We start from the raw sequence: 60,948 nt of genomic DNA, 5'->3' as shown, positions 1-60,948 counted from the left end.
GAACTGTGCAGTTTTTGGCTTAATATTTTCAGCTGTTGTTTTCTCATTAGCTGTTCGGCTCCAAAGCACATTATAGGATGTTATGCCACTTTCAATGTTGGCACTTGACGTTGTGCTATTAAACTCCCTGTTATTATAACAGAAAAAACAGTCTGGATTTGTAGCCAATTTACTATTATTTCATCTCTATTTATGTGATATTAATTGTTTATTGCAACAAAACAGACAAGTATGTTTGCAGATATCCCTTGGAAGATGTAAGTTTAAAAAAAAAAATAAAAAATGAACCATTGGGTAGATGCAGGTTATATTCTAGTCTCTGATTGGCTGTTGCTCTCTAGGCATACATGTGATCAATTAGAGCTCTTGTTAAAGGTTACTCCTGTAGAAGTTTGATAGATATGGGCTTAGGTTTTTGTAGTCAGAATCAGTCCCAAAATGCAAGGATATAAGGAGGCAGATGTTGACATTTGATAGCCATGTGTAGCAAAGTCTTTCCTGGTATAATAAAATGGACTGAGGGTAATCTGCAGTCTAGACTAATTTTCATTCTCAGATGTTTTTTTTGTGTGTGTTCTTAACTGATATAATCAGCAGAGAGGAAATTACCACAAAGAGCACAAAGAGGCAAGTTCATCATGTTTCGTTAAACAGTCCCATTCTGCCCATTTGTGAGTCCATGTGACTTTTGGCAGCGTGGACCTGAATGAACAAATAATAAAAAAACTAAACAAAGAAAATGAAATGCACCTTTAATTGCACCAAAAAGAGGTTCATTAAAACTTCCCTGGTCCTCCTATTGTTCTTTTCTTTGTAGGCATTTTAAGTGAGGTGGAATAAAACACAGCATTTAAATATCCCATGGACAGAAACATTTGAATGCGTTCACTAGACTAAACACTCAGCACTAAGTACATCTGTCATAACATATGTTCTGCATCCACCGCTTTCTTTTCCACAAAGCACATTATTGGCAACAGGAAAATTCCTGACTGACCTGCCAGAAAAAGCCAAAATGGATTGAAGGAGAACAAAGAAAATCCTGACCGAGAGAGAGTCGTTTTCTTAAATGTTCTTTTGCTTAAACTCACCGCAGACAGTGAGCAAGAGTTCTGCAGTTCTTGGGTGAAACAGACAAATGCAGTTTTGTGGCTCATGTGGCTCAATGTCATGAAATGTGGATACACTGTATGTAGTCTTTTCAGTCAAAAATCTATTTTCAAATCACAAACGACATGCTAAAATAAATTGATTTTATTGTGTTGTGGAGGTACTCAGTCAGGAGGTTTTTAATCTGGTGCAATGTGCTTATGTAAACATGCTAAAAATAGAAAATATAAGGTTAAAAGAAAGTGTACTGTTTATAGTGCGTACTGATTTTGGACATATGGAGATAATGTTACTCTCTCATTTCAGCACATTTACAATGGGCATACTGCAAGACGTTTAAGCAGAAATGATTAAAATATGGGTTAGATTCAAAATTGTTTGACTGTGTGAAATTAGAGCATGTAAAAACAATATAAATCATGTCACTTTTTGAGGTTAAGTTTAGTCTTACATCTTAGATTGAAACAATCTTAACATCTTTTCTTCCATTAACATTTTAAACATATTCAGCACACATTTTCCAGTGACTGTAATTCTAATATATTCAACACTAGTAAGGGTTTTGGCAACATGCGTATGTGTGTGTGCATGAGTATTTCTTTTCTCATTGGTGTAATAGTTAAGATGCATAAACCATTGTGAAACAGAGGAAAAAAGTGAAAAAGCACCAATATAACTGTATCAGCTCTTTAAAAACCTTAACGACATATCTCTCTACACGTATATTTGACGGTGGTGCTCGGTGACCCAAGACACATTGCAGTATTCTCCCAAAACAGTATATGTAAAATAACAACCTGACATAACAGTTACAGTGTTTGTACGTCCAGGTCACTTTCCTACATTTATGTATTGCACATACTCACCAGTGCCTACGACTCATGGAGACTTTTTCTGTAAATTAGAATGTGTAGTGGAGTGCCCTGTTGTTGTGAGTGAATTAAGGTCCACTGACTCATTAACGCAACACACCGCTGTCGACTACTGATAAGATTTGTGAGGAAAACTGTAAACCCATCCAGTGGCTCAAAAATAAAATGTCCACAGTAAGAACCCCCTCCAAAAAAAACATATAGTATGCAGTGGACACAGGCAAGGTCAATCATACCTTTTAGACTTTAACAAGTACTTTGAATTAATTTTGTCCTCATGTTTGACTGTTTTGTTGTCACAGTTGTTTCAGTGAAATTGGTGGAAATGTGGTTGTCGGCCCCACTTCACACACAGTCTCAGAGTGCCCCCTTGTGGTCAAACAAGTGATTGTCCTCTCCCAACGGAGTGCAACAAGTGTCTGCTCTGTGTAAAACATCCAACCTGAATATGTTACTGATAATTTCGCTGATCACTCCCCCTTTGGTATTTTACGTTCCTTCTTTCCAGAGATGAATTCTGGCATTGCTTCTGGAAGACAAGCAATCCCCCCCCGAACGGAGTGTCCTCACTGCCTTTTGCTGTCCAGGATGGCCCTCCAGTCGTCCGACCAAGATAGGAGCCGTCTCTGGGAGGGGCTGCTGGAAAGGTGCTTGTTGTGGCAGGCGGTAAACAGGATGTGCTCCCATGTTGGTTTGGGCTCCACGCCTGATCAGGAGACATGTTAGTCAGAAACATTACATCAGGGACAAACACACTTATTCTACAGTGTACAGTGTACAAACCCAGCAGATCTGGCCTAACGGCGCACACACTGTGGCAGCAGTCTTAAAAGGTGCAGACAGGATTATAAAATCCTCTTCCTTTCATTTTTATTGCCTTCCTTCCTCCTTTAAATCTTTAAAATACACTTCTGTGTGTGCTGAACGCTACGGAGCCCCTAAAGGGACATGGGGAAAAAAAAGAAAAAAGAAACGTTTCTAGTGCGCACTAGATATGGATCGGGTGTTGTGGCGAATCAACACTCATTTGAATATTAAAATGAGCCAAAAATACCTCAGCTGCAGTCTTCAGATCAGAGAACTTATAGAATATTGTATTTCCGTTCGATAAACCCCTCCCTCAGAACAGGGACTGTCCAATCATAGCTTAGCAACCATAGTTAGGCATGGCAGGATTTGTGAATCTTTGGATTTCTCCACATGCTGAAGTGGTGTACATGGCGCTGTATTAAGTCTGCTACTCAGCATTCAAAGTGTTTGGAGGGTTGTGTCGTTTTTTTTTTTAGTCCTCACAAAGTCAAAGACACATGGGAAAAGTGAGAAACGATTGCATTAAAATGTGTGTTTGTCCCGGCACTGAATCCCAAGTTGCTCCCCAGGTGCCAATGGCTGCCCACTACGTCTCGTATAAAGGACTGGGTAAATGCAGAAGATAAATATTGTTTGCCTCTCTATGCAATCAAAGACCTGTTGTTTAATAATGACTAAGAATTTTGAGTAGTAAATCTGCCACCATTATCACTGGAGACGGCATATGTGACGTGCCAGAGGGGTGGAGCTTAGCAAATGGTCAGTTATTTGAGATTAGGGATCTCATCGATATCAATAGTACAATACAGAAGGTATTATAATAATGTTATATATTGAAAGTATTGTAATCATTTGTCATATAAATACTATATTAAATGTGAATTAGCTGCCTTTTTGTTATTGTGACGAGATCAATGCTGCATGTGCACACACAAACACATGTACAGTTCTCATGTTCTCACCTAGAATGTCAGGCTTGTCGTCTATTAGAATGTCTCCGGTGATTAATGTCTTGTCTCTGGTCAGGATGACCTGTTCCAGAAAATGATGGCCCAAATGCTTCTCTACCCAGGCATACTGGACACACACACACACACACACACACACACACACACACACACACACACACACACACACACACACACACACACACAGCAGATGATATCTAATTAGAAGAAGGAAAAACAGAATAGATGTTGGTGATTGACAGAGAAGCTGCTTACCTTCTCATACGGGCAGTGTTGGTAATGGTTTATAGGGCTGGTGCAAATAAAGACATCTGTGCTGTGGAAAGAAAGGGAAACAAGACCAGAGTGGAAAAAATGTAAACATACAAACATTTCTGTATTCCATCTGCTGATACCTGACAAACACACTGGCTCCTTATAACGGGAATTAATATTGGAGACGGGCAGTGGACCATCCCTGGTAGGGAAACAAACAAGTAAAAAACAAAAGTGAAAACACCATATGGCAGAGTGCCTGATAAGAAACAGGTTCTTTCAGGCACTGGTGGCTAAAGAAACACATTCATTTCCACCAGGAGAGGAAATGTAAACATACAATTTCATAACTATGTTGGCTATTTTTAGACATTATTCCACTGTGTTTCTGAGAATGCTACCGGAAATAGCATTCACAGCCTCCTTTGTGTTGACTCAGATTACACTGGAGTGAAATATCTCACTGCAGATGCCAGTTACAGGATGCTTTCACAAAACACACAAAGTGGAGTGCACCAAAAGCATGTGGCCGGTGCTACGGAGAATCACAGCTCTAACTACACTGATAGTGAGAGCTCAGGACTGAAGCTACTCATATCACACAACATGTACCATCTTTAAATATATTGCCTGTTGGAATGAATAACTCTATAGTAGGCATGTGTATTGGCAAGAATCTGGCTACAAGATATGTATCACAATACACAGGTTACAATTCAATATATTGTGATATATTGCAAATTCATTTTAAAAACTTTTTTTTAGGAAAACTATCATAGTATAAAGAACACGCCACCATATAAATAAAGTCTGCATTTAAAAAAGTTGGAATGTGCATTTGTATTTATCACAGTACCTGTATAATCCATCCATCATAGCCCTCAGTTTGCATTTACAACACAGCTATCGAGCAGTTGGGGGCTTAAACACAAAAATTGTGGGTTTTTGAGAAATGGTTACAATATCACAAAATAAAATATCACGACACGATATTTTTCGATATTTCCTAACACGCATAGACAGATTTATTTACATGTACCGAGACCTGGTGATCATGACCAGTACAAACACTGAATAAAGCTGTTCCAAAAAGGCTCTAGACGTCTGATGACTAAAATTCTTTATCCAGCTAAAACAATCTAAAAAGTGTATTGTAAAAATGCTATTTAAAACTGGATGAAAAGTCAATTTATGACAGCTACTGGCAGACAACAAACACAACAATGACATATTCGCAAAGGGTATATGATCCCATTTAAAGGCGACCAGTGAAACGCACCATTACCTGAATAAAATTTTATTTCTCTGGGTTTCTACATTGTTGGAAACATTGGGATAATGTAAGTACACAACTCAAAAAAATATTTAACATATAGCTATCAGCAGCATTAAAATGGCCTTAAAATAACAATATATGTAACAGCAGTAGGAGAGAAACCTCATCATGCACACAGCACCGACCTGTCTATACCCAATACATAACACCAATAAGCAGACATGGTGCCCTGCTTTGTGATTTCCTTTTCGCTGACAAATTATAAGTGTAACATGACACAGTTTCCCTCCATCCATCAGTCTGACTCTGCACCACCATACAGTATTGATCACAGCATCTGCAATATGCATTAAACATCCATAAATAAACAATAGTGAGTAGGAGTGTGAGCATGTGTCTAACCTTAAACAGTGTTCCTCCTCACCATCCACCACCTTACCACCTTATTCAAATTCAAGGCTCTCGCCAGATCGCTAGATGCAAATTAGTCATCTTTTCCACCCACCACTGTTTGTGCAGTTTGAGGCACAAAATCAGCTCCTGGTGTCCATCCCTCCATAAGCTCTCAGTCATTCTAACCTTAGATGAGAAATCACTCCCCGAGCCCGCACTGTCTTTGGGGAAAGTGCTTTTTAAATCATCTTGGTATGAGCTACAGTCACCTTAAATTAGATGAAGCCTATTAACCCTAACCCCTAACCAAGCCTGTTTTTTTATTTTATCTAAACTTTATGCTGCTGTCTTGGCCCTTTGTAAAAGAGATTTGGAATCTCAATGGGAATAGACCAGGTAAAATTAAAGTAAAATAAATGCGTTGTCTACCCTCCACATTCGCACACATTACAAGATGATGTTGCACAGGAACCAGTGTATATCACATTTTACCTGCAGCCAAATCAGTTTAAATATTAGATAAGTGAACTGCATCTTCAAGACCTACTTATCCATCTTGGCCATCTCCTTAACCGCCTCCACTCCTCCTGGCAGCGCTTCCAGTTCTATGAAGAAGTCCTTAGACTCCCAGATACTACTGGCTTTTTCCTGGAATCAACAAATAAAAACAAAAAATATATAAAACACACATACACACACTAACACAGCTTAGTATAAGTGTACATTGATAAGGTGATTGTATGTGTGTGCGTATCCACGTGAGCGTACATGTGCTCTGAAGGAAGTCCAAAAGGCAACATTTTCAAGGTCAGCTAGACACTCGTTGTCCAGAAGCACAGAGAAGCTGATATTTGAGCGAGACTGAACTGTACAGCGTTCTTGAATGTTTTATTCATGAAAAAGCAAAGACAAGGAAAAGATCTTTGAGGTCTATTTCTTCATCTGTCCTCATGCTTAACACGGACATTGTACCCCTGACCTGGTTTATGATTTAGTGTCATATTTTATCAATGTTACATAACATAAATTATATATATATTTTAGATGGCTTTTAATATCCCCCCCCCCAAAATTGGGATGAGTAGGCAATTTTCCCATCGTCACACAGACAGATTCATTTAGTATTATGCCCTATCGCTACTCCAAAGTTGGATAAATGTGTTTCCACAGAAACAACTCTAAATATTAAATGCGACGTTCACTCTTGACTGTGAAAATAACCTTAGGGTGTCTTAAAATACTGTAAATGACAGGCCCGTGACAAATCAACTGGATTTAAAGCAATACAGAACAACTAAAAAATTCAAGATTTGAATGGTTTAGAATGGTATAAAATAATGTGGTCATTAGGATCTATTTCCACTACAGTTTGTCGTTTTAAGATGAGATTGAGTAGAAAAACTTTGTGGTTGAACTGGTCAGCACTGTGCAAATGCATACCTGTGGCATTTGGAAGGGGGTTGCATACTAGGCACTGCTTTAATTCAATGCACCACAAGCAAAATAAGGTTGTCACCTGCTGATCTGTATAGTTCAGTAAATAATGTCTGTGTCTGAGGGCCCATCCTGTTGATTAATACCAAACTGCAACTGCAAACTGCAGAAAGAGCAAGGCCTGTCACTTGTCATTCTAACACAGTCTCTAAATGGCATACATTCCTGTTTAAAGACTACTTCACTGGGAACCCCATTGGGACCAGCTCAGGGGCCTCTGCTTCTGTGCAGGACTGCAAAAGTGGACTTGAGGAACTATTTTTGTGCACAGGTATGCGTGTCACTTACACACAGGTCACTCCTCAGCTGCCCATACTGCGTCGACACCCAAAACCCCCTCCTGTCATCCAGGGTGATGTAGGGCTCGTTCGGGTACCTGGCCCGGTACTTCTTCAAGAACCCGCCCTCGAAGTCCGCCAGGACCCCGTCCATGTCAACCAGAACCCGCAGTCTCTTACCCGAGGCAGAGGAGGACGACATGTTAACGCAAATCCTCTTACACGGATCACGGAGCAAGGTTGTTCCTCTTCCGAGTAGGCGTGTTGTACGGGACAGTAGGGACATCGTTGACTGTTGACTGAGTGCTGCAACAACGGTCACTGCCGTTAACCCTCTCCGAACGACGACTGGAAACAGTGGAGAAAGTCCGCATGAGAGTCGAAAAGTTTTCCAGATACTGCGGCCGTTAAAGCGAGTTGTTTTCAGCACTTAGCATAGGTTGTGCTGTTATTTGTATTTTCGTCAAGTTTAGTTTCACTGTTAGCTCAACTTTATCATTCTGGGCGTTTCTCTGCTAGTCAGCTGCAGTTGAGCTAACGGTAACGGTCGGTGGCTAACTTTAGCTAAAAGGCTAGCCGCACAGCAGCGGGCAGGTCAAATGTGACATGCCTTTGGTCACAGTGTAACTGGGAGCTGTTTGCATCGTTTGTCAGTGTGTATTACCCACAGCTTGTCTCTCAAACCCACAGCATCTGCTACAGTGGCTGCTGGAGCAACCTGAACCACAAGGAGTAATGCACAACTGGCACTGCAGCAGCAAGGGGAGAGGAGCTCTCAGCACTGAGAACAAGCTCTACAAGGCTGCTCGCAACAAAGATATTTTAGGTGAACAGGATGGCTCACTCCTCTGTTGTTTTCAATGCGTGAGAGCCAAATCCAGTCTCAATGAGCTTATTTTACAATATTGCGCATTTTTCAACAAAAAGAAAGAAAAACGTTTTATAACCACCATTATTGTTTTTATTGTTATATGAGATAGTCAGATTAGTATAGGCATGGTACAGTCGGCTATTTCTGTCTTAATGTGACAGTAACCAATTCTGAATGGATAAAGTGCAAAGTGCATTTCTAAAAGTGATTGATTGGACTGACAATGTAGCATTCTGCATCCTACAGTGAACCTTTTAGGGATATCCCAGCTGTACATAAAATACATGTTTATTTGAAAATGTGCCAAAATAAAAGTTTTTTTTATATATTTCAGTTGTTGTGATGTTTATTTTTGCATTTACATTTACCAACAATCAAAACTACAATACATTACAGTTATGCTGTTGGGAGCTAGACATATAGTGGTACAACAATCACACAAAATCAGTTTCAAGATTAAAGAATTTAAATCAAGTGAGTACAGATGATGGGCCAGTGTATAACAGGCTTCCATCTGGGATGAAAAGAAACATTTTTATAAAAGACAACATTAGACTATCTTTTTGTTAAAAGTAGACAAAACATGTAAATACACCATTTAAAAATCCATTTCATTTTATAATCTCCTGTTATTTAAATGAGGTAGATTAGAGATCCCATTAATATATTTGATTTTCTCAACAGTTATTGTATAAAATGACCTAAGTCCAAAACAACAAGGGCAGCAAGGTGGCATGGGAATTGGCATTAGGCATATACTCCTCCACAGAGCAAGGTCCTGTTTGAACCCTGAACATGATAAGAGCTTTAGAGAATAAATGGATGGATGCCAAAACTGAATTTACCCAGTTCCTTAGCAACATAGTAACATCATAACAACTTAGTTCTGTATTTCATCTGCAAAAAAGCCAAAAATTACCACAGTTACAGACAAGATCATTTTTTGATAGTTATATTTACAAGAAAATACAAGTACAGTCGGTGCCCAGTCTATTAACAGTGGGTGTTTAAAACTCAGTTAGACAGGAGCTCTTACTCTTATAACATCTTTGTTGAAAACCAGGTAAATGTACGTCAGTTCCTGTATTTCTTCTCCCTTAAAGGAAGAATTGGCACTGCAGTCTGGAATAAACATAAGACAAGACAAAACACAAGACAAGAACAATAAGTTACAATTTCCTAAGAAAAATACTGTTATGGGAAGTATGACAATGATGTTACAAATCCTCAGCAAATCGTGTGTGTGGCCCTTTAAGAATCCAATGGTCGATCCGTAAACTCGTTGCAGTCTGCTCCGTTCTTATTATCTCGCGATAACTTCACATCAGTGGCGGCTGTGTGGCCCCCTGTCTTAGTCCGGACGGAGTTGTTTCTGACGTTTGAATGAAAAACAGTGCAAATTACCTCCACTTTGGACCCAGGAAATAATGGCTTCAGCCTTGGAGCAGTTTGTGAACAATGTGCGGCAGCTCTCCGCTCAAGGTACGGTTGCTAAACTCATTCGAGTGGGAAGTATTAGCTAGTTAGCTAGCATATGCTATCCAATGCCTTGCCGATAGCTAGGCAGCCAAACTGGTCAGAGCCCTCTTTTTGCTTTATCATGTAAACACACCGCTAAAATGACTTTGTTTGGCTGCGAGAGTTCTGTAAAGTATCACCAGAAGATGCGTTAGTGCACATGGACGCCAAGGATAACCGCGAACCGGGCATGTTGTCAAAGAAAATGTCTAAATCCTACTTTTTGTTTTTGATCTAGAAAATAATTTCTGGGGATTGCCGACCGGTAGTCCCGCCCTGGCCCCACGTGATTGGCTGGCGAACTGAATTAGCGAATATTATTGGTTCAAAGTCATCTGTCAATCAAACCTGCATTACCTCTGTTGCAAGGCCTTGACAGGACACTTAACCGGGCGATTTATATTGAAATACTCAGCCACGGCACGATGATTATAAATGATTGTGTTAGTCAGTTTGTTTTCTACATTTGTAAAGAATAGGTACTTGGCATTCATAGGAACATTTTATTGTTAATTTAAACACTTAAACAATGATTACAATTCCTCAGCATACTTACGGGTGGAAAAGTATTGTCCCCTTCTCCTTTGTGGATTTTATTAACTTAACCTCATCATTTACAGTGACTGCAATAGGGGGAAGGTTATAATAATAATTTTAGTTTTGGTAACCAGTCCAGTTAGTGCATGTGTACTTCTTATTTGCCACAACATGTAATGAGAAATTTGATTACATATAATCCCAGTATAAAATCCTAATTTATTTACAAACCAACTGGCCTGCCTAAAAGCATCGATTTCTTAAATTTGGTCCGCATCTAGCATTGCGACGTAAGCTGTGTTAGATATGCGATGAACTAAGATCTAACGGGCATTCAAGAAGTGGTTTACTTTCTCTCTGTTCTCGTGCCTCCCTAACCCCTCCAGGCCAGATGACTCAGCTGTGCGAGTTGATCAACAAGAGTGGGGAGCTGCTGGCCAAAAATCTGTCCCACCTGGACACGGTGCTGGGGGCCTTGGACATCCAGGAGCACTCCCTGGGCGTGCTGGCTGTTCTGTAAGTAGCACGCTCCGTCCTCATTCTTCCCAGGTTTACCGCCTCCAGTGTAGTTAGCCCCCGTCAAGAACTCTTCCATGGTCTGTAGTGTCGCCTGTTGCTGTTTTTTTTTTTTTTTTTTCCGTCTGTTTGCTTTTGTGTTCACTTCTGTCCATTCTTGTGTTCCTCTATGCTCCTGCCTTCATTATTGTCCTAGCTTCTGCTCCACTTTTTTTCTGAACTGGGCCAAGAGATTCTGTTATTTGTTGTGTCTGCTGAAGGTCACATTGTACCTTTTCTGAGGATAGAGGGGTTCTAGGGTAGAGGTGGTGGAGCCTTTGAGGTAAAATAGTTGACAGGAAGAGAGTGGTGCACACATCTTAGATGCCAGCATATTGTTAGGTGAAAAACGTGAGTTGCGGGTTGGTTAAAAAACAATTTGCATAAGTGAGCTAGTATTTGCATGTTATGTAGAAAGTGCCATTTCGTACATCTCTGTATTATGTTATTTCATAATTAAAGGCTGCCTGTTGCATGAAGCATAACACATGTGGTATCATCACAAAGCAGCTAAAGGCTACCTGTTGAATGTGCAGCTAATAATTTGAATATGAACTACAACAACTAGCAAAGAAAGTGATCTATTTCTTATATTGTATAAAATAAAACCTTTTTTAAGATTATAACACCAAATGTTATAAATTCACTTCTGCACCTCAAATCTTGAAAATTAGTAAATTAAAGAGGGGTTTCTGTGGATTTAATTATACCTATGCACCCCTCTGCATATAGAAATGACCTTACAAACCATCCAATTTAGCATTTTCATCCCACGCAAAAGTTGTAATTTCCAGTTAAGCATTACAGTCTGTATCAGGGTCTCCTTGTTTTCACTGAAAGCTTTTTGCCAACCTTCTACTCTTTTGTTCCAGATTTGTGAAGTTCTCCATGCCAAACATCCCTGACTTTGAGACGCTCTTCTCCCAAGTTCAGCTCTTCATCAGTACCTGCAATGGGGAGCACATTAGATATGCAACAGACACTTGTAAGTCCAGACTAAGCAAACCTCTCACTCCTGGATGTTTAGGTAGCATGTTTTGTATCCTAATGGTTCTTTTAGGGTTGTTTTTTTAGGTTTTCAGCTGAACAAGAATATATTTCTACACTAATCAGTATTCTATTCCTTATTGTGTTGAAAGCATCTGCTCTGCTTAATACTGTTGTGCAAGTGCTTTACTCAGTTGTGGCCATATGTCAGACACTGGCTTTTCCCAGTGTCCACTGACAAACTCTAAAATGTTTTTTTAGTATCAACCAAAAGTAAGAATACAGTTACAATTTTATGGCAACTATAATGTTGATTGTAATGGTCAACTCTAATGGTGTGATTTAATGTATAATTAGTTTTCAGCAGTATCTGCTGCTGTAAATTGTCTTCCTTTTCTGCAAAGGTCTTAAAATTATTAAAGTTATTTGGCACAGTTGAACTTTGGAGCTTGATGGGAAAAAAATGGCAACATTGTATGTTTTTGCAGTTTATGTATGACATCCTGGACAGTGAAGTGTAGATGTATCTGGCAGTGTTTTACATTTAACTAACCACTAAAAGAGTGTCACCAGTTTTCAAGCACCTTCCTTCTCTTCTGTTTCCTCTCACAGTTGCTGGTCTCTGCCACCAGTTGACAAACGCCCTTGTAGAGCGGAAACAGGTAAGACTGATGATTCTGACATAGTCAAACGTCCAACTAGATATCATCACATAACTTTTAATTCAAAATATATATGTATGATTAAACTCTAAATGAATCTGTGGCCATCGTAGATGTTTGATGTTCGAGTTGAGGGCTATTTTTAAATGGCCAATTGAGTGTATCAGACTTAATTCTGCATATCTTTATGTGGCTACTCTATAGATTATACAATTTATAATGCTATTATGCTTGTGAAAAACAGTTGTTTCCATTCATGACTCACAGCAGCAGTAGTCTGCAGTGCTTATAAATGAAGACTGAATAGTTTAAATATCAGATGGGAACACAGAATGTAAATGAGGTTTAATTTATTTTTTGTTTAGCCATTTGCAGCTCGATCAGTCCATCTTTGGTTTGTGAGACATACACTTCTAGCTTCCATCAAAGACTACCTGCACCGGCAAATAGAGCGTGTTCATTAACAGAGCACTGTTTTAGTGATGTAGACAACCAGCTCCGAAAGTTATGGCCATGGACTCTTTTATCCCACCAACACTTCATCTTAATAATGTTTACCAGCCCAATTTCACTTACAGTATGCATGTACTGACACTTTCCCGTGTCGGCATACTCAAATATACTGACACACACCTTCTTAACAGCACTTGACACAGCGCGGCCACTATGCTTCATCACTCCCTGTGCACTAAAGCAGCAGAATCACTGACTCTCTGTCTGTGTTGTCTAGTAGAGCCAACAAATAAATGTTCTTCTTCCCTCCTGAATAAGAGTGTTCTGTGTATTGTGTGATGTTTCTGAGAGTTCCATGATGTTCTCATTTCTGTGAAGTGTCCTTGTCGACTTTCCCATTATGTGTGTATGATGTTTTAAAGGACACTGTGCACTGTCTTGACAGTGTAGCTTGCGAGTGGGTGTTTTTAATGTTGCATGTACTTTGCTATAAAATCAGTTTACCCTTGGTGATAGTGAAATTAGTACATTTGAATCTTATTTTTTAACAAGAATGAGTCATCCTATTACTAGTACCTCACCGAGTTTCAGCATCCAAGAGTAGCGTGTTTTTCTTTTTTCTTTCTTGATCTAAATATTTTAATGCATTTTAAAGTGCAGTACAGGCCTGGGCCGTTTTCACCATGTTTGGAGGTCTCAGAAAAGCTGCAGCTGAATAACTGTGTTTTTTCCTTCTCTGGCAGCCATTGAGGGGTGTTGTCGTCCTAAAACAGGCAATAGACAAAATGCAGATGAACACAAACCAACTTACCTCAGTTCATGCAGACCTGTGTCAGGTGAGTCACTGGCCCCTGCTGCATCATCACCATGGCTGTAATCCTAAATGGCCTCATGATTCAACTTCGACATTTAATGTTGCCGCTAAATGTGATCTGTGTAGCTGTTATTTGTAGTCAGCCTCCCAGTTATCTTCATTGTTTCCGATCTCCTCCTCGCCGTTTAAATGGTTGTGTTTAAATAATTCAAACAGGCTTAGTCCCAGCACAGTTTGTTTCTAGTGGAACCCTCTTATTCATCCTCACTATGTACCTGTCTCATTGCAGCTGTGCTTGTTAGCAAAGTGCTTCAAGCCCGCCCTGCCCTTCTTGGAGTTGGACATGATGGACATCTGTAAGGAGAACGGAGCTTACGACGCAAAGCACTTTTTATGTTACTACTACTATGGTGGCATGATCTACACGGGCCTCAAAAACTTCGAAAGAGCACTGTATTTTTATGAACAGGTAAATGTACTTGCATGCATGTAATGGCATAGACAACTTTTTAAAAATTGATTTCTAATGGGACCATTAATTCTTCATAATTTGTCTCATGTATGGCAGGAATGCACAATAAACTGTCACTGTCTCTGGTGTGTATGTAGTTGACTGTGTGTTTCTCATTTTCTCTCGTCAGGCAATAACCACTCCAGCCATGGCAGTGAGCCACATCATGTTGGAAGCCTATAAGAAATACATCCTGGTGTCACTCATTCTCCATGGCAAAGTGCAGCCCCTGCCCAAATACACCTCACAAATAGTAGGGAGGTTCATCAAGGTAAGGATAAATCACGTGTATGGAATGAATTGTATTACCGCTTTGCTCTTTCGTTACAGCTGTAACATTTACATTTGCAGACATTTACCCGACTTTCAACTCATGCTCATTATAACTGTTAGATCAGATAAAGCAGATGAAGCCGGTCAAGAAATGTTGCTCATTCTGTCCACCTGTGGTTAACAGAATTTGCAGAAGCTCAGTTTATTAGGTACACCTACCTAAAACTACCTCTCTAAAACCTTTCAATACAAACTGAACATTAGAACCTTCATGAAGGCAGGATTTACTGCAGGGCTGTTGTATTAGACCACATTAGCTATAGCTGTGTGTACCTGATAAACTGGCAATACACTGAGTGTATATACATTTTAACATTGTCAAATACTAAGTATTGGGTCCACCTCCTATCCCCTATATTAGAAGTCAAATACTGATCTGTGGCAGCTGGCTGTGTCGCTTTTTATTATACTGAAAACAAGCACTCACTTTAGCTGGTTAAATAATGTAAGACAAAATGTAACGGGATTGCAGTGCAATAATACATAACATTTATAACTTGTTTAATATACGAACATACAAAACTCCATCTATGACGATGGTCACAAGGATTGGAGCTACTGTCCTGCCAGATGGTGTTTAAATTGCACCTTTTGATCATAATGTTGCTTTGAAAATATAGACCCCCAAACACCCTAAAGGTTGTGCCATCATTCATAGCTGTTTATCTAGCATTATAGTCAAATAGGGCAGCAGCTATGTTTATTTTCATTATCAATTACCCGTCTATTTTGCTGTAGTTAATCAGTCACTGTTATGACAGAGTCCAAAGTGCATAGTTAACTAGCTGTAAACAGCCTAGACTGGCTGTTTCTAGCTTCTCCAGTTTGCACTTATATGTAGAGCTATTGTTAATAAAATGGAATCATAAGGGAAATAAACACCTGCAGAAATTTGACTATCTGTTAACAGCCATGACTGTCAGAAATGTATGCAGTGGGCAACTTGTTTTTGCTATAAACTTCTACACAGTTTCCCTACATCTGCCAATTTCCATTCAGCTCTGAAGGAAATGAAGGGACTCCGCTGACTTGTGAACACTTTGTAAAAACCAGTAAAGGTCTACTCACACAATTTTATGATCTGTTGTGCCATTAAGTGATTGGTTTTGTCTCTTTTTGCCACCTTTAGCCCCTGAGCAACGCATACCACGAGTTAGCTCAGGTTTACACCACCAACAACCCGGCCGAGCTCCGCATCCTGGTCAACAAACACAGCGAGACCTTCGCACGAGACAGCAACACAGGCCTGGTCAAACAGTGCCTCTCCTCCCTCTACAAGAAGAACATCCAGAGGTTAACAAAGGTGGGTTTCTATACTAAACCGAGCCAGGTGTCACAAAATAGTGAGTGAAGTTCCTCAAAACCTGGCTTCTTCCCGTGCAGCTCTAGTTGAAATATACTGTGTAATACGGCTGTGTTTTGACTTAGGTTAAAGATTAAATTTAAGTCGAAGACCATAAAAAATTAAGCAAAAGCGTATTTTAATTAAGCATTGGTTTAAAGTGGGCTTAGACAAATTCTGAAATATGTACTAGTTTAAATTAGTTTAGTTTATCTGGTCAAGTTAGAAGAGTACATTTTTATTAAATGATCTGAGGCATCTGGAAATGTGTCTCAGTCCTCCTCCGCAACAACTTTGCCGCACATCATTGAAAGTGACAGTAATCAAAATGACAGAAAACACCCCAGAAACATGGGTCAGTGAAGTCAGATGTAGACATCTGATAGCCAGCTGTCACTAATGTGCCTGGAAAGATGAGAAAAACAGAAAGGAAACAAGAGCTCGCTGTCTTCAGCTAGAACACGGTGACATAACACTATGTCATAACATGGTAGGAGACGTATTGTAGTATTTTGGCTATCTTTATATCATAGCTCTTACAGCCTTTGCCACAGTCAGCTGGTGTAATGTTCTGAGCCGGTTTGACTGTTCTGTGTGAAATGAATAATAACGACTCCACCTGTTTTGTCTCCTGAAATAGATAAATATAGCCACCTACCTACATATTATTGTACTGAGATGTTTGGTCAAAATTATCACAATATATTTCTCCATCAAATCAATCACAGGCTGACGTTAGAGGAACATAACAATAAACAATGTGCCTTGGTTACAAGTTCTTGGCTGCTTTTATTTGTAATAGTGTAAGATCCAACGAATGTCCAACCATAGAAAAGTAGCTGTACCACTTTACACTCAAAAGGTCCAGCAGATCTTTCAGTCTTATCTCTTTTAATATCAGTTTCTCTTTTATCGGCCTCCTGCAGACCTTCCTGACGCTGTCTTTGCAAGACATGGCAAGTCGAGTTCAGCTGTCAGGCCCCCAGGAAGCAGAGAAATACGTCTTACACATGGTGAGCTGGTCCGGACAGACTCGACATGCAAAGCCAGTCCAACATGTCATCCACACACTTGAAATCAATTGAAATGTTTTAATCACTGCACATAAAGTATGTGTAATATGATACTGCATATGTATTTGTTTCTCAACAGAAGTAGTTGTAGAGTATTCAGAATTATATCTGCTTTACTTTTTATGTAGACCGTTCATAGCCTCACCTTGCACTTTAAGGCAAGATGTTTGGCTGATTAAGCAGTTTTGTTATTGTAATGTAATTCAAACAACAGTTTACTATTGAGCAGCACTAGAAATATTCTGTTTCATTTTCATCATGCTCTTCCTCATGCGTCTGTGCAGATTGAAGATGGTGAGATCTACGCTAGCATTAACCAAAAGGATGGCATGGTCTGCTTCCACGACAACCCCGAAAAATACAACAACCCAGCAATGCTCCACAAAATTGACCAAGAGGTGAGGATGTCCAACTCTATTTTCAGTGCTGGCTTATCATAATGCTGTGTGTGAATCCCAGTAGTTTGTTCGGCGTTAACTACTTTTAACGTGAAGCTATATCATGTTCTTCTTTTAGATGTTGAAATGTATAGAGCTGGATGAGAAACTAAAGTCTATGGATCAAGAAATCACAGTAAACCCACAATTTGTGCAGAAGGTGAGACAACATTTAACACAGCCAAATACAGAAATGTCTTTTATTTGGATATTTTTTTTCCATATGCATGAATGTATGTTGCTTTGTGGAAGTGCAACAAATCTTTACTTGTGTAAAGTAAATGTGTCTTGTGTGTCAGTGCTACATTTACTTGTATTAATTCAGAAGCTTTATATATTGTGGAAAAAATAATAAGATATAAGTAAGAAAAATAAGAATAAATGACCTATGGAATATTTAAAGGTAAATACAACAGTACTACGGGTAGCTAATGTTAAAAATATAACCACAGTTTTATAAAACATGCCCTTATTGGTATTGTATCTAGGTGTTACAAGTGCATAAACACTGCACATAACACAACAATTAAAAACTGGAAAGCAGGTTTATTGAGTGGATAGTTTTTCGGAGTAAAATCTGAAAAGTCCTCAAATCTAGAACATGGACCAATGTAGAAGGACCAGTTCTGGGTATTCCCAGGAAAGCTATCCAGATAATTCAGTCGTAAACCTGATTCCTGGAAAAGGCCCTTGTTTAGTTCCAAGAGAAAACAGCTATTGTTAATGGAAGTGCAGCAGGAACTGGTTTTTAAACCAGTTATTTGATCTATTGTCTAACAGGTAACATTCTCTACATGTGACTTTGTTGTTTTCTTTTCTTTCAGAGTATGGGATCGCAGGAGGACGATGTTGGTAGCAAAACATCAAGTTATTCCTGAGGGGCCTTGGACAGGGAGAGAACGCTGCAGCCGCCCAACACGTTCTTCCCAGGATGAGTTGGATTTTTTTTAAAGAGGAAAACAAACATTCTATTGCATAAGGACATTGGTCAAGGAAAATCTAATTGTGTGGAATGATGATAAATTTGGTTATTCTTTCTTCACAGTGTCTTAAGGATAACAAAAGATCCTTACAGAAAAGGAAAAAAGATTACAATTTTGTCAGTGTTTTATTTATCAATGTTCAGGTTGGAGCGCCACTGCTACATTAACAGAAACCACAATAATAAAAACTGGACTTATTTGTTCCAAACATATGTGTGAATATTCTCACTGTTTGTTTTGGTTCTGCTGCATGATGGCCGTAACAAGAGGGCATTACATACGAGAAACATCTATGGCTGACGAGGAATAAATCTGATATATTCTATTTGTAAAGACTGCAATGATCGTTTCCCTCTCACTCCTTTTGGTTAGAATGTAGATATCATCAATAGCAAATCTGTACAAATCTTCATCTGGACATGCCCTTGACCAAACTCGGCACAATGGAGGAGTCGTTCACAATCTGGTGCACTGTTTTGTTTTTTTTGTTTTTTGTTTTTGTTTTTTTTCTTTTGTTTTTTTAGGTCGGATCCACTAGAGGTCGCTAGAGCACTGTATAGAAAACCGTTTTGACAGCTTGTTATTACAAGAGGTGAAGTCAACAGATGAAACCAAACTGTCATGTCATTTGGGAGCTTGAGCTTTGCGATTGTGGATCTGTTAATAATAAATTGTTTAAGAATATAGTTCTGGGTTTCATGGCTTTGTGAAAAGATTCTCATCCATTTGGTTCTACGTGTACTGTAAGGTGGATTTGAATCTCCATCCACTCTTGATTGTCACATTGTAACATTCTTGCCTAATACAATGAAGCTGATTTATGCCTTAGCCAATGAACGGCCTCATACAGGCGGATGTGGTTTGCAGGGAAACTGCACCAATCACGACGCAGCACCCACTCCATAGAGGCGGGACTTAACTGGGAAAAAGAAAGTTGTCACACGCCAATCATGCGCAGCACTCGCCCCTCATTGGCCCACCGTTATGAATGAGGTGGGTCTTAACGACACTCACCGTGTAAGCTACTGTTGAAATTCCAGTGCTAACCAACTTTAGCCAGCTTGCTAACATGTAATTTAGCGAATGTGAAGACCTATATATAAATATATACAGCGCCAAATTGGATTCAAATGCATACATATTATTTCACGTCCGATAGGGTCATACTGGAACATTCGTCTTGATGTTTGCTACTGCGCGTGTCTCCGTTAGTGCAACCAGGACATGTCCAGTTAGCCCGAGCGCAGCAATCGGCGGATAACGACCCTGGCGAGCTAACCAGCCAGCCCGTTTGGACTGGGTCTGTCTTGAGGGATTTGAACAGGTTTTTATCGCCCAAGAGGACTGTAAAGCCGGATGCTGTGACTACCATGAGTCCCGCAGGCTGCCCTCATGTCAACAGCTTCAAAGTGGACAACTGGAAGCAGAACCTGAGGGTTATTTATCAGTGTTTCGTGTGGAGCGGTTCAGCCGAGACCAGAAAACGCAAGGTAACAAGTGACAGAAGGAAACGGCTGCTTAGAAGGGACCCTAACGTACGTCTGTCTGTCTGTCTGTGTGTCTGTGTCTGTGTCTGTGTGTGTGTGTGTGTGTGTGTTTGAGTGAGCTACGGTCGCGTGCGTGGACAGTTCCCCGCCCTTCAACACAACATCCGACACACATTCACACACTCACAACTGTTTGCTCTCAGTCAAATACTACCCACGCTCAGTCTTGTTTTTCGTGCTCGAACTAGCCCCTAAAGCCGACCTCAACAACCTGACACACAGCCCCAAACTGAAGCAAACTACCAACTACACCACCCAGTTAACCCCGCGCCGCCGAACGTTAGCTTACTTCAAAGCTGCACACCGCATACTAGATTAGAGAGCTGATGTGCATCTGTTTGCTTTGGCTCTGCGCCTACAGTGGCTCGACTTCCTTCCACTAGCAGACTGCAGGCCAGCATTGCACGGTGGTATTTCCTGGCTTAAGGGGGGGGTAATTATTGATTTAAAATCTGCTAAGAAGTCGTGAATCCCCCCCCCTTAAAACCACTTATACCAAATGATCGTGCAAACCCCAAGCCATAATGACAGAGGCGCATCGTTTCTATCTTTGCACTGCATGACAGGATCAACAAGGTTTAACTGGGAAAAGCAATAGCATGTGTGTCAACATCCAGCCTCTCTTTCACATGGGGTTCAGCTTGTCTGTTTACGTTCTTAAGAGAGGATCTTTTATTTATTTTAAAGATTCACTACTGTGGGTGCAGAGTAGATGTTCACAATATTAGCATGTAGTGCTTGCATCTGCAGTGTGTGAGTGTGCTTATCTAGCATGCATCCTGCACTTGAATGTGCTCTGGGACAACCCCATGTCCCCCGTCATCTGCTTGGGATCAGTGGGAGCTGGTAGTTCCAGGAGGCATGTTTACTGAAATAAATGGTGTAAATATTTGCAGGGTTTCTTCCTGCTGTAATTGCCTGGCTCTCTGTCCCTGCCCCCACCCTACCCCAAAGAGCAGACAAGGCTGACAGCAGGGCTCACATCCCTGCTGCGTATTACCTCCCCCCGTGGCACTACATTTTTATTGATCGTGGCTCAGTTACATATCAGACAGCTCTTCCATCATTCCCTCTGCGCTCCACGCTGACCGTGTCAGCCTCAGATTGCCACGATCAACATTCAGTCTGCAGCAGGCAGTCCACTGACCTTCTGTCGCAGATTGAATTTTAAGCGTTGGTTCACCTTGAGAATTCAAAGGCTGCACTCTTTGGTTGGCCACAGTGTCAATCACAGAAGTGTCTAATCCCATCTGAATGACAGGTGCTTTGGATTTTACCAGTCTACCATAAAACAAACTTATTTTTCCCGAAGATAGTAACTGGAGCCTTGCCGGATAATGCAGTCTCTCTCTGTACATTAAAGTACACCACAGGTAAATAATTACCCATCTTCATGTTTAATTTACAAACAACCACACTTAATCGGCCAGGAGAAGCTGTATATGTCTATATGTGCACCAAGCCCTCAAACTAACTAAGACCAAAGACCTGCTAAATCCTCTGAGTCAGGCCAGGTGCGACTCTGAGTTGCTGCTTCCTCTCACTTCAACATAACAAAATGCAGTTATTGGGAAAGTGGTCCAGTAGCTTATAAACTCAAAGCTGGTGGCAAAAAGACAGAAGGACTATGAAATATTTCACATTAGTTCAGTGGCACTACCTTAAATGTAAATAGGACCTCAGTTATAGCACTTAAGGTAATCACGTATTGTAATTTCATCAGTCCTCTTCATTAACGTAACAGCAAACACTGAGAGAGGCACTGAGAGGCTATTTTTGTTGTCCCTCTTGTCTTTTTAACGTTCCCTACACTTTTTGTCTTATTTACTATACAGTGTTTGATATCATGCCTTTTTTTTTTTTTTTTGGAGGGAATAGTCCTTCAATTCAGCTATCTAGACTCCTCCTCTAGATGCAGGCCTTTCCCTTCAATAGACAAGACAGATGTTGCGTTGAGCTCAAAATGTGATAATGTGCTAACTCACACTTATAACCGGGATCTTTCCAGCCCATTGCCCTCTCCTGCGCTTCTTCCTCACTAACATCGCAGCGCTCAGAGACATACGACATGAACAGAACTCGGGGTGTTGTCTGGGTGTCTCGCTGAGCGCGGACTCTTAGTTAGTGCATGGACGTTGTGCTAAAGCAGAACTGCTGCATATCCTTAAATGCTCCGTATGTGTATTCAGACTCTTGCTGGCATGACAGTAGAGGATGTAAGGATGTGTTGACAGACAGGCAGACACAGTTTCCTACATGAATACAGTGTTCTCAGGGACCAGAAAAATACACATGCGTACTGTAACACTGACGGAATGAGTGAGGAGAGATTGTTGCATATTGATGCCTTTTCATAATTCATGTGCTGTCTATGCACTTATGCATGGAGGGGTGTGTGTGACTTGAATAACAATCTGTGGTTTTTTTTTTTTTTTTTTTTTTTTTTGTGTTTTTGTTTTTCCATTTTGTTTTAGGCTGGTATGCCAGGCATAAAATAATCAGTAATACATTTTAAACGTGTAAAGATCTGACTATGAGTCTATGCACCAATCAGATATCACATCATTTATTTTCCCCGAAATGGGATCCTGCTGCTTCCCATCAGCGCTCCCATAGTTTTTTCCCCCAGGACGGCGAAATCATGACCCACCGTGCTCTGACTCTGATTGGTTTAGCCTGATACTCTTACTCCAGCCCTAACCAATCTCACTCCTCATGCCTATACCTGACCAAACAAACCAACAAAGGCAACGAGTATTAGCCAGTCAGGGTCAGAATAACTTCTGTTTCATAGCAAAGAAGATGATTCAGATTTCCGGTTAGTGTATGTTATTCATTCTCTATATGTATTTGTTCATGTTTAATAAAGGGTTTAACCTGAGCTAGGCCGTACAGCAATGACAGCAATCAAAAAGGGTTAGTGGTACACAGCTGTTAAAAAGTAATAATATATATTGTATGGAATCGGTTTGTAGTATCGACAAGGAAAAAATAGAGTTAGAACATCTCTATGGGAAAATACACAATATGGTATTTTGCTTTCTTGCTGAGAGTTAGATGAGAAAATCTATACCACTCTCATGTCTGTCTGGTAAAATATGAAGCTACAGCCAGGGGACCATTAGCTTAGCAGGAACACTCGAGAGAGTTTTAAGATTTAAAGCGTTAATTAGCCAGCTTAGGTAGACAGATTTGATTACCTTTTGGACTGAGCCAAGCTAGCTGTTTCACCTTGTTTCCAGTCTTTATGCTAAGCTAACTAGCTGCTGGCCGTAGCTTCATATTTAATGGACACACTTGGGATTGGTGTTAAACTTGAACATTTAACTCTCGGAAGAAAGCAAATAAGAGTATTGCCCAAATTGTCAAAGTCTTTTTTTTTTTTTTAAAAACAAAATGTATTAGGTGGTATACACGTTTATTATACTTTTTAAAACCTTTGAGATTTAAGCTCAAAAATGTATTTAAAAAAAGAAAAGAAAATGAACCAGCAGCTTTTAATAATTGATGAATATTGTTTCGCAGAACAACAAACGACAGCTCTGGGACATTTTACGGACAAAAGACTGTAGCAATGATGCATCAGATCCTGCTGTAGCTGTCTTTCCACCTTAAACATTCTCATGCAACATTAGCTGACGGTATACAAAATGTGTTGGCACAGGCGCTAGGCAATGTAGCAGAACAGCAGTCACTGAAATGCTTTGCTCAGTTCCCTTTTTAAAATGTTCCCAACGCTCTTTGTGTTTTGTAGAATCTATTTCACAGACTTTGACGTCATTTATTTCGGGTTCAGTCATCCTGTAAAGGTTTTTCACTGTTTGCATGAGTTTTCCATCCACCAACAGTGGACTGGGATTCGGTTCGAGAGGTGGTAGAGTGACACCACACTTCAGTTTTGACCTCTGCAATCCTCCTTCAGACAGACCAAGTCCTATTCCAATCTCTTTCTATTAACTATTGCACTCACATACAGGTTGATGTGCTTTGCAGGTGACTGAAGTGTGCATTTTAGTCTAATTTTCCCTCCTCGCTCCCTTCAGGCATTGCTCATTTCTTCTCACCTCCTCATATTCATGCTGGCTCATCGGCATGCCAGCTTCTCATCTGCATGCTTTTGAACTGTTGCTATCTACCCTCCATCCACAGTCGTGCCCTCCTCCCTCGTCTCTCCAACGTGACTATCAAACAGAATATGTATGATTGTATTAATATATATATATAAAAAAAATATATATATATATATATATATTAAGGCAAAGGGTTTTTCTCTCACGTACACACACACACACACACACACAGAAAAATGTCCCTGTTGGATTCCTTTCCAGTCACCTATTGTGATTCTGCACGAGGCACCAGAGGTTGAAGAAAGGCTTTGTGGGATGTTTTTTTTTTTTTTTTTTTTTTTCATAAAAAAATTATAATTGAAAAAGCCATGTCAAGTGTGGCCCTAACAAATGATTACATTTCATTGCAAAGTGGTTCAAGAGGGACATTTGACATTTGGAAATGTCAAAAGCAAAATGTGTTTACTTAAGCGTGTCAGACCTGCTGTCACACCCATGTACTGGAGAGATCTACGGTACTGTAGTACGCCTGCTGCGCTTGTATGGTCATTACCACATGATGAAATAATAATGAAATATTTCATTTGAAAAATAATGTACAATTTATTTATTATGTTTTTTGGACCAATATTAGGTGACAGTGAAAGAATAAACAAACTAAAGAATATAACAGTAATCGGTTTTATCGGGCCACAATTATGGCGTACATTTTAGCAAACATTCTACATATTTATTACATATCCAGTAGACACAGAGCAACATTAGCGTTCCTGCTGACCCTTTGTACCACTCCACAGTATTTGCTGTTGCTCACTTTGGAGTGATGCAATCAAATCTGAAGGAAATGATTCAAATCCCCCCTTTTTTCACAAAACTCTGCCCATATAGCTCGGTCTTATTTGGAAATGTGTCACATTAGAGAAGATAAAGATGCGTGTTTCACTTTGATTGCTGCAGGTTGGAGAATCAAAAAAAAACTGAGCTGAAAGACGCTAAAACACTCAACAGAGCTGAGGGGAATTCTCAGTGCGTTTTTGCAAGCGACACCATTCACATTATACGTAGTCATTTGATCTGTTGTTATAAGAATATTAATAAGTACAGCTTTAAAGCTTTTTCCTGAAAGGATCTTGATGGAACCAAATGTACTGATGTTGCAAATGTGTGTCTGTTGGTGCAACAATTGTGTTAATCATTTTCTCTGTCTTCTAGGCCAAGTCATGTATCTGCCACATGTGCGGCGCCCACCTCAACAGACTCCACTCCTGCCTCTACTGCGTCTTCTTCGCCTGCTTTGCCAAAAAACACATCCACGAACATGCCAAGAGCAAAAGGCATAACCTAGGTATGGCATACACAAACACACACACACACATACTCTCTCATTTTCATACACAAAGGCGTTCACAGTGTCCACAGGTGCAGCTGGAGACGGGTTGTTTTGACACTCCAGCTATGCACAGGGTGTGACACTTGGCATCCAGACCTGTAATTAGCCCCCTTTGCTTAAATGAGTTGTTCCCTGCCTCCTAAACACGCACGCACTCGCGGCATATATCTCATGCATACAAACACACACACCCCCACACATCGCCATCGGTAACGCTTCCTGTCTCAAAACAAAGGCTGCTAAAAGGGCTAATTATACAGCCGAGTGGCTAATGAAGACGTAGCCGGGTGTGATTTCATAAAGCGCTGGTGGTTCGTAAACACAAGAGCGTGTGTGTGTGTGTGCGTGCGTGTGTGTGTGTGTGTGTGTGTGTGTGTCTGTGTGTGTGTGTCTGTGTGTGTCTGGTGTATTAAAGGTCAGCTTTGAGTTACGTATTGGACTATTTGAGGCTTTGTGATGCATTTAATCAAGCAAACTGATCGAGGGACACAGCGAGCTATTACGCAACCCGGTGCAACATAATTGCCGCACAAGCTTGGCCTCGTGGGGGATTTGAATGTCACCTGTGTATTTGGCCTCATGTAGCCCATTAGAGGGAATATATGCATTAGTGAACTTGCTAATGAATAAGGACTGGGGTCTGTGTTGGCTGATTTAAAATTATGCACCTAAGAATCTACTTTATTGGGTGCACATCCCTGTTTAACAATCAGCTTGCTCCAGAAAAAAACCTTTTAAAACATTCAGGGGTGTGTGTGTTTATGGGGTAGAACACCCAACAGGAGATTTGCCTCTGCCTTGTTTTGACAGGATTATTATTCCAGGTCAGCGAAGGTAACATACAACATCGCACGTCAGTGATCTCAGCGATAATCCACATTGGATTTGTTGAAATGTTTTTCCTTTTTAAAAATGACTGAGAGGGCTTCTATTTTCAGAAAAGCACTGTGCTTCTCACCACAGCTCACACCGAGGTCGCTTTGTTGGCGAGCGCTCGTGGTGAGAAATGGGGAAAAAAAAGTTGCATCTCACTTCACTGAATTAAATATTTGCATCAAACAGACGCAATCTGGACGGCTCCAGATTTGAACAAAAGACGTGGGTGTTTGCTGAACACCAAGAACAGTTGGCTGTTTTTCCCCATCTATGCTACTCCCACAGGGACACACAGCCTGTTGTAATCAAAACACAGCACACAAATCACTGAATTATTGCAGAGAAAATTGCTGTGTATTACCTGATCCCACCCAGTTAAACAACTGCTGAATGTGAAGCGAGCCTCCAGAACAGCTTTGATGCTCCTTGACATAGATTCTTCAAGTCTCTGGAACTCTACTGGGGGGAAGATATTCCTCTTAGTTGGTGTTATGATGATATGAGAGAGAGAGAGAGAGAGAGAGAGATGTATTAAAATGTTGCTGCACAATCTCCCATAGTCATTTTATCTCATATTCATTATTTTCCTTTATTATTATTATTATCATTGTTCTTTATGTCAGGATTTTGCAAGTATGTGCAACACAACTCAATCACATCATCACAACATGATTACACTTAAAGTCAATGCTGAATCATCACCCAGCTCTATTTTGTGAGTCAGTTTTACATAGGTACACTGCTTCCATATACAGAATTGAGCTCTCAGATACATATAGCATATACATAGCCAACTACAAAATAAGAGTGGGATTAGGCTTGTATAAAAGAAAGTCACCACACATAAGCAGCTCCCGAGGCTTCTTTGCCCCTGCAGGGGTGAAGAAAAGTCAAGGATAGCCATTTATTTCACTTAAGTAGATGGTGCACTGCAACCTCTAAATAGAGCTAGAGCGATAAATCAGCCGGGTCCATGTATTAGCCGATATTAGCTTATTACAGCTATATTGCTTTCGATGTACATGCCAGCCTTAAAGTAATGTACATATTACATATAGCTTAGTTTGCTCCAAGTTTGTCCTCTGTTGTAATATCCATTACATGGAGGTCACACCAGCACACACTCGAATAAGTGTGTAAGAAAATATTTAAAAATGTAGTGCCAACATTTGTAACAATGTAACACAGAATCAGAGTCACTATGTGTGAAATGATTTAAGGGGAAGGCTGGGTATCGGCAAGAACCTGGCGATATGAGACGTATCACGATACAGGGATTATGGTTCAATATTGGGGCTGTAAGAAAGTATTGAAAATGTCATATCGCAATATTTTATTTTGTGATGTTGTATTGATTCCCAAAAACTTGATCGCTTTTTGTATTCAGACCCCCAACCGCTAGATATCAGTGTTGTTAACATAAACTGAGGACTATGATGTTCTGACTGTGATCATACAAATGCAGATCCCACTGTTCTGGTTGCATTAAAAAAAAAAATTAAAAAAAGCTACTCAGCTTTTATGCATATGTTGGTGTGCTGTTTTCCTAAAAATGATATTGGCAGTTTATTGGCAAGAATCTGGCGATACGATACGTACCACAATACATGGGTTACGATTCAAAATATTGTGATATATGGCGATTTTAATAAACAAAATTTTAGGTCTTAGTATAAAAACACACCACCTTATGCATACAATATTGCGATACGATTTTTTTCAGTACTTTAAATTAAAACTAAATGCCAAAACGTTTAGCACTGGGCAGCTTTGGAACAGGGGCATTGTTTTTGAGGGTGAAGCTGCATGGAGCTGTAGTGTACCAACATGTATGCAGACATTTCTACAACCTTTTATTGTTTAACAATAAAACGATAAACAATAAAAAAAAAAAGACTTCAGAGGCAATGTTGAAAAGATACTGCAAACAGCATATTATATTCAACACAAGCCATCATCCTGTTACACTAAATGCTGCGATACCAGCTTTATACCCAGTAGCTTTTTTTTATTTTTTATTCCCCACATAATAGAATTTAGGCTGTTTGAGCTGCGCAAGTGAAGCCTGTTACACTGCGGTGTGTTTGGAGCAGAACGGTGCCGCAGCAGAGATACTAGGGGTGTCCATGACAAAAGGCTGGGTTTGGCAGATGTTGAGAATCTGCCAGTTTGTTGTTATGAAGCCTCCTTTGCTCGGCGTTATCGCTGAGCTCAGGAAGACCCCCCTCTGGTGTCTGTGTTTGCGTGTGTGTGTTTCCTACTGAGTGTAATTGTGAGTTTAATTAGGTTAGCTCCTGAATCAAATGCTGCAAAAAGATAGAGCGAGAAACAGCGTAATACGGGGAGAGAGAGAAAAGAGTCTTTTTTAAAAGGGACAGATCTCAGCAGACTGATGAGGAGGTAATTAAGTCGTCTTTAACAAACCCTGTGGAATTAGCCTCCATTAAAACCACGGCCCCTCCTCCTTCCTGCTTCTCCTCCTCCTTTCTTTCTTGCTGCTCCATCTCTTTCATCCAACCGTTGTATGCATTTTCACTCACAGCTATTGAGTCAGTGCTGTTTGCAGCCTCGCATCGGGCTCACCTCTGTCTCTATCCTCGTCTCTTTTGCCCTCCTCTTGTTCCCATGGTTACCTGATGACCCTTTCGATATTCAGAATTGTAAAAGGCATTTCATTTAATTGCACTTCTGCCATCAGCCTCGATTTTTCTCGCTGTCTTTCTTTTTTTCTCTCTCTCTCTGTCATCAGTCCAGCGAAGTTCTGTACTTCAGTGTACTTCCTTCCCTTCCCTACCTCCATCCTGTCCTCCTGCTGCTTTTTTTTCTTTTCCCCTTTCATACCTGCAGAGGATGACAGCGCGGGAGTAACCGGCAGGCAGGTTGTCATGGCAACAGCAAACAGGTAGCTGCAGGGTACAGAGCAGGTGAGGAAGAGAGGGAGTGGAAGGACTGTTTTGAACATTTAAGTGAGCATGTGACGGTGAAAGATTGCACAGTGAGATAGGCGCCTCCCTCCCTCCCTCCCTCCTCACCTTTTGACTTCTCATTGCTCTCTCCGGCTCACGAGGTGTCTCTCCGTTGTTCCTGGATGGTGTTAACAGATAGCTGATATGTCAGCAGATAAGCCCGGCTACCTGGCATCACAGCTCCATGGCAACGTGGCCTGAATAGAAAAAGACTGCGAGATGAAGCAGTTAGCAGTTCACACAGCTCGCAGCGACGCACAGAGCTTTTTCACCCTCTGACTAACAGTTAAAGTGAATGTCCCTGCATTTGAATAAAACAGCTTTCTCATGCATTGTGGATTTTTCTTTTTCTTTTTTCTTTCCAGCTATTGACCTGCTGTACGGAGGAATTTACTGTTTTATGTGCCAAGACTACATTTATGACAAAGACATGGAACAGATTGCCAAAGAGGAACAGAGGAAAGCCTGGAAAATACAAGGTAAGACCGCGTTTAACACACACACAGTGGCATACACAACACGCTAAAGTTGTATGACGTCTCCCTTTTAAAACTTTAACAAATTGTGAAACTACACTCAAAACATGGAATTGAAATGTTTTATCACAGTCATTTTAGACATTATTATCTAGATCTTGGCAATGTCTTTCCTAAAACTAGAAGAGGGAAGCATGCGATCATTTGAATGTGCGTTGTGTGCTTCAGGCATAGGGGAGAAATACTCAACGTGGGAGCCCACCAAGAGGGAGCTGGAGCTGCTCCGCCACAACCCCAAGAGGAGGAGAATCACCTCCAACTGTACTATTGGTTAGTATATACAAAGAGCTGCGTGTGTCGATCTGGGCCAATCGCTCAGTTTGAGAGAGAGAGAGAGAGAGGGGGACAGACTGGAGTCCTCAGAGGGAATAATGATGTTAGCTGCTGCAGTGATCTATTAAAGCTGCAATATTGTTGGAACATTGTGTGTCTAATAATAGTCACTATTTGATTGTCATTTAACAGTACATGCAATATTATACTGTATGTGTGGGTGGGAGGCGTCGTGGTGAAGTAGGGTCAGATCGCCAATCATGTAAATGAAACATTCACATACAAAGTAAATATAAGTGATAAGCTCTGAATTTGAATAACCTAAACATTAACTAATTAATTAAAATGTAGTAAAATGATTTACAAAGAAGAGGCATAAGCTAAATATACCTCGACGTACCAGATGTTTACCATGTGCACACTGATTGGATGTGCCAGATTATTCATTTAAAAACTGAAATCACAGTTTTAGGAGCCAAATATTAAAAGTCAGTGCTCAGCTTCGGTTGCTAGTGTTAAAGATCACAAACCAGACCAGAGATCTTAGTGCAGTCATGGACTCAGACATACATTTTATAGATGGATGGATAGATGGATACTTTATTGATCCCCGGGGGAAATGAAGGATTACAGGTCTCTCTAGAAAGTGGATCAGAGTACAGCGGCAGCTGATTCAGACCAGTGCTGCTAGAGTCTTCACTAAGACCAGGAGAGTGGATCACATCAGTCCAGTTCTGATATTTACACTGACTTCCTGTTAAATAATTCGCTTTTAAATCTTACTAATGGTTTATAAAGCCCTGAATGGTTTATTTCTGATCTGCTGCTCCATTATGAAGCATCCAGACCTCTCAGATGGTCTGGGATCAGGTCTGGCCCCAGAGTCAGAAGTTAACACAGAGAATCAGCATTCAGTTTTTCTGAACCAAATGCCTGAAACAAACTCCCAGAAAGCTCTCAGAAAAGTCTTTATCTTGTTTTGTTTTCAGCTTATTTTTATCTTCTTTTTGATTTTACTCTTAAATCCTATTTGAATGTCTTTTTATGTTGTGTTTTTATATTGTCTTATGTAAGGCACTTTGAATTTCCTTGCTGTATACAAATAAACAGGCCTCGCTTTGCGTATTATAGGCTTAGTGGAAAATCGTCTGAACTTCACCGTAGAAGGAGAAATTGCATTTTGTCAAGCAAAATTGGGCATATTTGGAAAAATTTTAATTTTCAGACTAGAGTGGAAGCAATTCATCTAGACAAAACTTTAGCTGACAGCACTTTTAATAAGTAGAAAATAACATGGAGGATAGACAGTCACAAGTTCTACTTTTCAAGTGTTGAAAAGGTTCCTACAGCCTGTTGTTCTCTGCGTTTTCCACCACAGTCTACGCCTGGACATTGTCATTGTCTATCTGTTGTATGCTTTCTTCTTTAACTCCATGCTGATGTGTTAAAGCACAATGAACAAAAAACAAACTCGCAAGCCCTACCCCCAAAGTTCCTTTCATTTTTTAGTACCACCCCCAAGCAGGGACTTTCTGGTAGGTGAAATAATGTCCCCGGATCTTAATTTAGACCTGGCCCCTGCAGTGGAAATGCTCCTTCCAAACTACTTCCTAGTCCCTAGTGGAAATGCAGCTATTGACATCCTGTATGATGACATGATCACAGACTAAACATATATCGTCTGTGATCGCTGGTCCATCAGGAAGATATGAGCGGGCAGACTTATTGTCTTCAGAGAGGAGCGGCAGAATGTATTTGAAGCAACAGGGAATATCAGACTGAAGCAGTGTTGGGGTTTGGCAGTGTGTGGGACTGAGGAGAGCTGGCATACGTTTAACACCTTGTAGCAGCCTGCAGGAATCTGCTCTAGCATCATTAACATCCCTGGCGCTGTCTTAGGTGAGGGGAAATTACAGGCCTGGCTGCTCATCGGTGAGAACACTACCTCCACCCTGCCTTCCTCCTCCTCCTCGGTCCTCTTTCCTGTTCCTACTGTCCTTCCCCCTTCCATCCTGCTTTTGTTCCCCTCCCACTCCCCGCTGTGTGTGGTTTGCTCTGCTGTAATCCAACAAGGGTTTCCCTGCGTGCAGTCCAACGTTGCCTCAGGGGTGTGTGTGTGTGTGTGTGTGTGTGTGTGTGTGTGTGTGTGTGTGTGTGTGTGTGTGTGTGTGTGTGTGTGTGTGTGTGTGTGTGTGTGTGTGTGTGTGTGTGTGTGTGTGTGTGTGTGTGTGTGTGTGTGTGTGTGTGTGTGTGTGTGTGTGTGTGTGTGTGTGTGTGTGTGTGTGTGTGTCTTGTTTGGCATTAACAGCATTGCAGCTTCGATGCCCCACTGCAGCAGCCACTAAAAATGATCTGGACGGAGAGCTGAAAAGAGCTCTTTCTCTCTATTCTCCCTTTTACCCTCCTTCATCCCTCACCCCCTCCACCCACCAATTTCTTTCTCTTTGTCTCTTCTTGGTTTCCTGCTCCTCATTTCTTTTCCCTCCCCTCTTGAACCCACAGGCCTGCGAGGTCTGATAAACCTGGGCAATACATGCTTCATGAACTGCATCGTCCAGGCGCTGACGCACACCCCGCTGCTGCGCGACTTCTTCCTGTCCGACCGACACAAATGCGAGATGCAGAGCAACTCCTGTTTGGTGTGCGAGATGTCGCAACTCTTCCAGGAGGTAACTCTCCTGTGTTGTTTTTTTCTTTGTTTTTTTAACAATGTTCAAATGAGTAAAAAGAAGAAGAATAAGGGAGCGTTTCCTCTCTCACATACACGCCTTCCTTCTCCAGTTCTACTCAGGCCATCGGTCTCCACACATCCCCTTCCGTCTCCTCCATCTGGTGTGGACCCACGCCCGTCACCTGGCCGGCTACGAGCAGCAGGACGCCCACGAGTTCCTCATCGCAGCGCTGGACGTCCTGCACAGACACTGCAAAGGTTGGACACAGACAATAAAGCGACCAACAAAATGCCAAACATTGAGACAGACAGATGTGAAGGAGGCGAGAAAAAAAAGCTGGAAGAGTGACAGAGAGGAGGCTTTTAGCTGAGTGTGGGTGTGACGGGGGAGGGGGGTGCTGGTTGAAATGAGTGGAGTTGAGAGGATGAAAAGAGGAGAGAGAGAAGCACTGACTGACAGAGAGATGGAGAGACAGCACTGATCTCTGTGTCTCTGCAGTTTATAAGCAGAGAGGATGGCTGTGAAGTTACACAGCATTGCTTTTAGTGACTCTCTCTCTGTGTCTGTGTGTGTGTGTGTGTGTGTCTGTGTCTGTGCGTGTGCGTGTGTGTTTTTATATCCACACAGACGACAACGGGAAGAAAGCCAACAATCCCAACCACTGTAACTGCATCATCGACCAAATCTTCACAGGGGGCCTGCAGTCTGACGTCACCTGTCAAGTCTGCCAGTAAGTGCTTGTGATAGTGTGTGAGGTTCTTCCAGAAGAAAAACACAACACAAAAACCCCTTTTCAGGCCTCACTAGAGACTGTGTAAAGACTAACAGAACAAAGCCTTGACCTTGTGCACTACAGCATTGTCTTCCAGTACAGTTCCATTATGTCACACTATGCTCTGACCAAACAGCTGCTCCAAAAGGACACACTTCACTTCTCACCGTCCTGGATCAGAACTCTCCATTTCCCTGCCCTGAGGTTACCCTCCAGCCTCCATCATCCACACAGTGCACCATCAATCACACGCACACACACACTGAACCGCTAGACTGCAGCAACAGGAAAACCCTTTCATGGCACACGGTCTGTAAAGCTGATCACTATCGCCACCTGGTGGTCAAAGAAGAAAGAAGGCTCTGCTTTTTGTGCTCTGAGATGCACGTTTCATTTGAGACATTTAGGAATGTAAAGCAGCTGCAGTGTGTGTGGAGGTATAGCTATAGCTAAACATATGATTCACTTTATAAATCCTAACGTTTCTAAGCAGTATGAAAAACGGTTAAAAGCTCTGCATTTAAAAAGTAAGCAAATAGCGTCACAAAATGTGCTTCAGTATCAGAGGTAAAAATACTTATTGCTTATTGCACAGTGGCATTAATATTACACAATATATTATTGGATTATTATTATCTGTGCATTCACCGTGGCATTAATATTACACAATATATTATTGGATTATTATTATCTGTGCATTCACCTGTAAGCTGTATTTTAATGTTGTAGCTGGCTATGGTGGAGCTCATTTAAACTACTTCATATGATCATAATATATTTGCAATGCAAAAAGTTATAGATTAGATATTGAGCCTCTTTTTATTACTCTGAAATCTACACAGTAAGATTATTTCCATCTATTTCCTAGCTTCAATCAAGTGAGAGAATTTTGAAAGAAGGCCGAATAAGGGACTACATGCTCTATAAATAAATATCTAAAATAATTCATGAAACCTGGCCCCTCTGTTAAAACAGGTGTCATTTGTTTTAAGAAAATAAGACTTTTAGAACTCTAATAGAGGCAATGGAGAGTAAAAAGTGCGACATTTTCTGTACCTAAAACATATATCTTTTCGTCCAGTGTTTCTTTTTCCAAATTCAGCCAGAATGATTAGGCAGACCACCTTTAAGCGAACCAGGCTTTTGCTGATTTCTGATTTATTCACTTTACATTCTCCATTTAAAATGTAATGTAAGCCTAACATGGTGCCAACTCATCCTTTACTTTTGACCAAAGAAAATGGATAATAGCAGTGTTAAGCCACCCAATTTTGGTCGTCTGGTTAAAGCCAACTGAAGTCCTCAGTCTATAAGCCATGAAATGAAATCACACTCTACATTTTGTGGCAGGCGTGGAGCTAGCTGATCTTTTTTCCCCAAATGAAGAAGTTCTGGATGTCAAACATTTTAAACAACCATCATATTTAATTACTGTTCATGTTGGGGCGTAAGGAGTTGAAGCTACTAACACATAACACACTAACTTGCATCTCTGACTTTACCTTCACTTGGTCCTCTACATGTAAAAGGATTCATCTGGAAGTTTAAAAACAAAAACTTGTTATACAGAGTTTTTCAGAACCATGGTTAAAAAGCCAGCACCTCGGTAATATGTGAACTTGGAACAATTTTACGGAACAATATCTGGGGGGTCTAGGGTGGTGGCTCAATGGATAACAAAGATCACAAGCAAGAAGGTCATGGATTTGAGTCCCCCTGCAAGATGTGGATTCTGTGTGGACTGTGAGGTTCGCCTCGTACCTGTGTGGCTTTCATCTGCTCCGGTGTCCTCCCACATGCAGGATAGGTTATTTGGAGACTTTGCCTGTTGGTGTGAATGTGGGAGTTAATGTCTTTGTGTGTTAGCCCCGTGACAGACCGGCAACTCGCCCAGCATGCACCCCACCTCTCGCCCAGTGTGGGCTGGAACAGGCTCCAACCCCCTGCAAACCCTGCACAAGAAAAGCATATTAAAGGAAAGCTGGATGCTAACGGAGGCAGTTTCTTTAGAAAAGATGGTCTCCACCCAAATGTTCTCAGGTCGCGAATGCTATCGGCCAATGTAATTAGTTTTATATCCTTAACTGCCAGCACTAAGCTGAATGATGTTCAGCAGTAGAATTATCTCTATCGCCCAGATGAACGAGCTGCCAACATTAGGAGTGGAAAGGGTCTGAGCCACGGTGCCAAGATGGAGTTGATGCCAGATTTTTTATTCTCTCCCTCTTTTGTCTCCCTCTCACTTATATGTCTGTCTGAATAAAGGAAAACTACAAAGTGCAGTGTCTTACTGTGCCTCCTGTGAAGTGGGTAACAGACTGGAAGATGTACAAATCTACACACAGCAACTCCTTCAATCTACATTAGATATCTACAGCATCTTCACCCTCTCCGACAGACTCACCATCTCCTGTGTGTCTCTCTGTCTTGCTCCTAGCGGTGTTTCGACGACCATAGACCCATTCTGGGACATCAGCCTGGACCTGCCAGGCTCCTCCACCCCATTCTGGCCCCTCAGTCCCGGGGGAGACGGATCAGCACTTAACGGAGAGAGTCACACCACTGGAGCCACAACACTCACAGACTGTCTGCGCAGGTAACTGACATTTCTTACATTATTTTTTGATAAATTCTCTCTTTAGCGTATCAAATCTTCTTTCTCTCTGCCACAGAGTTCCACACTGGAAGTAAACAGTGCAGCTTTTTGTTTTCGCATGCATGCACTGACAAATTCAGAGACACGAACAATCCCAGAATCAGCACACCACAGCCCTTTAGAGAGCAAGTGACACACACGGTTAAATACACACACACCAGTGTTTCCTCTATGTCGATTTTGGAGCGGCGGCCCACCGCTGTTAAATTTCTGCCGCCACAGTATCAGAAATGGGGCAGACGCACAATGTAGTCACGGTTGCCTTTTAAATGATCCTGCCGACATAATGCACCCCCGTTGGCTGCCGCTCACATTGCAATTTAACAACAAGTAGAACTATTCAGAGGTTATTCGGGCTGTCCAGTTTAACTCCACATACTGTTGTGTTGATGTAGCTTATTGTCAAAATGTTCACTTTCTTCCAAGTCGACTATTAAACTAACAGCTCCACCAAAAACGTCACCACGGTGGGTCCGTTTTAATTGGACAACGTTCAACTTGTCAGTTCTCAGCTCAACGTCCTGATATCAAACATCTGGAAACATTAAAACGGTAAATATATTTGTTTGTGTCACTTCTGTTTCATACGTAAAACGTTTGCCGGTGGGACGTAACGGGGGGGTTGTTCGGACAGGCCTGCCCCCACTGCTAAATAAAATCCTAGAGGAAACACTGCACATATTCACGGTTCCCTGAACACTAATTCCTGTTCCCAAATCCACTGGAGCGGAGATTCAGGGATAAAACCACACATAGACACAACTGCACTGGTACTAAACCGCATCCTCTCCTGTCTAGGTTCACCAGGCCAGAGCACCTCGGCAGCAGTGCTAAGATCAAGTGCAGCGGTTGCCATAGTTACCAGGAGTCCACCAAGCAGCTGACCATGAAAAAGCTGCCCATCGTGGCCTGCTTTCACCTCAAAGTAAGAGTGTGTGTGTGTGTGTGAGTGTGTGTGTGTTTGTGTGTGAGAGTGAGAGAGAGATGATTTGACTGTGTTGTAACACGCGTTTCTTTGTTTGTTTCCAGAGGTTTGAACATTCAGCCAAACTGCGACGGAAGATCACAACTTACGTCTCCTTCCCGTTGGAGCTGGACATGACCCCCTTCATGGCCTCCAGGTGCATACGAATAATGTATAAAAATAATGTAAAACTACAGGAATTAAAAGAAAGACATGGAGCACAAAACAGTTGGATTTTAGAGCAAAAACAAAACAAAAAACTTGCTAAAAGTTGGTGATGTTGTGACTCAGTGTTGTCCTGCTGTGTGTTTCAGTAAAGAAAGCCGGATGAACGGGCAGTACCAGCAGACCGTAGACCCCTTCAACAATGACAACAAGTAAGGCAAACATCCTTCTGTATAAACCAGTAAATATATAAATAAACCATCTGAACCAGCACTGGGTACAAATATTCCAAAAGGAACCAACTTATCACTCTGTCACCAGTAAGTGTAACTACACCATTCACTTCTGCTGGCTCCCTCCCTCTCAGCAAATTAATAATTATAAATAAAAATAAAACATGTGCAAAGGACAGTGACTTTAGGGGGCGTGGCCTCGACACTGACCACAGTGATTGACAGACAGCATAACAGCAAGCTGTTGGGCAGCTGCTGTCAGACTCTCCGTGTCCGCGCTGGAAACACAGTCCGCTGGAGGTTTTACAGTCACTAGGAGCACTTTGACTGCCGTTGGTAAAAGTTTCTGTGTGGTACCTGTGTTGTAGCTGAGCTAACGGCTCAGAGAGACTAACCCCTAGTATGTGTGTTGGTAAATTTGGTAACATTTATGTGTTTCATCACAGTATAGTCATAATTCAGTTTAAAGCTACTGCGTGCAGTATCTCTTTATAGTTGTGTTATTGACCCCCCTGACAACGGACCTGACAGAATGGATCTTGCATAATGAAAAAGGTATTCAGTGTGACCAGTCTTCATTCCTTTCACTGGAGAGAATTCACCACAGACTTGATGTTAATCTTTACTGTCTGTATTGTAAAATATAGTGTTTTTTTGCTTTATTTATTCACTCATTTTCCCAATGGTGTCAGCTGTTTGTAGTTGCAGCATAAATTTGGGGTTCAGTATCTTGCTGAAGGATACTTCGACATGTGGCACCAGGGGCTGGGGATCGAACCCACAACCTTCCGATTTAGGAACGACCCGCTCTGCCTCTGAGCCACAGCCTTGGTGCAGCGTTAAGCCTCCTCTTCTCTCTCTCTTGTGTTTCAGGTATAGCCTATTTGCAGTGGTGAACCACCAGGGGACACTAGAGAGCGGCCATTACACCACCTTCATCCGCCAGCACAAAGACCAGTGGTTTAAATGCGACGATGCCATCATCACCAAGGCTAGCATCAAGGACGTCCTGGATAGTGAAGGGTGAGCCACTCATAGTGTTGAGCATAGCACCTCAACTGCTGTTGGTTAGATGTGTCAAATGTAACTAAATACAGTTTGTGTCTCCATAGCCGTTTGACAGCGACCGCTCCCTTTATTAGTGCTGCTGCAATCTGACCTCATGTTGCCTTTATCTCCCCAGGTACCTTTTGTTCTACCACAAACAGTTCCTGGAGTACGAGTAGTTCCCTCCACCGGCACCGCCTGCAGGAGTCGAGGGATGAGGCAAGGATTACAGTAGTTGCATGAGAAAAGGTAACGGAGTGATGAGAGAGGCGTGGAAACAGAAACACAAGCCTACCTGATTCACTCTTTAGGTCGCAACTCTCTAACATGGAACCACCCTTACTACATACTAATCCAGCTCCACCGTAAGACATTCAAGGAAGAGCCTTCGGCCATGCAGCATAGTGCAGAAAGCGTCAGAACCAAACAAAATTTAAGAAATTTGTGAGCCCTGGAGGAATATTGCACACCTGCAAAAGTTATTCACTTAAATTTGTGGGGATGAAGAAGAAAGCAGCTGTGATAATCTTCTATAAGAACGAAATGACTGCAAAATCAGTCTGTACTTGGTGTCTGACAATAGAGGAATAGTGTCCCATCCCCACTTTTTCTCTCTTTCAGACACAGACAAAAGAGCAGGAGTTGTTTTTAAAACCTTAGTTTATCTGGGGAAGGTACACTTGATCACAAATCCTGTTCTACATCAACGTCCTGTGTCATGCTCGCACAGCTGCATTTACGATCACCTAAAGGCGCTAAGAAGTGGAACTCGGGGGTTCAAGGCTCTGCTTTAGCGAAGAAAGTGATTTTTTAAAATTTTTTTTTAATTAGTTTTTCCTAAACTGGCAACTTTTTGGACACAAGCACACTTGTCTGACACACTCACAGTCCTCCAAACGACCAAATGCTTCAAGGATGGACGTTGTCTTTATTATGCACTTTTGTTCAGAATGCAAAGAGTGGGGGGAAGAAATCACCTGACAAATGGTATTATGAACATCGTATAGAAAAAGACAGTTAATTCCATTTATTACTCGTGAGTTTGTAGGTGTCAGTCAGATACTTTTAGGAAACCTTTTCTTGAACAAGGACGCAAAGGATCTGTTATTTTCTGCCTCTCATGCTGCTTCCAACAGTCACAGGGGGGGAAATAAATTACACAGTGAATATTATATTTTTATACATACTGTAATTAAAAAGTTTGTTTACAGTTTTTCATTCTCCCTAAACTCTCACATTGTTCGTCTGTGTTGCATTGTGTCGTCAGTCATGTTTTTTGTACACAAAAGCAAAATAGTGCTTATTACGTTCTTGAAACTGCTGCTATGGCGGCTCAATTTTTAGTAAGTCATTTAACTTTAATTTGGTCACATTTTTTGGCGTTACAGAAGCATTTATCTCCACGTTCAAGATATGTTGTTGTGATGCTGTTTCAGGTAAATGGCAAAAAAAAAGAAATGAAACAAAAGAGGAGACCGTAAGTCTCCGTACGGAGTGTGTATAATGGGTCAGAAGCTCGATTCTACAGTGTTAACCGTTGGCCGCATGTCGCTCTAAATCAGTGTGTTTGTGTGTGTGTGTGTGTGTGCGTGTGTGTGCACGTGTATGTGCCCAACAATGGGGAGAGGAGGAAAAAAAAAAGCTCAGTGTAGGTGTGTTTGTGTAAAATCTGTTATTGTGTGTAAAGAGACAAAAAACAAAAGTGCGTATGTGTTCTCGTTTGTATGCACGTGTGTCGTGCGCGTGCGTATGTAGCGTATGTTCGTGTACTGAATCAGTACTTGCATTCAGCATGCCGTCTGAGCTGGGTATCACAGTTTGATAGGATTTTTTTCCACATGTTGATGATGTATGTAAAAGTATATATGTACAGTTTGTATTTTGAGAGACAAATGGTGAAACCTCAAAAGTTGATTTTGTTCTTCTATATTGCTGGATCCGGACACGGGGTCGTAATCAGAAGAAACTTGTCTTGACCCGGTCAGTCATTCCTCGCACACACATTTAACTGCTGCAAGAACTGGACACAGTGATTGAAAAGACACTCAAATAAAGAAAAATCTATATCTGTAAACACTTTTCTGCTTGTTATTGATTGCCCTTGGTTATGAGATTATTTTGTGAATGTTATTAATGACTGAAGAATATCTACAGATTAGTTTGAGGGTTATCCAACTGCAGGTAACCATAACAACAGTACTTCATGCTGTTTTCAACTCTCACTGGTCAAACGGAACAGAAGAAGGATTCAATTCACTACGGACACAGCTTCTCTCAAAATGTATATTTTTTTATTTGTCCTTATTGGGAGAAAAGTAGGTACAAAGAGATCAGATGAAGAATCATTATATAAACCATCACCCCACAAATATATACATAACGCTCACCTTACACACTTTACATATTTGTACCACTACTTGCACATATACATGTCTGCAGATAGTAAATGCCCCAAATGAGCTCATGCCTCTGCCCTGTAATTTGGTTGTTATAAACATGAAGCCCTTACAGAGGAATCAGTGGAACTTGAACACTTCTGACTTTGGCGACTCCCAGTGGTGGTATAAAAAATGACCAATGAATTACTTTAGACTCTAAAGTAATGATGGTGACAAGACAAGTTACTCTAAAGTTTAGAGTAACTTGTCTTGTCACCTTAACTGCTGTCTCCTTAGATTTGTACTCCAGCACTGCCTACTACCTAAAGAAAACTCTCCGATAGTATGCTCAATTGCAATGAACATGTTCAGACACAGTATTCCTGTCAATAAATAGTTCTCCGAAATGATGCCTTATGGAAATGCAATCTCACGTTTAGCAGTCGGTTGCTGGTCATCGTTGAGCTTATGTGGGTAACCATAACTTGTAGTTTTCGAATGTGCAACCACTGGCACCAGTCAGTCCTTGTCACAGCCGTTTGGTTTGTTGAGTCAGAGGAAGTCAGTGTTCGGTTCAGTGAAGCAATGACTTCACCCATTCCCTCCTTGGTTTTCACCTCCACCATGTCCTTGTTGTTTCATGAAAGGATCATGGGCTAAAAAGCAAAACTATACAGTGTCAGTAGCAACTTTGTATCAGACATGCTTCCAGTTTCTATTCTCAATAAGAATTTGGCAAGATAATTTAATGAGATCCACAGTGTCATCCAACTAGTTGTCTGATTTGTACCCTGATGTTTCCTGTTCTTTTTAATTAAACTGGACCAGGCATAGATGTTTTATAAAAGGCAGTTGTAGCCTTTGCGATGTGTTCAAGTGAAACTTTTGAAGTCATGAGGCAATGCATCTGTTAATTTTTGTCGGATTGATGTGTCGGGGCACATTGCTGTCTTTCAAGCTACAAAAAACCTTGATCATAAGTCAACTCATTGCCCTATTTTCAGTGATACTATGAATGCTTTTTACTGCCTTTTGGCACAAAAATCCACATTTTTCTCAGCATGCCTTCATCAGAGAGTAAAATATAAATGAGTTTGTCACATTTAATATGAATCAACCACACAACAGCTTTTGAAATATTTCTAATGGAAAGACATCCTTCACTTGTTTACTTTTGTGTTTCTTTTAGCATGAGAGGCATTTTTAATACAAATTCTTGCTGATGCATTCCCGCTGTTTCTGCTTGTTGAGGGGTTGACAGGGTCATACATGAGCATTCATCCCTTTTAACACAAGTTGTTTTATTTTCACAATCCCCCCCAAAAAAAACGCTGCATGCTGTGAGAGTATCGACAGTCTGATTGAAAGTCTAGTACACTGACAATCTCCTATGAGCTGGGGACACATTCAGTCATTCCAGCCGCCCTGTGTGCAAATTAGCCTCCTCCTGCACCTCAGGTCCAGAGGTGTATAAGTTCTCGTCAGTCCAGAGAGGCCCTCCGTTTTGGGTCTGGGCTCTGTGGAGGACAACCTGAGGGTAGTATGAATATGGTGCTGTTGGTGGCCTGTCACTGCCCTGGCCTAGTGCTTTCAGATCAGGGAAACAGTGGACACACACGCAGGTCTCAGTAGGGCTGGAGTCATCCGATGGCTCACGGTCAGTGGGACAGCTTGAATTTGTTACGAAATCTGTAGAAAGACAGAGAGTAGTGCACACATTGGAGTAAAATATACATCAAACTGAAAGAAGATCTGTCTGTAGGGGAATCATTTTACTACTTGACCAAACAGATTATTCCAGCTAAACCACTTATTGATTGCACCGATTGCAGGCTTGGGGCCTTTGGTTTGTATCCGAACCACACTAACCTTGGGGTCTCTGCCCCGGCTGGGAACCTGGCTGGCCAACCTCCTGGCCTGGCTGGATCATGCTCTCCTGCTTGTGGTCAGCCTCCTTGGGTGTTTGCTTGGAGGTTTTTGCCCAGGGTCCCCTCAGAATGACGACAAAGGCTAGAAACAAGCTAGAGAACAGCAGCACCATGCACAGGGCCAGCAGGGAGTACAGCAGAATAGTGGGGTCATCGGGGGCTAACAGCACCGAGGGCCCTCTGGGATTTGGCACGTGCGAGGTAACAACCAGGAGCTTTTTAGTGATCACGGGAGGTGGCGAAGCTGAGGGGATGTCTGTGATGGAGGGGGGAAAGGCTTTAAAGACCAAACAGCTTTTGCTTTTGACTGACTGCTTCGTGATACCAAGGGATTTTCCATCCGACTACCACTAACCTCTTAAAGGTCTGGTTCTGTTTATATTACAAACATATCCTGAAGCAGAATGTTGTTGGGTCCAAGCATTTTACATCTGTGAAACTCAACAGCAATATCTCTATCTGCTGCAAACCATTTTCATTGAGAACCACCCACATATGTATTTTTGGCATTTTGTTCTTTTTATTGGGCAGCCGATTGTAAAGAGATGACGGGTAATTAGAAGAGAAAAAGATATGGAGTGCCGTGCAACAAAGGTCCCTGGCCAAATGAAAATTGTTAGCCTTTTGGGTCACTGCCCTTACGCCTACATTAGACTTTCTGGGCATCCCAAACTACCCACATTCTCCACCAAAGTACAACCACCAAGTGTGTATATCCACACAGAAGTAGGCATTCTCTAGATATGCCTTCTAGCTATGGCTACTGTGTTTAGGTAAGTTAGCTGCCAGCCCTCTGAAGAAGTCACTGCGATTGGTATTTTTTTGTAGTTTGACAAGTTCCATCTTTATCATTAAACTTTTATAGTTAGCCAACTCGTGCTCTGAAAACATTGTCCACTGAGGTCTAACTCAACATTTATGCCTCCAAAAAACACAGAAGTAACTGAAAACTATGTCACTGAATAATTAAAGCTTTAATTCAGGGTCAGTACTCACTCTGGCAGTGTTTGGAGCATTCTGGTGGATGTCTTCCACAAACCTCAGCACAACTCAGACATTTCTTCAGCAGCCCATCATGGTAGTGGCCATCCAGTTCCTTACAATTTGAAATCTCTAATGCAGAAGGACACATAGTTGGAAAGCAATCCGGAGAGACATGATAAATTTAATTCACTTATGTCTACTTGGCATTATATTCATGGTCTTGAGGACAAATCTGGTGTTACCAATGCTAATCAGCTGTTTCTTTTCTTTTGCTATGCAGGTAGAAATAATGCCTGAAATACATATTACATCTTTATTTAAGGCATCCTTTATTGCAAAGGCAGCACGTTTTTCAAGCTAGATTAGTTTTTTATTTTAAAAAAAGGATGAAAAAAATCCAATTGAATTTGTCCCACGTAAATGTTGCCTCTGATCCAACTGGTAACAAAAGTGTCCCCCTTGCAACTATTGCACCTTCTTTTAGGACTATCAGGACAATTAGAAACTGCTAGAGCTTTGTTTAGTGCATAATTTACCCAGGTTTTGATCTCAGTCCATGTAGCGTAATCAGATGGACAAACATGTAGAACAAGATTGCAGGTTAAGATGGACATATAACAACCTTGCATAATATGTATTCCTATACCTCTAACCTAATGTGTGTGTGTCTCTCTCTTTCTCTCTGTGTGTGTGTGTGTGTGTGTGTGTGTGTGTGTGTGTGTGTGTGTGTGACACTTACCACAGTAAAAGGTGCATCTTGGGATGACATATGATTCCTTGCATTGCGGTTTGCAGGACACACATTTTTTAAGTAAGACATCCTTGTACTCATTTTCCTGGCAGCCTTGATCCATCAGCTCTGGTAACCCTCACGCTGACAAACACACACGACAAAGGTAAGAGTGTAGAGGAAATAGCGGTAACATAGGCATAACTTTGAATATGTGAAACATATTATCCATGTATATGTATAGCGTGTAGGTATGTGAAAGGCTGTGAAAAGGTTGCAGTTAGGTTTAGGCAACAAAAAATTCTTGGTTAGGTTTTGGAAAAGATCATGGTTTGGGTTAAAATAAGTAAGTTTTTTTTACATCAGTTAAGTTACATCTGTAAGTAAGCTAAATACCTTAAGGAACTTATACCAGGCTGATATTTTCAAAGCTGTGGGAGTTTGTTTTCGAAATAACAGGCGGTCTGAGAAATGGGCTTTCTACTACTGCATGGTGACACATTGCATTGCCAAATTGTTAGCAGAAAGTTGTGTACATGTCATGGACGCTACATGTTGTTTCCAGCTGTTGCAGTTGCCATACCAAGCCGTAATGCAACGTGTCAGGACACTGTCTATGGTGCCCCTGGAGAAAGTGATGACAATGGGGAGCCATGCTTTCTTCATGCAGCGGAAATGGAGACGGTGTTGTACTTTTATGACTATAGAGGTATGAATGATCCTTAGATTACTTGTGATATGATGATGAACCATCTCTGCCGCAAATTCATTGATTAGAAGTGGGAAATGAGTATTGGTTATTTTTTTTATTTTTTTTTTTAAAAGGTTGTTGTCTTTTCAACATTAAGAGATTATTGTCCAGTGTCCGAACCGCCTGAGGTAAAGAAATAAAGGATCCATCCAGTTCCACCCAGCAGATCCAAACTCTGGGGAAGGATGGTGTTTAACACAGAGATACAATCCATGAACAGCGTCCTTGTAGTTAAACACTGTATTATTTGGTGTATTTTGGATGAGTTGGGCTTTTATATCGTGAAAGGTCTTCAAACTTTGCTTCAAAAGCATAGCACACCCATTTTCCTTTTGTGTTTTTAAACTTTCTTTTTAGAGCAAACCCTGAGAAATATGTACAAAGTCCAGCAATCCAAAGATAAGTGGCCATCAGCAACGTGCCAGCCTCGCGGTTGCTGCACGTAAACACCCATCCTTTCAGAAATCATGTCTTTGTACTCAAACACAGTCATCTTCGCTCCGCTGCACTGACTCAGCCAACTGTGAAAGAAACACAGATCTAAAACTCCTCCACCCTCCATTGCTTACACACACAGAACTGTGAGCCTGATTTATTTTAGTTCACACTGATAATGCACACTTCATGTAAAGTTAGTACATTGTGCACCTATCATAAACACATTCTAATATACTGAAGTGTTTATTTCGAGACAAACCAAAATCCTAACTTAGTTATCCGTCTTATTGTTCATGTGTTTAGCTACTTTTGTGCCTCCTTAATGAGTTTTGTCGTTGCACTTTTTGCTATTCCTAGTTCCATTTTGAGAGACTTTTATAAGCTTCTTATGTTTAGTCTCACTGGCATTGTTGGTTATGGTGTGTGTATGTGTGTGTGTGTGTGATAGTGTGTGGGTGGGGGTGAATGTAAGAATGTGAGAAAGCAGAGAAAGCAAAGAAAGCAAAGACGGTAATCAGAGAGCTCACTGTGAGCCGCAGAGCCGCCACAAACGCTAGCTGAAGCCGAGGGTTCGATTCCCACCTGGACCACCTGCGGTGACCACAGATATTGAAAACACAAAATTCAGTTTGCTGATGTGACCTGCTGTGCGTTGACAAACGAGCTTTTAGAGGGATCACTCACCTGGCGAGATGAAGACGCGATGGGAGAATCCTTGGTTTGAAGATGAGAGTGACACAGGCCTGTGTTTCAGCATGGAAGCTTATTTGGCTATGAACTCACTGTCTGATCTGGGACTTCCCCCTTGTGCTAGGAGGATCCCCCCACAAGAACACACACCAAGGTTATATCCAAAGAGTTTTTCTTTTTTGTGTTTTTATGTTCTTTGATAACACTGAACACAGCAGGTTTTCAGTAATTTGGATGTTTTGACGATAATAAGCAGACTTAACTGTCATTTAAAAACACATTTCCACAAATTGGACTGAAAAACTACAAAAATATAATATGCAAAATGACAGTGGTGGAAGAAGTATTCAGATATTTTACAGAAGTAATGCCACAATGTAAAAATTAAAAAAAATTCCTTTGTAGCTTTAACTTATTATGTATTTAAGGTTGTAGCCTGGCTTGAATGTAAATCTTCTCCCATATAAAGAAAGGTTACACCACCAGGCTTCATGCTAGGAAGTGCAGCGTTTGTCTCGAGAACTTCCCCTCGGGGATCAATAAAGTAATGTGCAATTAACCTTACTGACTCATATTCTGTCGAAATGTTACTTTGTGTTCACAGGGCAGAAGTAGACCTTTTCCCAGAATTTTGACACCTCGTATCAGAAGAAGCACACCTTTTGAATGTCTTTAATGGTTATTGAGCATGCTGGCTCACAGTGAAGGTGTACTGAGGCTTTTAATGGAACTGAGACATTGTTTTGTATTTGCACATGTGCTTTACTTTCTACAACAATTCAAAAAACGTGAAAAAGTCCTAGGTGTATTATAAACTAAAATCACTGTCACCATAGTTGATCTCCACTTATCATACCACTTCTAAAAGTGTTTTATTGAAAAGGGAGAATGCTTATGCAGTCATTTTGTTCTTTATATTTCGGTTTAATTTATTTTCAGATATTGTTATAATAGGACTAAACTTAAAACTTAAACTTAAAATATTGAATATTATAATAAAACGATCAACATTTGTCTCCAAAAGGTCCTGCTGTTGAGTCTAACTTACAGTTCGCATACACAGTGACCACAGTGACTCACTGTTTACAGGTATTAATATGCTGTCATCCAGTTATTACATTTTATTTGGAAGATGTGACTAAGACCGGCCTCTCAAGATAAGTGTGAAACTGTTGGGCAATTCTACACCATGTGTGTTACTCTCCACTGAGCACAAGAGCAGATTTCACTGTTTCATCTCTGCTTCTGTTCTCATAGGAACCAGGATCCTTCTGGCCATATGCAACTTACTTTTAGACTGAAAGTGAATGCACTAAATTATTTCTAAACAGCATGAACACCTGAAGATATGAAACATATAAGATTTATTTTGGTCCAGTTTTTGTTATAAAAAGATCTCACACAGTGCCCGTTTCCTCAACTAATACCAGCAGTAATTCATTATGTATTTATATAAATAAGTAAGTGTGTAAAGAGTGGAAATCAAAAAATAGTAGAAAGTAAAGTTAAATTAGATAAGCAATAATGGCAGATCATAACAAATCAAGGCGAGATCAAGAATAAAAATCACTGATATGAAGCTCTAGGTTTTAATCAGGGCACTGTCTTTGTCACTCTGAGATTTTCAGGGAGGCTTTGCTGTGCAGCTGTTAGAAGGTACCGGAAATTCTGGGGTGACAAGTCTTTCAAAAGGTGTTAGTTTTGTTTTACAATGTGCGAATTTGGTTCTGCTTTGTGACTTTTAAAACAATTAGCTGGAGGCATGCAGGAGAACACAGAACAGGTTGTGCTGATAAATGTATTTCAGGCGAGATGCATGGTCACAGAGTTGTGGACAGTCCATACCGTGCTCTTAAATGAATATATATTATATCGTTGGATGCACATAGTTGCTCTATGGTTACAAAGTGTAGTTCTGCTGCAAGTTCGTTACATATGAGTCATTAAAAGAAATAACCACCTCCACACACACACACACACACACACACACACAGAGTATATAACAGGGTTTATGCAGGGTCTTAAAGAGGATTAAAAGTTGATAAATCAATGTCCCTCAAAAAGGGTTAAAAAGGCTTGAAGATTTTGTTGCTTGTTTTCAATTTATAAATATATATATACATATATAAGAAATTGGCAAACAACCTTCACTGTGTTTTACTATAACTATTTACATCCCCATCATTTCAGCAGCTTCTATCTTTTTTTGAAAATTGGGCGTACACTGGTCTGAAGTCTGCATGAGGTGACACATTCAGACCGCACACTCTTCTTTTAGAAATACCAGGTGTGTGGGAAAAGATGTACGAATGTATGGAAAGGGTGTGAACACTTTTCCCCTGCCAGAGTATTATTTTTGTGTTTAGTGTTAAAAAAAGGCCTTAATTTATTCAATTTAACTTCAGGATTCTTCCATATACCCTGTATAAAAAGTGCTCCCCACACTTTTATGATCAATCAGTAGTAGACGTTACTAATGCACTGACAAGGACATGCTCCCTCACTGGTTTCCCACCCACAAACAAGTTAGAGATGGAGCTCTCGAGAACTGACCCTGGCCCAATAACAGGCTTTCTGATTGGTCAAGGAAGTTGTAAAAACCTTATCCAATAGATTAGTATTAAAACATAAAACAATGCTATTCAGATTGAATGAGACTAACAAATAATTCATCTTTGGGATCTAGATTGCAGGACAATAACTGAGGACGTTTGCAGTAAATGAGACTTCCACTTTGAGTACATCTGTATGTAAATCATCTGTGCGACCTTGTGTGAAACATAAAAATCCAGAGGATTAGTTGAATTTGAGGAAGCACAGATAAAATTATAATTCAGTTACTTTTTGAGTCACGGGGAAACCACATTCTTCATACTTTACATTTACTGTAATCTGTACTGAAATATTGTAAAGTGGGCTGTCAGAGGAACAAATATAGAAAGGTCACAGGAAAGCTTAATATGAAGAAGCATAAATAAGTAACATTTATTCGTATTGGGAAACAATGTTTTTTGATAACTGATATACACGAAAAGAAAAGAGGTTACGTATACACACAATAATTTTATGGATTTTTTACTCATCATAAATGTTATTTTTATCATTTAAATGCACTAATGACTATATTTGATATGATTGAATGGTTAACATGGCAGAAAAAGTTTCAAAAGAATATAAAACATACTATAGAAAGCTATGTAATCCCTCTTTCAGGTCACATTGGGAAAATGAAAGATCAGAAATCACCTAAAATTATAGAAATGAAAGAAATATGAGAAAAGGCCGGAAAAACAATTTTTGCACATTTACTGCATTTGTGCAAAAATGTGACTTAGTTAATTCGTATTTAAAAAGGCCCACAGAGTTGGTGCCACAAAACAAAACTGCACACACTCATATACTGTATGTATACATGTCGCACTTCATCAGAGAAACTAAATTAACAATTTAAAATATGAATGACAAAGAGGAGAGATTGTTTGTCTGTTCATATATGAATATCAGAATGGGTTAAAGATATAGAAAAAGCATCGTCCAAATCTGTAGATATGTGCTTATGTTAATGAATTTTTAATTTTTTTAAATACTAAAAGAGCCTCTCGTAAATCCAGAAGAAGGTCTAGAAGAAGCTCTTTATATAACCTCAATTACACCTCTAACCAAACAACCACCTTCAAAACCTGAACGCACCCAGAATAGACTCGCTGCAGATGGGTAGTCAAATTCAAAAAAGTTAAAAAGGAAGCCAGCTCACATGTGTAAAAAAAACAAAACAAAAAACAGAACAACTTCAAATGGCCAAATCATGACTAAATCAGTCATTCGGCAGCCTATGCAAAATGTTGTTTTTTGGAGTTTAAAATACACTTTTTCAAAGGTCTTATTTTACTGAGATATTTGCATGTCCAATAAGGAGCAAACTTCATAATTCATTCATACATCATACACCAAATGGTAAATTAATGAGGATTAATCATTTATTTGCTTTAGTTTTGGACGCTTTTGGAAACTCAAGAGGTCAGGGAGTTCTCAACCCATACAGAAGCGTGCAATACAAAGTTAGGCTTGTGTTGAGTACACATTATGTTATTGCTTCCTTGTGTTCCTTGTTTATCAATGTGCATGGGAGATAAAGTTGAAGTGTTATTGTAGAAAGATTATGATCATGTCATCATTTTATAAGCTGAACACAATCAGACTGGAGCACCCGCTGTCACTGTACAGCACATCCACTCCAACGACACCAGAATCACACCAGTAGATGGAGACAGCCTGCAATATTTGAAATGACAATCTGTTCAGCCCAGGATCATCCAACCCAATCTCTATGTACTTGTCATAGATTGACAGAAGCTTACATGCACCATTTCCACTGCTGAATACTATTTATCTCGTTCATCACTCCTAATCCCACTCTTACTTATGCAGGGAGGCAGAGCGGTGGCAAAGAATAAAAAAATAAAAAAAGACTTTTCTAAATTAGGTTTCTAACTTTGGTGAGAAGGTGAGGTGGGAAAGATAAGGGTGGTGGGGCTGAAACTAGTCGCAGGTAAAGTATTTGAAGGGAATGAAAGGAGCCTTGCTGTGAGAGTGTATTGACAAGTGTGTGAACATGTATGATCAAAGGACGAGAGCCCACATGCCCCCCTGAAACTAGACGTGTTCACCCACCCCACAAGGGGTATCTTTGTTGGATCAAACAGACCATACTCCACTTTCACATATGCTTTTTTCAATGTCAGCGTTACAGTACTGACAGAGTATGTGTTTTTATCCACCCGTGTTGAAGAAAATTTGGTTTATTATAGAAGAGTGGAAAACCCAAACAGACAGCATTCTTTGTTTCATCTGTGCAGGTGGAGGTTGTGAAAGGGAAAGACATCTGGTTTTGGTGTCTCATCTCTTTCCTCCCTGGTGATCTGACTGCTACAGTATCTTTTCAACCAGCTGGTCAAGATGTATTTATCATTGGTGTCATTCTTCCTGTGAGTAGAGATTCTGTTCTCAGGAATAGTATGGTAAACCAGATCAGCAGATTATAATGCAAAAGTCAACAGTAGTATCACTATACCGACTTCACTGCATCCCTATGTGTAGCAGTCAATGTGTTCACCACATCAAACATTCTAATTGTTCAAAGTAGATAAATAACCTTAATTTTCTAATTCGGATCTAAAAATCACAAAAAGGGTCAATGTTTGTTCTTAATATATGTTGTTTTGTATAATATAGTGCGATTAATCGCATTAATGTCATAGTTAACTCGCAATTAATCGCAATTAGTCGCACATTTTATCTATTCTAAATGTCCCTTGATTTCTTTTTGTCCCATTATTTTTTCTCATTTTAATGCTCTTATCAACATGGAAAAGTGGATCGGCTTGCTTTGTGCAAATGTTGTTTTTATTGAAAAATCATCCATTGTCGCCTGGCTTTGACGAGGGGGCGGAGAATTCGCATCAGCTGTCTGCTTGGCCATCAAGTGGTATTTCAGACTGGATGTGCTGCGATTATAGCTCAGTTCACAACGACAAAACACACAGATCACTTTGGTTTTGTCAATGGAACCATTTGGCAACTTTTTAAAAGTAAACTTTCCATTAAGAATATTTTTGGCATCCATTTTGGCGTCTCGCGCTCGCCATCCACTCAAAACGTAACGTCTACTACTCTTAAACAAGTGTGTGCAGCGTGCCTGTTGTTTTGTTTCCGGTCTAGCTAGATCCGGTGTGGTGTTGTAGTTTTTCTAACGTTACTAGTTGTTGCAACAGCATGTGAAAAAAACCACAAAGTGTGCTAGGCCAAAAAGAACGTTAATCTCCCGATAAAAAAATTGACGCAGATTAAAATGGGTTTGCGTTAATGCCGTTAATAATGCGTTTAACTGACAGCACTAGTATAATATATGTTGTTTGTATAATATATGTTGTATGTATATCTGGAGTTTGTAACAAAAATAATTTCCCCCTGGGATTATTAAAGTATTTCTGATTCTGATTCTAAATGATTTTACTTACCTTATTTTTTCATTAAAGGACCAGTGTGTAGGATTTAGTGGCATCTAGTGGTGAAGTTGCAGATTGCAACCAACTGAACACTGCTCGCCCTCCAAGCGTGAAACTCGCTAACAACACAAAAGGCCCCCATCTAGAGCCAGTGTTTGGTTTGTCTGTTCTGAGCTACTGTAGAAACATGGTGGTTCAACATGGAGGACCTCATAGGCAAATAATATTTTGATTATTTTAAATAATTCTTTATACTAATACACAGCCCACACATCTCGTACTTTGAGAAACACTGATCTAAAGTAACGAAACTACAGCAATTCTTATTTTCAGGTGATCATACACTAATGAAAACATACCTATGGACATTATATTCCATATCTGCCAATAGATAGAAAATATTTCACACTGGACTTTGAAAAGATTTTAATCAAAGCAGCTATCATCCATTTTATTTTTATTAACAATGGATCACATGACTACTCCTATGTGAAAGTGGTTGCTTATAGTGATGAACCGACAGAGAATTATCACCCAATTCTGCAGTATCTGCTGAATGTGTAGATAAGGCTGTTTGCTAACACATTAGCCATATCACACTAAAAGGAGAGGTCAGTATTTGAGTAGTATATATTTCATAGCTTATTTCCGCTATTGCAGGTTTAAGAAAGAGAATTAACATTAATATTAATAAAATAGTTGAAAGTGGAAGCTTTAAGCTAAATTCTCTGAAAGTTTCACATGCTGCATGACGTATATCCACTGTAGGCACAAAAACTAAGCCTTTTAACTTGGTGGTGTTTGTTTTTAAAGTTTGGCTGAAGGAGCGCATACCTTTAGATGTAGACCTTTTCAGAGGATTTTTAAAAATGTGACAGTCAAGCTGAAAATGAGACGACTTCTTAGCTTGGAGGGATTTCAGAGAATCTTATATCCATATGCAGTCTCCAGCCTTTCCAATATCCAGCTTCTTCACGTTTCGAACATCTTTTGTGCTTTTCCGTCCTGTTAAGAACAAATATCCCATGCTAAATGTTTCATGTGAGCTGTGCTGCATGAAGTTTGTCATACACTGATTCTAGTTTGGCCTACTTGGCTTCACTTTGTTCTACTTTGAGCCCATATTATGCAACAGAAAAGAACTTTTCAGAAGATATTTCAGGAGTAGTTTGACAAGTCATTTTTCTATCTGGTTATCTAAAAGGTCACACATGTAGAGGCTTGATCATACACTACCACAGCTTTGGCACAGCGATGACCCGTTATAATAAATCTATTGTTGACCGCACCGAGGGAACAAGGGCTGCATTCGCTGACATTTTTTACATTGACATTCAAACTCTACTCTCCCAAAACCTGTATTTGGCTGGCTAGAGGTGGATGTGAAAATTCACTTTCTCCTTTGTGGATTTAATCTTCATTTCCATCCTCTCACCTGCCACCGCCACAATAAAACACCCCCAAGCACGACATTCATTACAGAATACATTACTTGTTTTCACAGTGAAACTGAATGCTCAGCAGCGCAGATTGGCACAGCGTTCATAGTCGTGAGTCATATGGAGGCGACTCAGGCGGGAGAGAAAATAAGAGGTGATATGAGGGAATGTTGTAAGTAGGCTCACTAATGTGTTGAAGGTATTAAATGAGCCTTACCTGCTTATATGTGTCAGGGGATATATAAATAAACACACATTAAATCAAAGAAAAAATGCATTTGATATGAATTTGTCGCAAGGAGCCAAATATGAAATGATTTAGTTTGTCAGCTACTTCATACAAAATGATACAACTGTCTTTACTTCGGGCGCCTTGTATGCATTAAGTTTGTGATTAAGAGACATGTAAGTTAAAGAAGGATTCTGGTATCTTTCAACCTGGGTCTCATTCTAACAACTGTGGCTGATTGTGCGTTAATACGACTCCGGCAAAACTATGTATACAGCGACGAGCTGCACACGCCTCCCAAAATCTTCCAACTTAAATTAAATCTTATAAAAAATAAAATGGTTCTGAATTAAACAGGAAAATTAACTTAGGAAATCTATTAAAGCTAGCATAGGGATCTGCTTAAAGGTCCAGTGTGTAACATTTAGGAAGATCTATTGGCAGAAATGGAATATAATATCTAGGAAATATTTTCATTTGTGTAAAATCACCTGAAAAAAGGAATCATTGTCACTTTAAAATGAGCCTTTTTATCTACAGAGGGAGTGGGTCCTCTTCTACAGAGGCCACCATGTTGAATTTCCATGTTTCTACAGTAGCCCAAAGTTAAATACCAAAGTTTATCTCTAAATGAGTCTACAGTGGCTCTGTCAAGGTTAGTGATTTGAGCTTTGTGACGACTGTTTGAGCAGGTCTCTCCCTTAAAAGAGCCTGGTGGATTGAGTCACCTAATCAGCCAGGTTAGGTTCACCTGGTCTGGTGGCAAGTCTTTTCTATGTAAAATAAACTTATTTTTAGTTACAACTCGTGCGTTTTCCCCTTCTTTGTCCAGCCTTGAGCCGGGTGGTGACAGCATGCTAACATGCTCACAGGGACCATTATAATGTTAATATGCCAGGTTATGTTTACAATTATTGCCATTTGTACAGTATTTGCATGCTAACATTTGCTTAGTAGCTCTAAACTAAGTACAGCTAAGGCTGATGAAGGCTTTAAGATTAAGCTGATCACCAAAGTTATGACAATTCACTAGTTGTATGGGTAAAGTGAGACTAACAGTTGTTTGAAAAGCAATTATGTTGCTATATTTCAATGTGTTATGCCTAAAATACTCAACCAAAGTTAGCCTGGTTTCAAGATGTCTAGACCGCTTTTAATTTGCACATCACCAACTCAGTTCTTTCGAGGCGAGTTGAGGACAACACTGAGAGAGTGCAGTGAAAGTTCTAATTGTCAAATCATTTTTTAGGGTCAAACCTGTATGATCAGGACTCCTTGACCTGTCCAAGCAGAAGTCAGGGAGGCTCAGCTCACCTTGGCTGACCGACACATGTCTCTCTCCCCCTCAGCATTCACCTTTTCTGTATTTATTAAGGACAGCACACGTCAATCAACATTTCTGGCTGGCTAATTTTCAACTGCATACCTTTGGTGAGATGTTTTGAAATCAGTAAGGTGATGGTTAAAATCAAAACAGCACTGCAATAATACAGCAACAACAATATCTGCCACATCCAATAGTCAGTACAGGTAGGTAGGCATGCAAGCAAACAACAACACACAGCCGAGCAACATTTTAACCATTTGTTTGACACATGCAAATAGGCAGAGCAGCAATAAGACATAAATAAAATAAGAAAATCTTAACCCAGAAAATCAACTATCTTTCTCGACTCTGATTGGTTGATTACGTTCAGGCCCGGTGGATTCTTGCAAATGCCACTAGGAGGAGCCAGAGGAACCTGATCAATTCACAGATTATCTGTCTCATGTACTGCTGTCAGGATACAGTGAAAACTTCAACAAATATGACAAAAAGTTATTTTTTTATAAAAGTTACCTACTGCAGCTTTAATGTCATGTCTAATATTTAAGCCATGCAGCACAGACCACACTGTTAATAAAACACTTTGTACATACCCAAGCCATACAAAGCGGACCACCTGGCAACCAGCAAACCCTATAATTTGGTTGTTTGCTCTGTCTATTTTGTCTTAGTTTAATTTCTCTTTTGTTTGAGTCAAATAAACTCATGCATGGTCTCCCTTCTTTGTCCAACCTTGAGCCATGTTATGACAGAATAAATTATGAGATGATGAACTCTTCTGTTTGTTTGGGAGTTCCTTCACAGACCCTTGAGAATAGCTGGAATTCACTGAATCCTACTCCGTGTACATGTACCATCTGAATACAACATTTTGTATTATGTATGATGTGCTCAGGCATCAAGGAAAAACGTGGAATTCCTCATATTCCTGGAGGAAATACACAGTGGGATTACACAACACAAGTTGCAATTCCAGGAACCTTTTTAAGATATATAGTTCATCATCATACATTGTGCATTCAGCCATGTAAGTCCATACTAATGCACACAGGCTACATATACACATCCACTGACAAAGAAATACAAGACATTTGACCATGGGAGCAGAAACTGGCCTGCATTTTAATTGCAGAGACAAGGACAATTGGCCTGTCCATTACAATCAATGATCACATTGTATTCTATGCAACAATAAAGAGTCACAAATAAACATCTGCTTCTGACATCATATAACACAAACATAAGCTATGTACGCTGGGGAAATAGTACTAAAAATGATATACAACAGGTCTTTGTTATGTTTTGGTTGCCAACATGTCTGTACAGTACAAAGGCCTTTGGTTGTTTGGCTTTTGGGAGAAACAGGTTACAGTGTTTTGCTGTACATTGACGTCATCACACAATTTTATATTCAGTTCCAAGGCACATTGATAAAAGTAACTGCACAGAAAAGTACATATCCATGGCTGCACACTGCCAGAAACAATTATGTAAGTTACAACCAGCTTGGCAAAATTTTGGCTTAGTCAAGATTGAAAACCCACGGCCAATTTCATTTCTTCGACCAAAATAATGACTTATATTTGCTGCTGATCATGACTTTAAAAAACTACAACCCAAACTCAAGTAGATCTCTGTACCTTTTTTTTTTCTGAGACTGCATCTAGTGAGAAGAAGAAAAAAAAAGGTGGTACCCAGTACGTGTGTAACACTGGTTTTGGCTAGTCAGGTGACACAGGCGGTGGGATATGCAACACGCCACCCCCCCCCCACCCCATGCAAGAACAAGCAGAGGATACCACAGATACATAGATTTAGTATTGAACAGTGCATCCTCAGGAGTGCACGTTCTAGCCCTTCGCAAATCAACGTACGTCTCGAAAAAAGAAACAGAGCGCAAGAGGGCAGCCGTTTCCGCTTCTGCCTCTCATCTGTACACTGTATGGAGGTAAGAACAAGCCAAGCCCCACGTCAACCCCAATGAACTTTCTCAGAATATGACCTAATTTCAGAGATATTTAGGTCTTGATTTCTCAAAATGACAAAGGAAGCAGCTATTACAGGCACCCTCTCATTGCCTCAGCTGTCCTGCGCTACATTTACACTGGTTTGGGCACAAACTGTCTTATCAACATCTATTAAACATCAGAATGATCCATTAAGTCCATTAAGCATGTCCAAATATCCAGCGGCGGTGGCAGACAGAGTGTGTTTCCTTCAGTATGGTTCTGTGGATTTCAGCTCAGTTCAGTTTGGGTGGGTGTAAAATGTGTGTCAGCTCATATTATTCTTCACCAGCTGTGCACGCGAAAGAAAGAAAGAAAGAAAGAAAGAAAGAGGAATAGATAGAAAGACAGAGAGAGCAAGTAAAGGTAATTAGCTATGGATGATGAGAGAATAGTTCTTGCACTTCAGGCTTGAAGGCGCTAAATACCTTAACTGTAGTGGGTGAGATTGTGAAATGCGTTTCTCACTGTGACACACACACATTTGGCACAGACGGCACAAAAATAAAGACATACAGAAAGATATTGCGTTGTTGATGATTCACATGAGTCACAGGTTTTCTTCATATGGTAATCTAATTACAACGAAAAACTTCAGTTGTGGGCACGTAAAGCCTTTGGACTTGTGCTGTGTAAGATTATTACACACGCACGCACACAAACACACAGTCCACTGGGTCAGTATGATGCAGGATTGGTCACCCTTATCGCCTTCTGCATTACTCAGACAAGGGTACAAGGAGCCCGCGTCTGTATGACACATTGTGGGCAAGACTAGAGAGTACCTTTATATTTGACTGCTTTATATAGATGGTATGGAACTCTACTGTGCCTATACATGCATGCCCACAATTGTGTGTGGCACTGTGTGGTGCTTGACCTGTGAGTGAAAGTGGGCCTGACCCTGCAACAGATAGTCCAACTACCAGTGACAGCACAGAGAGAATGTCATGACAAATTATAGGCTGTGTGGCCCACTACCAACTGGGAGGCAGTGTGTGGGGGGCACATAACAATTTTCTGCAGTAACCTCCCAGGACAAGCCCTGTCTGGTTCCTCATCTCTCTTGATTGCACTGATTGATGGTTTCTGACTTGACTGATACACCGGGACAAAGTGAATCTGACACTGCAGCATATGGTGGGTGACCTTATTACTACAGATGCTTTGCAGTTGTTTGACAAATCTCCCAGCAACCAGGTGTGGCTCCATCATGGAGGTCCGTTGGCAAAGTCAACGGAATAGCTGTGTGCCGTGTATGTGGGCTCATTCAGTTAGCATTAATGGAGTGATACGGTTTCCAAATTCAGGTTATTGTGACAAAGTCTTTTGTTGTAGCTCCTTTGGCTCTTACTCGACTGGGAAGCTGTAGCTTAGTGGAGGCCGCCAAGTTAAGCAAATTGGTATTGTTTTAGCCAGCTAATTAGCCAGCAAGCTAATTTATAAAAGATTATAATGACGCCAAATTTAGGTTAGAGTTTGATAACCATATATCTTCATTGGAGCTGTATGTAAAAATGAAAAGACATTCCGATTCACAGCAACGATAGCTGCTGGCGGCTCTGTGGCTGAGTTCAATGCTAACATCAGCATGCTAACATGCTCACAATGACAATGCTAACATGCACATATTTAGCAGGTGTAATGTTGACCATGTGCACCGTATTTATTTAGCGTGTTAGCATACTAACATTTCCCAATCGGCAATCAACACAAAGTACAGCTGAGGCTGATGGGAATGTCATCCGTTTCGGACCAAAACATTTTAAAATATCAAAATGTACTGGGCAAATAAAACATTTGACTTGACGATGGTTCTAGATGAAAAGTTAAGGGATCACCAAAGTCGTTAAGGTTCATTCTGTGGGGACCATGAATGTGCATGGCTCCTCCATGATGTTCCACTGATTGATTGATTGATTGATTGTTTCATCAATCAATCTGTCATCCTCACATTCTTGTTCGTCACAAGAAGCCACAATATATACAGAGTACAGGGATATACTGGAGTTGTTTGCACACTTAACTATAGCTGCCTGCTTATTGTTGACTGTTGGTATACTGAATGTCACTGAGAGACGCAAGATACATTGATTCAAAGTCATGATGTTTTTTGTTATAAACACTTATAGGAGAGTACAATTCATTAACAATAAGTGGCCTTGGTAGAAATGTAGCTTGTGTCATATATGTGTATATAAATCAACCCATGTTGATCAGGGTTAGCTCAGCTTGGTATGGGAGACTAAAATTGTACAACAGGAAGTCTCTGTTACAAAAAAAGGAGTTTGAAAGACGTGGGCATTTAACACACCAGGAGGGTCTGATGAAAGATGCTATCCAGTTGCTCGGGAAATGTAGATCCATTGTTTTCGGGGCATACTAGGGACTAAATGCTCCTGATGCTTCAGCTTTGTATTCTTTTAAAATTAAAAGAATACAAAGAATATCACTGCAATACAGCTTTAAGCTTAAATGCAATGGGCTGTGGTAGGGTGTGATTATATATATATATGCATTTATTCTGCCTACTTCAAGGTTTCTCTGCATGTGTTGTATTCTTAGTAGTAACAGTAGTGGATACAATACATACACAGGCTTTGCTTCGTTCTATCTCTGTATCTCCATATTCCCCTCTCTCCCTCCCTCTTTTGAGTACATGACACATTTTCCTGCCTTCTGTGAAATTTAGGCATTTTTGCAAGCACATACTGGCTGAACCAAACTTGAACATGAACTCAGGAGGAAATCGTACATTGTCAAAAACACAGCACTTTACAAGTAGAAATGGGCTCTTTACAGTGGCACTGCCGGCACAGGGAGCAGCTATTGTCAAGACCAGGATACAGTGAAGTATAAAGTACATACGATGTGTTTCATAGAACATAGTTTCAGAGCTGATGCATCACGATACAGAATATTACAGCAGGGATTGCCTTTATAATTCATTCATTTTGTTTAGAACATGGAGTCATCCATGTGCAGAACTTTCCCCCAGAGGTTGACGAAAAATTTTGTATATACAAAGTCAAGCTGTTTTAAAGGAAGCAAGGTCAGAGCGGCTGCAGGGATGTTTTCCCATCCTTCCACTTAATCAATAATCTGTGATGTTAAATTCAGAGTTTACGGATCAATGCAGCTCCTCCCGCCGAGATGCCAGCTGGAGAGGGAAAAGAGCATCCTTCGTTTTCTGGAAATGAAGATGTCGTTTTAGGAGGGCGTTGCCATTTTGTTGCCCTGTTGATTATGTAAGACCAGACTAATCAGCTGGTATGAATAAAACATGACCATAAACTATTTAGGGTTGTGGTTTCTGATGTTTCTCTCTATAGAATCACAGTGCT

General features: G+C 40.5%; 5 protein-coding genes across 6 annotated transcripts in view; 2 read left to right on the top strand and 3 right to left on the bottom strand.

The window, feature by feature from the left end:
- Positions 1-735: 735 nt before the first annotated feature.
- On the bottom strand, positions 736-8,899 carry LOC127373485 (5'(3')-deoxyribonucleotidase, mitochondrial). The gene is made up of 5 exons (XM_051418005.1): positions 7,467-8,899; positions 6,232-6,332; positions 4,016-4,076; positions 3,755-3,869; positions 736-2,688 (listed from the first exon to the last, which is right to left on the bottom strand). The coding sequence occupies exons 1-5, from the start codon at positions 7,740-7,742 to the stop codon at positions 2,549-2,551; spliced, it is 693 nt and encodes a 230-aa protein (XP_051273965.1). The 5' UTR covers positions 7,743-8,899; the 3' UTR covers positions 736-2,548.
- Positions 8,900-9,599: 700 nt separating this feature from the next.
- cops3 (COP9 signalosome subunit 3) lies at positions 9,600-19,218 on the top strand. The gene is made up of 12 exons (XM_051417980.1): positions 9,600-9,809; positions 10,769-10,898; positions 11,810-11,922; positions 12,537-12,586; positions 13,783-13,875; positions 14,143-14,322; positions 14,495-14,635; positions 15,827-16,000; positions 16,966-17,052; positions 17,397-17,510; positions 17,629-17,709; positions 18,374-19,218. The coding sequence occupies exons 1-12, from the start codon at positions 9,755-9,757 to the stop codon at positions 18,425-18,427; spliced, it is 1,272 nt and encodes a 423-aa protein (XP_051273940.1). The 5' UTR covers positions 9,600-9,754; the 3' UTR covers positions 18,428-19,218.
- A 298-nt stretch (positions 19,219-19,516) lies between these two features.
- On the top strand, positions 19,517-40,773 carry usp22 (ubiquitin specific peptidase 22). The gene is made up of 13 exons (XM_051417979.1): positions 19,517-20,022; positions 25,362-25,494; positions 29,747-29,860; positions 30,086-30,187; positions 32,693-32,859; positions 32,972-33,119; positions 33,490-33,592; positions 36,072-36,230; positions 37,089-37,215; positions 37,320-37,411; positions 37,569-37,631; positions 38,526-38,675; positions 38,836-40,773. Exons 1-13 carry the CDS (start codon positions 19,903-19,905, stop codon positions 38,876-38,878), a joined length of 1,521 nt encoding a protein of 506 aa, XP_051273939.1. The 5' UTR covers positions 19,517-19,902; the 3' UTR covers positions 38,879-40,773.
- A 195-nt stretch (positions 40,774-40,968) lies between these two features.
- LOC127373829 (tumor necrosis factor receptor superfamily member 13B) lies at positions 40,969-44,758 on the bottom strand. Its single transcript, XM_051418669.1, has 4 exons — positions 44,729-44,758; positions 44,002-44,116; positions 42,947-43,261; positions 40,969-42,766 (listed from the first exon to the last, which is right to left on the bottom strand). Exons 1-4 carry the CDS (start codon positions 44,756-44,758, stop codon positions 42,489-42,491), a joined length of 738 nt encoding a protein of 245 aa, XP_051274629.1. The 3' UTR covers positions 40,969-42,488.
- An 11,930-nt stretch (positions 44,759-56,688) lies between these two features.
- LOC127373474 (somatostatin receptor type 2-like) overlaps positions 56,689-60,948 on the bottom strand; it is a 12,887-nt gene continuing 8,627 nt past the window's right edge. For both annotated transcript variants that reach the window (XM_051417983.1, XM_051417982.1), the window contains exon 4: positions 56,689-60,948. This exon is cut by the window's right edge and continues 1,046 nt beyond it. The gene's annotated coding sequence lies outside the window, so the exon portion shown is untranslated.

This window comes from Dicentrarchus labrax, unplaced genomic scaffold, assembly GCF_905237075.1.
Source record: "Dicentrarchus labrax unplaced genomic scaffold, dlabrax2021, whole genome shotgun sequence".
Lineage (NCBI taxonomy): Eukaryota > Metazoa > Chordata > Actinopteri > Moronidae > Dicentrarchus > Dicentrarchus labrax.
This window is presented reverse-complemented; position numbering and strand designations above follow the sequence as displayed.

Coding starts and splice junctions, on each gene's coding strand:
- usp22 (XM_051417979.1), top strand. CDS start 19,903: ATGAGTCCCGCAGGCTGCCCTCATGTCAACAGCTTCAAAGTGGACAAC. Junction 37,412..37,568: donor ACCCCCTTCATGGCCTCCAG/GTGCATACGAAT, acceptor TGTGTGTTTCAG/TAAAGAAAGCCGGATGAACG. Junction 38,676..38,835: donor GACGTCCTGGATAGTGAAGG/GTGAGCCACTCA, acceptor TTATCTCCCCAG/GTACCTTTTGTTCTACCACA.
- cops3 (XM_051417980.1), top strand. CDS start 9,755: ATGGCTTCAGCCTTGGAGCAGTTTGTGAACAATGTGCGGCAGCTCTCC. Junction 14,323..14,494: donor CACTGTATTTTTATGAACAG/GTAAATGTACTT, acceptor TTCTCTCGTCAG/GCAATAACCACTCCAGCCAT. Junction 16,001..16,965: donor ACATCCAGAGGTTAACAAAG/GTGGGTTTCTAT, acceptor GGCCTCCTGCAG/ACCTTCCTGACGCTGTCTTT.
- LOC127373485 (XM_051418005.1), bottom strand. CDS start 7,742: ATGTCCCTACTGTCCCGTACAACACGCCTACTCGGAAGAGGAACAACC. Junction 3,870..4,015: donor AACACTGCCCGTATGAGAAG/GTAAGCAGCTTC, acceptor GTGTGTGTCCAG/TATGCCTGGGTAGAGAAGCA. Junction 2,689..3,754: donor CGACAAGCCTGACATTCTAG/GTGAGAACATGA, acceptor TCTCCTGATCAG/GCGTGGAGCCCAAACCAACA.
- LOC127373829 (XM_051418669.1), bottom strand. CDS start 44,758: ATGTCATCCCAAGATGCACCTTTTACTGTG. Junction 43,262..44,001: donor ATGCTCCAAACACTGCCAGA/GTGAGTACTGAC, acceptor CCTCCATCACAG/ACATCCCCTCAGCTTCGCCA. Junction 42,767..42,946: donor GCCGGGGCAGAGACCCCAAG/GTTAGTGTGGTT, acceptor GTCTTTCTACAG/ATTTCGTAACAAATTCAAGC.